The sequence below is a fragment of the Lissotriton vulgaris genome, chromosome 1_1, assembly GCF_964263255.1.
Source record: "Lissotriton vulgaris chromosome 1_1, aLisVul1.2, whole genome shotgun sequence".
Taxonomy (NCBI): Eukaryota; Metazoa; Chordata; class Amphibia; order Caudata; family Salamandridae; genus Lissotriton; species Lissotriton vulgaris.
The window spans coordinates 1,396,513,687-1,396,585,775 of record NC_141685.1 but is presented as its reverse complement, the minus strand read 5'-3'; the positions used below and the strand labels follow the sequence as shown (position 1 = coordinate 1,396,585,775).

The 72,089-nt window shown below is 46.9% G+C and overlaps 1 protein-coding gene across 1 annotated transcript; it reads left to right on the top strand.

Annotated features, from left to right (window-relative positions):
- Nucleotides 1–25,397: 25,397 nt before the first annotated feature.
- On the top strand, nucleotides 25,398–63,597 carry LOC147750573 (galectin-1-like). The gene is made up of 4 exons (XM_086966969.1): nucleotides 25,398–25,604; nucleotides 38,736–38,815; nucleotides 39,074–39,245; nucleotides 63,078–63,597. The coding sequence occupies exons 1-4, from the start codon at nucleotides 25,596–25,598 to the stop codon at nucleotides 63,279–63,281; spliced, it is 465 nt and encodes a 154-aa protein (XP_086823095.1). The 5' UTR covers nucleotides 25,398–25,595; the 3' UTR covers nucleotides 63,282–63,597.
- Nucleotides 63,598–72,089: the final 8,492 nt, after the last annotated feature.

Below are 72,089 nucleotides of genomic sequence, written 5' to 3'. Positions count from 1 at the left end.
CTCCACCGCCGTGGATTCATTAAGCTTAGCTTCTAGGTCATTTATCTCCTGCAAGAGTGTAGATGCTATGTCCTTGGCAGTTTCTATAATCAGCATCATCCAGTCCCTGGAGCAGCAGTTGGAAATAAGTGACCACCGCTCCAGGAACTTTCTGATGTCGACAAATAGTGCAGGGGCGTTACGAACCCTCAGACCTGAGGGGATCACCCCTGCTTTCAGATACTCAAACATATAAAATGCATGGGATTCTATTCGTTTCAATTTCTTCCGCATGTTGAGAAGATTTTGCCAATCACTATTACCCAATTGGTGTGAGGGGCCAGAACTACTGTCTCCTGTAACTTTCCCCATCAAAGTGTTGAACTCATCATCAGAAAATCCAAATGTCTGAAAGTTATCCATTATCAAAAGAAATCTGGACTCTCTATGCTTGTCTTAGTACGGAATACTCCAAAAGTTAAGATGAGACAAAATTCTGAGTGGAAGAAAAATATTTCCTGATGACCTAAGTAGACACAAAAAAGAAGTCATAAAGGGTGTGGCACCGTAAAAAAAGCAACAAAATGGTCATGTGAGAGCAGCCTATGGTAAACCAACAAAACAGCAAACAACAAGAAAAAATTATTTTTTTAAGACAGAATAGGACAACAGAATCCCACGGTTGAAAAACCGCGTATGCTAGCAGCATGTACAATGGGACCCCCTCAACAGTTCAATCGTGGCCAAGGAACAGAGGGGAGAAGAAAAACATCACTGTGAAAGGGAGTATTTGCAACCTCTGTGCTGATTGGTTGCTGTGAATTGAAAGATGTGCTAGCATTGGAAGCACCTTAGTAAACAAAATTAATCAATCCGAGCTTGAAGACAGTTTGGAGAGGTGTATGTGGTATCCCGAATTCTTACCTGATCCGAAAAATCTAGGTTTTCATAAGGAGCAGATGCTAAGAGGTAGACCTTACAATATGTACGGAAGCAAGAGAAAAATGTCATTTGCCGAAAAGATTAAGAACTATTTCAAGAAAGACAAGCCCATCAGAACTAGAAAGGGTGTAATCATTCCACCACCTAATACTCCCGCATCATTTATGATGTTTGACAAAGGGTATCATACCTGCGTATGGTTGGAGAATTGGGTAAAGTATACTGAAGATGACGGAATCTTAGCATTTCCCCTCGATGGTACCTTTAATGGTAGAATCCTGTTTAACTTGAGGACCCGAATGAATGAACTACACCCCAGACCCAGATTAACACAATATGAAGCTTTAGAGGAATGGGAGATTGAGGCTCTAGAGCGAGACAGACCCCGAATGGATAAGGGAGTGAGCAAATGGTATCCAAAATTGCAGCGGGAAACAAAGGAGAAAAAGATGAAACAGTGGAGACAGGATATGATGGTCGAGGGACTATTTCCAGTGTTTGGGGTAACTGAACAAGAGGGAGGAAAAAGGACAGAGAAAACCCGACATTTAATGGCTATGGGGGATTCAGAAGATGAATACCTGGTTTATTAATGAAAAATCCACCTCCCTATGCTGAAGAGTCTGGGCCCCTAAGCTCGAAAAATCCATTTTTCCGACATCCTAGACGTAGAAGGGCCAGTGAGACAGATGTAGCTGGTACTGGTAGCAAACTCAGTGGTAGTGATGGATTTTGTAGGCCTGGCACAGCGATCCCAAATTACCGACCCTTTGATGATGAACGACCAGGTTTGGCAATCCCAACTGCCCTGAGTATATACCCTCCATTAGTACCCCAAGTATTGCAAGACAACTCTATGGAAAGGGTTTAACATGAACGAGAAAAGGAAGCATTGATTAAACAGAGAAATGAACTGATTCTTGACTATAGCTCAGATAAATCCCAGTCCTGAAGCATTGACAATTTCAGTCACTATTGGTCCAGTTGTTCCTCTTTATGGGGATAGACAGGTTGGTCCAAGAACTCCCGTTATTACACCAATTGTAGCACCGCCTAGAAAAGAGCCGCTCATAGTAGATGATCAGGCAAGCGAATGTGAGTCTATGGTCTCCCTGATGGATCTACCCATAAGGGAACCTCAAACCAGTGTACCACGGTCGGGAAACCAGACAAAGGCAAAGGAGGTCCTGATAGAAACAGCTTCAGGTACCCGAAGTGACACTGTAGTGACTCCGGAAGAAATAGAACGATGGTCCCGAGAAATGGAAAAAGAAACTCCTCAGCCGAAACCATTAGATATATACAAGCTAAGAATAGAGCTGGAGGAACTGACGGCTGGGAATGTAGGATTAGACAGGTTAAATACCTTTGATGAGGAAGAATTGTTGTTCCTATGCAAAAGCCTTACCCGGAACACTAGAGTGTTTCATGAAAAATGAATGGACACAGCCGCAAGTATGGGGATAGATGTTAGTCGATCCAAGGTACTACAGAAACCCTACAGAGCTGAATTTTCCGACAAAGATTTAGAAAATATGAATGTGTCAGGAAAGAAGATACAGATAAAGGAATTGCTGAACATAATTCAGAAATGGGGAGATCTAGACAAGTGGAAAGCCAGGTGGGCAAAGAAAAAGGAAGACAGTAAGGCCAAACCAAAGACTTCTGAATATGTTCTAAATGAAGTAGACAAGGCAGAAAACCTGTATCCCATGAGAGAAGTACCAGGTGGGAAATATGTACATGTCCCATGGTCCCGACAGGATATTGTGTCCTTCACAAATGACTTCCCAAAATTAAGAGAGAAACCTGTAGAATGGTATCGGCAGGTTGAGCGATTCGTGAAGGTTCAAAAATGTCTCCTGAAAGACCTGGATGGGTTCTTTGACATTGTAGTTCCTGTAGACTTGTGGACAGAATGCAAAATTGCAGTTGATTGGCCCAGTGAAGAATATGAGAGAGACTCCAGAACCGGAGCTCCCTCAACAGAAGTAATGAGAAAATATGATAAAGTCATACAATACTTAAAAGAGAAAGTGCCAGCAAAGGAAACTGATTGGACCCGAATAGATAGAACTACCCAAAATCGTGATGAAACAGTGCACTCCTACTATGAACGACTACTACAGGTATTCAAAACCTACAGTGGAATCGATAATATTGAAATGAAGGATATGACCCATTTCATTTACCGATTCGTGTTGGGGTTGAGGCCTGATATCCCAGTGGATCAGGGATAATAAAATCTGTTGGCAGGGCAAACCCATAGATGAGGTCCTCAAGTACGCTAAGTACTGTGAGGATGAGTTGGAGAACAAATGAAAAGCCCTGAAGGAGAAAGTGATGTGGGCACAAGTAAAATTGGCTGAACAACAAGAGAAACAGTTAAGTAAAATGAATAATAATGCTCAAAACACTACCTCTGGGGGAGGGGGGAAGCCTCGGGTAAAAATGAGTAAAGAAGAGGCCAAAAATAAGTTTCCCTGCCACGGGTGCGGTCAGATAGGGCACTGGAGAGACGAGTGTCCACATTTGCAGGCTGGTAATGCCCCCATAAATGGTTTAAATCCACAGGTGCAGAAAGAGGGGCCACGAAAGAACCAGCAACAGGTAAAACAGCATCCATTGCCTCGAGCTCCTAGACCTAACTATAAGAATCAGGCTCAGCAAAATGAGGGGGTCGAGGTATGGGAAGGAGGGGATGAGAGAAATGCAGCAACTTCGCAATTCCTGTTAAATGATACATTCCTCTGTGATGAACCATACTGACGGGGCCTGAGGGGGGAGGACGAGGAGTGCGTGCTTGGCGCCTCCTTACCGGTAGACCAGACAGGGGCATACATTGAAGGAAAGGTTGAGGGAAATGACGTCACCTTTCTGTTGGACACTGGTGCTACCCGTCCTACTATGAGAACAGCAGACGTTCCAAACCTACCCCTCTCGGGAGAAGCCATCCAAGTAGTGGGCGTGTCAAATCAGATACTCAGTACTCCTGTAACTGAACCAATGGAGATTTCTATAGGGAACTTTAAAGAAATGCACAGATTTGTTGTCTGTGACTCTAGTCCGGTGAATCTACTGGGACGTGATTTGTTGTGCAAAATGAACTGTACCATCTTTTGCACACCAAAGGGCGTCGAAATTCAGACCCCAGATGAAGATGGACTGTACAAATTGATGTTACTAAGGCCTGACACTGAAATTAAGACACTGACAATACAGGACTTACCTGAGGAGCTCCAACAAAAAGTGATACCAGATGTGTGGGATTTCACTGGGAGAGATGTAGGATTAATGGCAAATGTGGACCCAGTTAAAATAGCCATTAAAACAAATGCTGTTTACCCGAAAACCAGACAGTATAAAATGAGTGCAGAAGTGAAAGCTGGAGTTGCTATTGAAGTAAAAAGGTTGCATAATACAGGAAGTAATGAGCAGTCCTTGTAATTCGCCCATAATTGGAATTAAAAAGCCTAGTGGAAAGTACCGGGTAGTACAGGACCTGCCAAAGGTAAACCAGATTGTCGTACCTTGCTGTCCTATTGTGCCGAACCCTGCAGTGATCTTGTACCAGATTCCATGGAATGCAGAATGGTTTACCGTTATTGACTTGTGTCATGCATTCTTTTCCATCCCATTGCATCCAGACAGCAAATTTCTTTTCTCATTTGAATTCAACAGTCATGTCTATGTCTGGAATCGTGTCCCCCAGGGGTACACAGAAAGTCCTTCGATTTTCAATCAGATTTTAAAAAGATGCCTTGAATCACTAATCCTGCCTAAAGAATCAGTTTTGGTCCAGTACATAGACGACCTTCTGGTGGCGTCTAAAAGTCAGAACGACTGCGTTACTGATACCATTGCCTTGTTGAATCATCTAGGCAAGGGAGGACATAAAGTATCACCTGACAAATTGCAGTTCTGTAAAAACTCAGTGAAATATCTGGGGCACCAGATAGAAAAAGGTATACGAAAAGTCACTTCAGAAAGAATTAGAATATTTCGAGATATGGAGTTACCTAGAACTCAGAAAGAAGTCAGAATGTTCCTAGGAGTTGTAGGGTACTGCAGACAGTGGATTGTGGGATTTGCTGTTCTAGCCAAACCTTTGATAAAAATGACCAAGAAAGGAGTACAAGATCCAGTTGAGTGGGATGATGAAAGTATGACAGCCTGGATAAAATTACGAAATTGTCTGTGTTCAGCTCCTGCATTGGGAATGCCGGACTATTCCAAAAACTTTGAATTGTTTTGTGATACACGAGACAATTGTGCACTCTCAGTCCTAACACAAGAACATGGTCTGACCAGACGTCCGGTGGCCTATTTTTCGGCTACTCTAGATCCAGTGGCTCCTGAATTTCCTGGATGCCTGAAAGCAGTAGCTGCAACTTGCACTAGTCTAGAACAAAGTGAAAAGATTGTTATGGGACATCCTGTAACTGTATATGTTCCACATTCAGTTGTAATTCTGCTGACCAGAACCAAGACTCAGTATCTCACACCCAGTCGGCTGACTAAGTATGAGAGAATTCTTATAGGTGCAGAAAATGTGATAATTTCCCGATGTAACATACTAAATCCAGCAACCTTGTTACCAAACACCCAAAGTACGGAGGTTGAGGGTAAAATGGAGCATAACTGCATTGACTTAACTGAATTTAGCACTAAACCACGTGCTGGTATAAAAGAAACAGCCTTACCTGTAGAAGACCTTGTGATGTTTGTGGATGGCTCCTGTTTAAGACATGAGGATGGAGGTCTGAGTGCTGCCTATGCGGTAGTCACCCTAGAAACGACCTTAGAAGCATCTTACTTAAGTGAAATAAAATCTGGCCAAGTAGCTGAATTAATTGCATTGGCAAGAGCTTGTAAACAAGGGAAAAATAAGAGAGTAACCATATACACTGATAGCCAATATGGTTACGGGGTTGTGCATGACTTCGGCCAGTTGTGGCTGCAAAGAGAATTCATGACTTCCTCAGGTACCCCTATCAGAAATGGAAAAGTGGTACAGAACCTACTGGAAGCAATCCAGTTACCCAAAGAATTGGCGGTGGTCAAGTGTGCTGCTCACAAATCTGGCAACGACGATGTGACAGCCGGAAATCGATATGCTGACCAAATTGCCCAATATTGTGCCCGATACAAAATGTCACAAAAAATCAAATTATGGGGAGGTGGAAGCAGCTGCCAACTTATGGTGTTTGAGAATGTATCTACTTGGAGGGAACTGAAAGAGTTGCAGCAAGCAACAGAACAAGATGGAAAGGAGAGATGGGAGAAAGGTGGATGTCAACCTAGGAATAGGAATGGTGTTATTGTTTGTGGGAAGGGTATGCCTGTATTGCCAGACAGTATGGTTGCTCTAATGGCCCGACTAATACACGGAGACTCACACATAGGAAGGGATGCGATGTGCCGTGTTTTTCAAGAAGTGTGGTACAATTCGAAGTTCAGGAACATTGCAGAGTCACTTTGCTAGAGGTGTTTGACTTGTCAGCAATTTAACCCGGGAAAAAGAACAGTAGTGGAGCAAAGTACGATTGGAAAGGCAGAAGGTCCCTTTGTCAGACTGCAGGCTGACTTTATTCAATTGCCCATGTGCAAAGGATATAGATACGTTCTAGTTATAGTCTGCCTGTTTTCAAGATGGGTGGAGGCCTATCCAGCAAAGAAAAATAATGCCATTACTGTAGCCAAATTGTTACTAAGCGAACTGATACCTAGGTATGGTTTTCCAGAGACAATTGAATCAGACAGAGGTGGGCATTTTGCCAACGAAATTTTAGCAGATCTTTATAAAGCCTTCAAAATTACCCCAAAACTGCACTGTGCATATCATCCAGAGGCTTCTGGAGTAGTCGAACAGGTGAATGGCACTATAAAGTCAAGATTGGCCAAAATGTGTAACTCTACAGGATTGAACTGGATAGACGCTTTACCCCTTGTCCTGATGGGATTGAGAAGCATTCCAGACCGAAAGACAGGCCTGAGTCCCCATGAGATACTAATGGGAAGAGTGATGCGACAGGCATGGGTACCTGGACACAAACTGCTAAATATTTCTGATGATTTGGTACTAGAATACTGCAAGCAGCTGGGTGACCAAGTGCGTTCTGTATCTCACCAGATTGGGGAGGACGCCGTCGCCTGGCCAACAACTCCAGTTCATAAACTGAAACCTGGTGATTGGGTTGTGTTAAAGAAACACACCCGGAAGAGTTGCCTTGGACCGAAGTGGGGAAAACCGAGACAGGTGATCCATGTCACTACAACTGCAGTGAAGTGTGCAGGCGTGCCAACATGGATCCATGCCAGTCATACTAAGCGGGTGACCGGAGAAGAAGCGACTGAGGCTGAAAGTGGTGCTGCTGAGGAGTCTCCAGATGAGGGTCCGGAACTAGCTGATATCGAACTACCGAGCACCAGTCAAGACGAATGGTTCCCAGCAGACGATCTGATTCTTGATCCAATAAGAACCAGAAAGTATTCCTACCTAGATAGAGAGTGGGATAGTGAGGACGAGACAGGAATAGACCGAGAAAATCAGGTTATCGAGAATCACATCAGACCTGATCGGGAAATAGGTCAAGTAGGGACAGACCAAGTTATCGACACTCTTCCAAAGACTCCAGAAACTGAAAAGGGACAGATAGTAATTAGGGCTGAAGTTCATGCAGAAGAAAATCAAGGGTTCGAAGTGCATGAACAGGAACAGATAGAAATAGACGAACGCGTTCATGAGACAGAGTCTGAAACAGTTGAAAGTCAGAAACAAATCCAAAATATACCTGAACAAGGCCAGCTTAGAAACCAGGCGGAAGAAACTGAAGAAAGACCTGGGACTAGTCAGACAGGAAGGGAAAAAGATACCGTCGAAATAACAGTGCCACAACTGAACAAAAATAAAAGGGCTCGTGAGGAGAGCCAAACTACAGTGATAGCCAAAAGACTCAAGAAAAAAAGTGAACCAAGATATATAAAGAGCTGAAACTAAGATTAAAGACAGTAGAGGAGAAATTAGAAGATCGAAAAGGGCTGCTAGTGAAAGACAGAGAACAGGAGACCAGCAAAACAGACGAAGTACCAGGATAAAAAGACAAAACAAGAATTATCGGAGTCCTGAATGGACTTACTTGGTATTGGAAGAAATTGAAGATCTCGAAATAAGCGACAAAAGTGGCAAAGAATCAATTACTGATCAGGGTTCCGAAGAAGAAGACCCAACCTGAAAGTGAAACTGCGTAAGCCTCTTGTGTAAAGTTACAAAGAGGGGTTGGAAAGCTTCTTTTGAGCCAAAATGTCTGATTCAAATGTGAATGGAAGACCTAGAGGAAACTGTTGTAAAACATGCTGTAAAATATGCATATGTAGTGTAGCAATAGTACTGATAGTATGGATAGGACTAACAGTCTTAATACCTTTTATGATAAGTAAAGATACTAACCTGTACCCTACTAAACAAGTGACGTCAGACACAGAAGCTGTACAAACCGAAGAAACACCACGAAGTGTAGAAAGACGTGAGAATACAGTTAGCCTGAAACAAACTAGACCTGACTTAGATGCATCAGATGAGGAAGGACTACATTATCACAGAATCAAAAACAGAACACATTTAAATGTATTTGCAAATCTTTTAGTACACTATGTAGAAGCCATGGAAATAGAAGACTGTTATGTGTGCATGAAGCTACCTACTTCTGTAGCTGAAGGTGTGACCTATCACAATCTACCCCTGACCTATGGAATTTCCTGTAGTATATTAGCAAGTTTATTTTACAGAAGCACCTTACAGTATTACTATTCAAACTCTGACGTAATTTTTTCTGAACTTCCTATTCGGGGAAACCTGAACATTGTACATATTAGAAGTGATGTGACTCGTTATATGGGAGAATATTTCCTGACTATAGGTGACATAGATTTAAATGAAGCACGCAGAAGTAATTTGACTTGTTTATTACATGAGCAAGAGAAAATGTTCCTAAAAATGGCAGAAAAGAGAATCGAGAGTTTCCAGAGAAAGGCAAATGATAAGAGACAGAAAACCCCTAAACGGGCTGAAAACATGGAAAGCACCTCAAATGGTGAAGCTAATCCTGCACTGTTGCTGGACTTCGAACGGAAAGGGAAACTCTGTCTTCATAGAGAAAAGACTAGCTATTATAACAATGTATTCATCGGTTCCAGTGAATGCGAACACAATTACAAGGTAATTGGAGGTTGGGGTTTCAAAAATGGGTCAGAACCTGTGTTTCGGTGGAATTTATTATATATGTGGAAACAAGGCTTATTTCAAATTGCCGGATCACTGGTATGGAAGCTGCTATTTTGGAATTGTCTTCCCGAAAATATACCATGTGAACAACGCCGCTGGAAGCAATGAAAATACTAATGGTTTAGTACGTAGTAGACGAGAAAGTGTAGGAGAAATTATAGGTGATATATTTAGTGCACTGATACCTGGAGTGGGAGTGGTTCTGAATACTCATCGAATTTGCAAATTGTCTACAGTAGTGGATCAGTTATCAACTGACACTGCTGCCGGATTCCTGCTGGTCAATACTGAAATGGTTGTGATCAGATCAATGGTTTTACAAAATCGACTTGCTCTTGATACCTTATTGGCAAAAGAGGGCGGAGTCTGCAGGATGTTGAAAGCGCAACATTGTTGCACTTACATTCCTGATAAGAATGTTGAAATTAAGAAATATGTAAGAAACATTACTAATCTGGAAAAGGAACTCAAACCACTGGAGGTTGACAGTGCCTGGAAGAGACTAACAGATGGTCTCACTTCTGTAGGTAGTTGGTTTTTTAACATAGGTAGGAGTCTCATGGGAAAAATACTGATGCCAATGGCTGGAATAAGCTTGATTGTACTGATTGTAATAATTTGCTGCAAATGTCAAAAATGCAGAAAGTAGTATACTGTGAATAAGAGAGGAGTGAAACGGAATATAGATGAACTGGAATTAGAAGAGTTGAGAAACCAGATTTACAAAAAGGCCAAGAATTCCCATCCTAATAAGGATGCAGAGAAGAGGCTCAACAACAAATTTGTAGAGATTGAGATGAATGAGATTTGAGAAAGAAAGTTGGCATCTGTTTCCATTAATGGTGATGATAGTAAATATCATCAAAGAGGAGATTAATGGAGCAAGGATTCGCACGTAAAGCGACTTGCTCACATTCAAAGAACCTCGCATAATCAATAATGTCATTAATCAACCTGTTTTTGTCATTAATAATGCACTTTCACACAACACGCGGGCGTCCCAGAGATGCTTGCCTATGTGTCTATTAATCTTAACAAAGCTTGCATACTACAGGATCGATGCTTTGCAGAAATCTAGTCTGCGCATGCGTCTGTCATACCCATGTGATGTGACGCACTCGCAGTTCTGGAGGGATTTTTTGGCACATGCGCATTACTGCTAAAAATGGCCGCTTTGTTTTTAACATGCTCTCCGCTTGCTACTGCCGCTTTTGCTCAGCTGTCTATTTCTGCCTAAAACCCTAATGCTATAGATAATATAAAGTAAGGGGTGCAGTGAAGCTAATCCCGGTATACAGTGTATTCATTTTGTCTGTGTTTCTAATTTGTTTTCGCTTACTTTTCATGTACCGCGTATCTGTGGGCCTGGGAGTGGGGAGCCTCTCCATCTTAGAAGTCTGACAGGGACTCACCACGTGACATGAGAAACGAAGTCTTGCAACAGTGGAACTCAGCCAGCTGGCTGCAGAAGTTGAGATGCTCCTGGGAACCTGCTCTTTGGCCTGGGAGAAGACTTCGACTTGTACCTGAAATGTATCAATTTATGTGATAATGTTTGTGTGCTCCATTGTTCTCTTTACACGTATGCCATGGGAGCTGGAATGTAAGGGGTGGGTACGGAAAATTAAATATTCATTGTGGGAACACTAAATCCTAGGTGGTAACAGTGAACTAACCACCTCTCTTGTCCAATCCAAAGTTGGGGATCCTGTCTTTGCAACATTTATGGGTGGTCCATGGACCCGAAAACAGTATAACTAGCCTAGTTTTAGATAGAGAAATTGTCCGACTTGTCCGAGTAGCTGACCTGTCACCGACCCTACGAACTCTATAGGTGATTGATACAGAGAGCTGCGGAGCACTCTGTCCGTAATTTCCAAAAACTCCTAGGGGTGGAATAATCTTATGTGCTGGTGAAGCACTTTGCTAGGAGATTCGAGAACCCAATCGGGGTTACTGGCGGATTCCGTGCAGTGAGGGAGTAACGCAGGCATTGCATCCGAAGCTGCAGGTGTTGGTCGTGCCCTTTGATGAGCCCAGTCCTGATCCAAATCCTGAGGGGTATCCTGTCTTGACTGTCCATGAGCTGTACCTGCTCGCCTACTGGCATCCTAAGTCCTTGAGGGTCCTTGTCCTCGCCTTTCCCAAACTGACCCGTGGCCTGGGCTAGTCCTCATTCCCGTTCTAGGTAAATATAATTGTGGGTGCCCGTCTATCTATTCTCTCTTCTTCTTCTCTCCTTTTAATAAAGCATCCTTGCCTATGTTATTTTCCCTGTCTTTTCCAAAAACTTGCATGCAAACTGTTTTTATTAGCTATGTTCTGTTTTTCCCTCTACCTGTAGGAGATTGTTGAACTGTTTATTTACTTAGTGTGATCAATTCTACTCTCGTTTAGAACTTATGCTTAACCCATTCCAGGCTCATGACGAGCTGGGCTCGTCATGGAGTAGCCTCCTCCCAGGCTGATGACGAGCCCAGCTCGTCATATATAATGGGAATAACGATTTCTCAGCACAGCAGGGGAATATGCTGAGCAGCCATGGGGTTAAATACATAGTCAGAATAAGGTCTGTTTAAATCGCATGTATGCAACTAGCACTCTACTAAATAGTATGTTCTAGCCCACTTTTACTTGCCGTAGTGTAGGCCTGAAAACTGAGGAGCATGTTCCCTGTTACCCTTACCCTGTAGTTTTCACTCGCACTCAAAGGTGCTTGTTCTCATTCATAGTTATATTATAGTTATAACTCTAGTTATTGATATTCTAATCTGTATCAATTTTATTCTCATGGCGTATGGATTTTAAAATCTGCTATATAAAGTCTTGAAAACCCTTCAGGTGTCTGTGGTTATTACAAAGGTATAAAGAGTTATTCAAATGTATAAGGTATTTTTGTTAGTCTTATCTCCTACTCACTGCTAGCTCCTGATTCGTCGGGAACATAGGTACCTGTGACCAGGTGTTAAGTCAGGTACTCTGGTAATTGTGGTAAGAAAAACACATAGAATTACTGATGGTGTCGTGTAAACTCGTCCGATTCATAAAAATACAGTCATTAAACACGTCATGGGCCCAAGGCGTGTAATTTGGTGAAATAAAGAGTCGGGCGACCTGCGCGCTCTATCACTAAGACCTACCAAATACTCTGCAGGTGTGTCTTGAAAAAGAGAAAGTTATTAATTACATGAGTAGATCAAACTCCACTTGCAACAGCGGGCTGCTTTAATGAGCAATAATTAATCAGTGCAATGGCAGGGGCTGGATGTTATGCTTCTAGTGGATAGCAGTAATCTGAAGTGGACAAAAAGTGCTAATTTCAAAAGGGCACAGTATCTACAGTCCTGCTGGCTGCACTAACTCACGAACCTGGTGCATCCCATTGCTAACATGGAATATTCCCATGTGGATGTATGTGCTCAAGATGTTCCTTCCCCTTTTCGGGGGGCCCTGCCCACTGTGATGGATACAGATGGGAAAGCAATACCTCCTTCCATTCCGATCCTGCATGTGACCTCTCCTCTAACAATGTGAGGGGGTTAGCTTGGTGTATGCCGGGAGCACTCTGTGTGCCGAACAGCGACAGATACCCCTAGTTTCTGCCCCGTAGCTCCACAGGCCGGCGTGGGAGGCACCGGGTGATCACAGTGTCGCCGACAGCACTGTGGTGAATCATGGTTGCAGGAGGGAGTCTGAGCAATGAACGGAGGGAGAGGGGGCTGCGGCTCGGTGTGCAGCCAGCAGTAGGATTGCACAATGATAACGGGAGCTGCGGAGCCTGGGGCAGAGGGCCGCCGGAGAGGCAGCGGGTGGTGGCGAACAGACAAGAGAAGGGCAGGAGGGGGAGGTAATTACCTTGTTGCTGCCGCCACTGCTGCTTGCGACCCCCGAGTACATATAGTAGGCGATGCCCAGCACCCAGAGCAGGGCTAAGCAGGGAAGGGCACGGGACTTCCTTCGTATGGTGCGGGCTGCGGACTCCTATACCCCGGCGCAGCCTCGTCCAGGCCGCGAGGAGGAGCAGGAAGCGAGCGGGGCACGGGGCAAGGAAGCGAGCGTGGGTGATTCTGTCTGCCTCAAAACCAAGTGAGCAGGAACAGCTGACCCCCCTATTGACGAGTTTTGGTACTGTCAGTTTGCAATCTAACCGGACGATGAACCAATAACGCATGATTCGTTTGGCCCAGTCCTATATTTTAAAACAGCCATCATCATCTTCCCAGATGTGTCACCTGGCAAGGGCATGAGCGGCACAGAAAATATTGATGCATCATAAATGAAGAAGGTGTGCTGAGAGCCCCCCCCCCCCCCTTGCACAAACGTCTTTCTTTCTAAAGTTTTATATAGCGCAAACGCGACACTAAGGTATAAGTGTGGTGTACTTGAGCACCAGCAGTGTTATAGACGAACCCAATCCCGCACCCGAAACACCAAAGCTAATTATACCAATGCTCTCTCTGAAGATGCCGAACCGTGAACCCTATCTGTAGGACCGACAAGAACAGAGTTCGCCCATACCAAATGCCTTGTTCAACTGGAGAGCACCCGCACCAACTATGCCACAAGGGGGTGCCAGCCCGTCCCCAGCCACACAATTCTCTGCCGCTGGCTCTAACCTCTGAAGCCGCTTGAAAGGGACGCACTGTTCAGTTCTCTCCGGCGCAACCAAAAAACACCAAGACAGAGCCCACCATTGCTCCCCCTGCAGACGGAGTCAACTGCTATGCCTCAGAACCGCGAGCCCTACTTATAGGACGTCCGTGAACAAAGGTCGCATCTCCTCTAAGTGTCTGCTTCCCCGGAGAAAGCCTCTCAGCCCAACATTAGAGCCCCCCTATCCAAGAACACATTCCTGTCTTGGGTCACCTGATGCTGAGCAGACACGAATCTCGCCAAGGGCTGGCGCCACGCACACATAGCCGTAGCTATTACCTATGTCACGCAGTGCAGCAGCCTGAAGAAACTCACATGTGTACATCTCAGCAGAGGATCAAGGTTCCTGGTCACGCGTATTGCAAAGAGTGATGAATGCCGTTCCTAAGCACTCCCATAACAAACGGCTCCTGATTACTTTCACAAAACAAGTGGTCTACAGGGCAACTTCTGCACCGTTCCGGGCAACAGCAAAAACAACCACAAAAAATGGCGGCCGAAAATTTTCGGATTCGGGGGCGTGTATTTGTTATTTTGAGTGACGGATGACGTCACTGGCTAAAGAACAGCAAAATGTACCCCCCGAATCCGAAAGAGACGGGGCTAAATTCGAGTGATGGCCTTCTCCTCCAATGGCTGGCCTCCGTTTAGGAAGCCAGCCAATGGAGGAGAGACAAAAAGAGAGGCGGGATAAAGCAGCCACTCTAAGAAACAATAATTCTCCGGACTTCCGGCTTGGCCTACGGCCAAGCCTACGGTCCCTCGACCTAAAAACTACAGTTGATTTACAGAATGCAGAACAATGTCATACATTCACCCCAGTACAGAGATCTGGGCATAAATCCATCGTTTTTTGTTCACCATGCCATTCCAGTTTGAATCTAGCCATATGCAAATCAGTTTTGACCCTGTGCCCCATGGGAACAGTCCAGCTCGAACTGCCAAGCCAGGTCCTCCCTGGACTCGAAACAAGCATTCTAGGACCGGTTTCAGGCTTTCAGCTCTTATCAGCCAGGATAGCTTGATTACAGTGGCATGGAGAGCACGGGACTCACGTCTGAGCATACTCGTCCCACCAGTCTGGTTGCTGTGCGTCCCCTTGTAGTAGTTATTTTCCCATCTGGGGACTACATATTTTGATTCTATTCGTAGTTGTGTTTGCTATGCCTTGTTTAGGTGAACACTGCTTTAGGTTAGTGGAACACATGGGAAGAGGGGCATATTGCCATGGGAGTTACTAATGTGTGCCTTGTGTTGTGAGCACATTTTGGTGCGTGTGCACCTCTCACGTGATGTATAACGTGTCGTGGCCCTCCCTCGTGTCATCCAGATATCGAGATTTGGCTGATCTAGAGCCCACCGTTGTATCAGGAACCTTATTTTGGGCTAGAAATTGATGTTTTTTCTGTAGTTTTAGGCATTTCTCTGAATATTGCATAATCTATTGCTTTACTTGTCCTGCAGTGGAGAGGGTCACCGGCTGCTCCCAGGACCCATTTTCTCCCATCTATGCTGCCTCATGATGTCTGAGGTCGGGCCACCTCGTCTGGAGCCGGAGTGGATATTTGGGATCCCCCTCCCGGGCACTCCCCTCTCCCTGGGGCCACACCTCTAACTCTAAGCATACTTGTGGACCCGCTGTTCCTAGCTTGTGGCTGGGGTCTCCTCAGAGATATGTTTCCTAATGAACTGGTGAATCTCTTGTCTAATTTTGGGAGGGTGTGGCATGGTGACAAGACTACGGAAATCCAAAATGGGACCGTTAAAGAAACATAGAAGAAGGCAGGCTACGCTAGTATTTGCCTTGTAACACCAAAAATGTAAACCCCCTGACGTTTGACAAAAAAATTGTAAAGGTCTGCCAGGTGACAATGAAACAATCGGGACTGCCTCCCCAAATGTGGGACATCTGTTCACCCTGGTGTAGCCCTTCCCACCCAAACTGAAAGCTTGGGCTCGACATTATGCTTAGGTCTTGCCATTTATTGGCTCCTTATTGTGACTTTAGAGTCTTTTAGGGTTTTACCATTCCAGGGGTACAGGAATCCTTGTTCCCACCACCGATGATATCTTCATTTTAGAAATGAAAAGGGAGTCCCCATTGATGCGAAGGATTCTGGCTTTTAGGGGCACTGTTGGGATCACATGCCATGATGGAAACATTGGCTCCGGACATGGTGTCTGAGGTTGGGGACCCTTTGGCTTGCTCATTGGAACATACCCCATTTGACTTTAGATGCAGGAACTTGGTGGCTCTTTTTAAACAGTTCTTGTTCATGCCCCCTCAACAGACTGCCCTGCCTCTGGGGAGTAGCCAGCAAATACCGGCAGCAGAGTGGGGTCCCTTGAGACCACCCTTCAATAACAAACATGGTGCAGGCTCCCAATCAATACAACTCTCAGCCGCTCTGGATTTTCTGGACATAAGTAAAAGGAGAAAATGGAACTCCCACTGTTGTCTTTTAGTCCCTTTTGATCTGACAGTAGATTGGGGGAAAATGGTGAGTGGGTGTCAGAGTAATCACTGGGTTTTAAGTTGTATGGGTCTGGGGGGTTTAATTTTTACTGCTTTGATTGCTTGAAATCGCTACCTCCCCACACCATCACCCCTACCTTTGGGTGTTATGGCCCAGCCCCTATTGTGTTGGATTCCCTGTCTGTGGCTGCTGCTGCCACGGGCACACCCTATGGCTAGATCCCCGTAGTGGTTGTGTGGCGACTGGCGGGCCTCCCTACAACTGGACGTAGTGTGTATTCTGATTCCCCTGTGCTTGATGCTGAGGCGAAACGTTTGTGGGGTTTTGTGGGGGCTGGCCCTGGTTCATTGGGCTCTGCTGCTTTTGCTACTCATAGTATGCTTTTAACCAGCATCTCTCCACCAGACGCTCTGGCATAAGGCAATATTCGCACTCCCTCTGGTCTGGTTGCTGCGGACCAGTCTGGCCTCTTCTGCGATAGCTTGTTTGGAACCTTCTGGGGTTTTGTGGTGGAGCCCCCATTGAGACTGGTACCATCTGCACGGTTGTGCTCATCACTGCCCCCCTTGAGGGATGTATTTTTTATTAGTTTGTATTGAACCCGTTTTGCTGTGTCTCTTTGGGCCTGCTCCTGTTTTTCGCTATCCTTTTCTTGCTTCTGTTTGCGATAGTGAAGGATGTGAGCCTGTATCTCCCACCGGGGTTTGATATCTAAACCCACTACGCCATCCAGCCGTCTCTGTATCTCGGTGGGCAGCCTCATTTTAGGAATGTTGCAGAAGAACGTGACTTATGGGCCCCTATCGGTCCATGGCATAAGCTGAAAAGTTCCTAAGGGAAAATGAATAGGGAAAATGCGTTTTGGGATCCCCTTTTTTTCTTGGACCCTGCTTGACTGGTCACCCCGAACTTTTCCATGGGCAAACTAGTCAAAAAGTAGCACTTTTTGGGAATGTTTCACAGAAAATATATTTTTTCATTGAAAAAAAACAATGTTAAAGGGGCCTTATAGTTAGATAGAACATATCCTTTTAAAAAATATATAAATAATGTTTTTTGTACAGGAAATAACATCAGTGTAGGTCTGTACCTGTATAAAAATATAATTGGTGTGGTTTTATAACAATAACAGCGTTGCTTCTTTAGCACGCAGAAGACTATCCTTACATATATATTAGCACATATATTAATACATAATGCACATTTCAGCGATGTAAACATATCCCATCAAAGTCAGTCTTGTTAAAGTACAAGGTACTTTAAGAGTACTAGTGGTGGAAACTGACATCTGGATAGTGCAGGTACTTAGGTAAATGGTTAGGTCTTGCAATGGCAGGGTCGCTGATCTGTCAGGTACACTGTGTGTGTGGTCATATCTATTGTACTTTCAGCAAGTCACAGAGCCAGCAATTCATGCCAGGAGCAACACAGGTTTTGCAGGACATTTCTATTGGTCGTTTGAAAAGTATGAGGGAGAGGTTTATAAACCTGCCCAGATATTTATTACATTTGGGTCTTGTCATTAATTGCAACAGACATGACTTCGGTGTGGGTGGCAGAGTTTTTTTGAGGTGATTACCATCACCTCTCCCTTTGCATAGTAGATCACCCGGCAGTCCCACACCATATGGTAGAAACCTGCTTGTTTGTCAGCATCAGGGGCAATCCGATGATGCACCCGCTAATATGTGGTGTATGCGCCTGGGGGTGAGGTCGGTCTTGTGCAAATAGTTAAATTGTGTACATTGAACCCTTGGATTTCTGGAGACCCCTTTTACTTGTTGCAGAATGGTCTTCCACTGCTTATCAGTAAAATCTATCCCTAAGTCGGTGCTGATTGATCTCTATCCCTGAGATTGGTTTTGTACATCTGTGTAGTCAGAACAGTGTACAGTACCTTTATGGCCTTCTGAGTGCTCCCATGGGATAATAACGCCTGTCAAGGTATTGATGGGGTTTGTTCAGAGGCGCCCACCATGCGTTAATTGAGTGGTTTATGTTATAAATTTACCAAGCGCTATACCATATGTATCAGATAACTCCTGTAAGATGCTCTGGGTGCCGTCTGTGTAGCGGTCTCCCACTATCTACACCCTCTGGTTCCTTCCATGGTCGTACATCACACTTCTGCATGACACCAGTGGGAGAGCAGGGAGGAGGAGGGTGCAATACAACGCGGTATTGTGTATATATGTGTGCCAAAATGTATGTGCCACTTGCATTAGTTGGGTCTTAGTGGCCAGTGGATTTGTGGGGTATATTATCCAGATGAGTATGTGTACTCTGTCTAGCATTCTCATCCTGTCTGATCTGTCTGGGGGTGGTGATTAGCCACTGCATATGATACACATAAACAGTGGTCCTATTGGGACAAGCAAACAAAACATTGAGAGATGATTGTATCACTATCTCTTAACAATATATGAAAAATATAATCTTCTCTGGCCAAGGCTGGTACTTCACTTTTTTGTCATCCTCCTTCGACCCAATTTTCCTGTCGTCCAGGCTCTACTGGGCCAACATGAGCAGTTTAAAAATGCCAATAAAAAAGGCCGGGTGCACATGCTCGACTCCATTTCCAATCTCTATCTGGTTGTATCAGTGTGGTGTTCATGTAGGCATGAGGGCCTAGGGCCCTGCAACATCACATTCCCCTGGCCCGGAGGTGACATGCTGTCATCTGCACCACAATACTTAATCATACAGGGTCCATGACTTGCGGGGCACAGACTTGGTGGCACTGGATACATAGTGGCTGGCACAGGCACACCGCCACGGGACGGTGACTTTCGGTGCATTGAGTTAGGGGCACCTTAAGTGCTGAGCAAGTGTGCAGCCTGCGATGATGCCCCGTCCTGGTGGTCCAGACTGCTCAGGATTTGTGTGCCCTGCTGGACCACAGTGTAGACTAGAGCCAGCGGGCAGCGCAGGCCTACCGCCACGTGGCATCTCCTCCCGGATCACAAAGTTAGTGGCAACTCAAGGACTGAGTGGGTGTGCAGCCTGCGATGATGCCGGGTGCACTGGTATGTACTCTGATATGGCGAAATCAAGACCCAGAATCAAATGTGAGACCTGGTGGCCCGCGGAACGGGGCTGCATGAGGTGGAGGGTGCCATATTCACGGGCCCGGACTTGGGGCTTGCACCGGCACGTGGTGGGCCCTCACTGCGATACGCCGGTGGCGGAAGGTGAGCAGTGAGGCCTGGGTGCGCAGGGGCAGGCATGCAGCGCTGGGCGGCAGGAGAGGATGGGGGGGTGCAGGTATCTGGGTGCGCAGCGGCAGTCATGCACTTCTGGAAGGCGGGAGGGGCTGGGGTGCAGCTGCCTGGGTGAGCAGGGGCGGACAGGTGAAGACGTTGTGTGCAATTGTATGTACTTTGCCATTCTTGTATCTGGACTCTGTTTCAGATGTAGGATCTGTTTCAGATGAGGGATCTGTTGCAGAAGAGGGACCTCGTGAACTGCACTACATACCGAGACATGGTTGGAGACACACAGGTGGCAGCAGGTGAGCAGTGAGGCCTGGGTGGGTAGGGTTGGCACTCTCTCTCCTTGTCCCTCTCATCTTTTCTCTGTGGCTCTCCCTCCCTTTCCATCTCCCTCTCTCTCGCCCTCTCTTTCTGTCTTCCTCTCTCTCTGCCTCTATTTCCGTCTACCTCTCTCTCTTGACCAACTGATCCACGCCACCAAGAAAACTGCATTCAAGGAACGACTGGACAACAACACACACAACAGCAAGGAACTCTTCAACATCGTTAAAGAGCTCTCCAACCCCAACGCCGGTAACAACGACATCACCCCTTCGCAAGACCTCTGCAACTCCCTCCCCTCCTACTTCCACAACAAGATCGCGGACATACACAACAGCTTCTGCACTCAACCGACGCACGCCACGACCGAACCACCGCCCCCCAACACCACCCTCCACTAAGTGTGAGTGGGAAATCCGTTACGCTCGCGGATTTTGCGGATTTTTGGGAAATCCGCAATCCGCGAATTTTGCGGATTTCCCGCAAAATCCGCCAAAAAAATCCGCGAGCGTAACGGGTTCAAAAGTTGAACCCCCACTCATGCAACTATTTTACAATGGCGCCAGCAAGCTGCCAGCGCCGTTGTAAAATAGTTACAAAGTTAGCTTGCACAGGAACCACTAGATAAAACGAAGCAGGTGCTGCTTTATTTTATCTAAGTGCTTCCTGTGCAAGCTAACTTTGTAACTATTTTACAACGGCGCTGGCAGCTTGCTGGCGCCATTGTAAAATAGTTACAGCTCACAGCTCACTCAAGGGACCCCTGCGCCCTTCGGGACGATTGCATAGTAACACACACATGGACGCTCGAACTAGTTGATGCTCAAATTCAGTGACTCATTCATTAGCCCAAAAACAATCGTGAGCGTCGTCGAGGCTGGACAGGTGTGCCTTCTTCCCAAATCTACCGTGGAAAATCAGCTGTGATGCTGGATAGGCTTTGCATCCTTGACTTTCACGAGCGCAATACCCGTGCTGTTCCTGTGACCAGGAGCTTCTTTCTCTTCATCTGCTGAACTGATCTTTCTCTGACCTTTTATTCACACAAGACGAGGCACATACCCTACTGGGCACATTGTGTTCGCACGGGTTTCTGCAAGTTCGCACGCGTTTTGTACAATTTCGCAATTTGGGAAATTGTACATACAAAACCCTCGCGAACTTGCAGAAACCCGTGCGAACATATAAAAACAAATCCGCAAATTCGCGGGAATTTGCGGATTTTGCGGATTGCGAGAGCGCAAATCCGCAAAATTCGCGAACGCGAGATTCGCAAAATTCGCCCATGCTTACCCTCCACGCCTGGACCCCGGTCAGCACCGAAGACACGGTCCGCACGATGAACTCCATCCACTCCGGATCTCCAACCAACCCCTGCCCTCACCACGTCTTCAACAAGGCCGACGCGGTCATCGCACCCCACCTGCGGGACATCATCAACACCTCCTTCGACACCGCCGCCTTCCCGGAGAGCTGGAAGCACGCCGAACTCAGCGCTCTACTAAAGAAGCCATCAACTGACCCCACCGACCTCAAGAACTACCGCCCCATCTCGCTGCTCCCGTTTCCTGCTAAAGTCATCGAGAAGACCGTCAACAAGCAGCTGGCCGCCTTCCTCGAGACGAACGGATCCCTCGACCTCTCGCAGTCTGGATTCCGGGCCAACCACAGCACCGAGACCGCCCTGATCGCAGCAACCGATGACATCCGAGCCCTGCTCGACAACGGAGAAACAGCGGCCCTCATCCTCCTAGACCTCTCAGCGGCCTTCGACACTGTCTGCCACCGTACCCTAGTGCAGCGCCTCAGCAACGTCGGAATCCAGGAGAAGGCATTGGAGTGGATCATCTCCTTCCTCGCTGGAAGGACACAGAGAGTCCGCCTCCCCCCGTTCAGATCAGAAGCCACCGAAGTCATCTGCGGCGTTTCTCAAGGCTCCTCGCTCAGCCCAACCCTCTTCAACGTTTACATGAGCCCCCTCGCAGCCATCGTACGCCAGCACAACCTCAACATCATCTCCTACGCCGACGACACCCAGCTGATCCTCTCCCTCACCAACGACCCCGCCACCGCCAGAGCCAACCTTCACGAAGGGATGAAAGAGGTAGCCGAATGGATGAAGAACAGCCGCCTGAAACTGAACTCGGACAAGACGGAAGTCCTCATCCTTGGATCTTCACCCTCTGCCTGGGACGAATCCTGGTGGCCCCCCGCCCTAGGCAGCGCACCCAAACCAACAGGCCACGCACGCAGCCTGGGCTTCATCCTGGACTCCTCCCTCTCCATGACCAGACAAGTCAACGCGGTCTCCCCGTCGTGCTTCAACATCCTGCGCATGCTACGTAAGATCTTCCGGTGGATCCCCACCGAGACAAGGAAGACGGTCACCCAGGCCCTTGTCACCAGCCGTCTGGACTATGGCAACTCCCTCTACGCGGGACCACCGCCAAACTCCAGAAGAGACTCCAGCGGATCCAGAACGCCTCAGCATGACTCATCCTGGACATCCCCCGTCGCAACCACATCTCCAGACACCTGAAAGACCTGCACTGGCTCCCGGTCAACAAGAGAATCACCTTCCGTCTCCTCACCCACGCATACAAAGCCCTACACAACCAAGGCCCAGGATACCTCAACAACCGCCTCAACTTCTACGCTCCCAAACGCCAGCTTCAATCGACCGGCTACGCCCTTGCCACCGTCCCCCACATCCGAAGAGCCACCACAGGAGGAAGGTCCTTCTCCTACCTCGCCGCCAAGACCTGGAACTCCCTCCCGACCCACCTCCGCCTGACCCAGGACCACCTTGCCTTCAGGAAGCAGTTCAAGACCTGGCTGTTCGAGCAGTAGCGGACCCCCCCAGCGCCTTGAGACCCTCCGGGTGAGTAGTGCACTATATAAATGCTTTGATTGATTGATTGATTGACTCCTCTCTTTCTGTCTTCCTCTCGCTCTCCCTCTCTTTCTGTCTTCCTCTCTCTATCCATCTCTTTCTCTCTCTCTGTATATCTCTCTCTCCCTCACTCTCTGTCTGTCCTTTGATGGAAGCATGACACACCTTCTCACCTGGATTTTTGTCTTGCAGGCTGTGATCTACAGATTGTCCCGAGGAGAGCAGCCATGAGTCTTCATTGAGGTTCTTTTGAATACATTTTTTCTGGTACTTAGAAGGTGAATGTGTGATGCTCCTTTTTGTGACGACACATGCATGTTACATGTGATTGTGCGACATCAGTCGGATTTTTTGTACATGATTTCGTGGAGTTGATGTGACATGTGTTTGCCCCGGGGGTGGGGTCCTGGGGGTGGTGGCGATGGGTGTTGTGGCCCTCTTGGGGCTCCTAGCTGCATGATCAATGGCTCCATGGTGTCTGTTACGCTTCAGGTGCGGCTCTGGGCTGGGCTCCCATTTGTGGTGCAGGCTGTCGTCTGACTATACACCAGGTCAGAGCTGGTGTTGATTTCCTGCTGCTAACATGCCTTATCGCCTGTTTTGTGTTCTTATCGCGGATCTGGCTGGTCGTTGAGAATGTTGCGGAGTGGTGTTGTTGCGGCTTTTGGCACGGGAACGCCTACTCTGCATCTCTTCTGTCATCTGTGGCGATATTTTTTGCGGCTGCTATCGCAGGTAAACTGGTGATATGGGCTGTTAGCACCAACTTGTAAATGGGGCCATAAATGTATTGCCACTTTGGCTGTAATAAAGTGCTGTTAACTCGGCGATAAGTCCTTGCGAATATGCCCCAATGTGTTTTACAACACATTTTTCTTTATAGAACCTTGTCCAACCATTGACTGATGTCTAGAGATAGGAAACAGGGCTGCATATCTGAATGAACAAATAGTTGGATGGTGAGGAGCGGGCGGGTGAGTAAATTCAACAATGGGTGAAAAATGAATACAGACTTTTAGCTACGGTGAGCAAATGGTCTCAAGGCAATGACCAAGGGTGGGTGCTCTGGTTTTCATTTTAGCTCCCGCACTCGAACCTCATCCTCTCCAAACACTGCCACCACCACTCTCTATGAAACATGCCTGGATGTATTTAACATAGTGCACTGGCTCGGTGCCTCAAAGAATTCAACACAAAACATTAAGCTTTGATCTAAAATGGGGAAAGAAAGAGATAACCAAGTAGTGGCTGAATTGCACAGCGTGAAGCCGGGAAACCTGGCACCAATCCTGGCTTCCACTTGACCACATCGCCAGGGCAGTGCCAGTGTGTGCAAGAATGTTTCCATGCTCATGATCATAGTATATCACGTTTAACAATTGCCGCTCAACGCAATGGTATAATTTAGTATACTAAATTGACTTGCGTTGCACTGTTCACATTATAAAGAAATTCACAGTTTTAAAAGTTGAAGAGTCTTCATCATATATGTACTGGAGGACTCTGAGTCAAGCAACAGCAAACTGTTATGTTATGTTATACTGAATTTGTAAAGCGCGCAGTTACTCAAAGTATCCCGGCGCTAATTCCAAAGAGAGCCCACACACATAACCATCTAAAGAGGAGACGAAGAAAGAAAAGGCCTCAAAAAGCAAAGTTTTTAATTTCTTCTTGAACGCAACAGGGTCAGACACCCTCCGGAGGGCCAGAGGGAGCTCATTCCAGGCACGACCTGCTTTGCGGGTGAAAGAGCAACCACCCAGCCTGTGGCGATTGAACCGAGGGTTCTGTATTAGAAGTTGGTCAGAGGACCGCAGTTGCCTGGAAGGTTTATAAAAGGCAAAACTCCTCGCCCAACCTCGCCCTGAAAGTGAGCCCTGCTCGTGGTGACCCTGCAGGAGACCGGAACCACCTGAATGCAAAAACAACTGGTTTTGAAGCGATCATGGTCTAACTGGGCACGCTGCACGCTTTAGAAAATGTGTTTTGTGTTCTTATTACAGCAAAGATGCATTGCAGGCAGGGAACGGGATCACCCCATCAACAAAATCGGCCCCACCCACAGTGAAACCTGTCCCCACCCTGCCATCCCACTGGGAAAATGCCCGGTGCCCCGTAGGCCCGTCCGGGCCAGGATCTTTCATAAAATTACTGAGGGAAAAGAGATGGAGCAGTGCCCAGGATGCTGAGTTCAGCTCCACTCTGACCAAGCTGTCCCAGGGGATCAGGACCAAATAGGAAACAAGCCCCTGGCCCGAGCTTGCAGCCCCCCCCTCCCCCTTGCCCACCAATACAAATTATGCACCCTATTTCTCATACAGAGCATTGCTACAGCTGTTTTTTCAAATAAAGAGAACGCTGGTAATCAACCCTGTATGACTCTGCACGTTCCCCTTTCACACCCACGCTGCCTCTTTGATGTATTTATCTTTCCATTTATTTCTCTCACAGTCATAAATGCTAATAGGTTGATAAGTTTCTTAGGAAGAAACCTCGACCCTTGCTGCCCCTCCTCCCCGCCTACACACTGGGTTCTCGGCAGGTCACTCTTTTGTAATTTCCCTCAGAATCTGAGGTCACGTAACCTATATGAGTCACTTACTAGCTATATAAGGCGGAACGTTCCTGAGCAACACCAGCCTGAGCAGCTGGGATCGAAGTTCCAGCCTGAGCAGCAGAGATCGCAGATCGAAGATTCAGCCTGAGCAGCAGAGAACGAAGATCTATCTTGAGCAGTAGAGACAGAAGATCCAGCCTGAGCAGCAGAGATCGAAGATCCAGCCTGAGCAGCAGAGGCAGTAGATCCAGTCTGAGCAGCAGAGCAAGGAGGAGCAATGGCACCGGTGAGTGGGAGCGGGACAGTGGATGAGATGTGTGAGAGTCAGACAATGGAAGAGGTGAGTGTGAGTGGGACAGTGGAGGAGGTGAGAGGTACAGTGGGAGAGGTAAGTGGGATTGGGTCAATGAAATAAATGAGTACGGGTGGGCACTGGAAGAGATGTGTGAGTCTCACAATAGAAGAAGTGAGTTTAAGTGGGACAGTTGAAATGGTGAGTGAGAGTGACAGAGGCGAGTATGAATGGGTCAATGAAAGAAGTGAGTGTAAGTGGGACAGTGGAAGAAGTGAGTGGGACAATGACAGGTGCGAGTATGAGTGGATCAATGAAAGAAGTGAGTGTAAGTGGGACAGTGGAAGAGGTGAGTGGGACAATGACAGGTGCGAGTATGAATGGGTCAATGAAAGGAGTGAGTGTAAGTGGGACAGTGGAAGAGGTGAGTGGGACAATGACAGAGGGGAGTATGAATGGGTCAATGAAGAAGTGAGTGTAAGTGGGACAGTGGAAGAGGTGAGTGGGACAATGACAGAGGCGAGTATGAATGGGTCAATGAAAGAAGTGAGTGTAAGTGGGACAGTGGAAGAGGAGAGTGGGACAATGACAGAGGCGAGTATGAATGGGTCAATGAAAGAAGTGAGTGTAAGTGGGACAGTGGAAGAAGTGAGTGGGACAATGACAGGTGCGAGTATGAGTGGATCAATGAAAGAAGTGAGTGTAAGTGGGACAGTGGAAGAGGTGAGTGGGACAATGACAGGTGCGAGTATGAATGGGTCAATGAAAGGAGTGAGTGTAAGTGGGACAGTGGAAGAGGTGAGTGGGACAATGACAGGTGCGAGTATGAATGGGTCAATGAAAGGAGTGAGTGTAAGTGGGACAGTGGAATAAGTGAGTGGGACAATGACAGGTGCGAGTATGAGTGGATCAATGAAAGAAGTGAGTGTAAGTGGGACAGTGGAAGAGGTGAGTGGGACAATGACAGGTGCGAGTATGAATGGGTCAATGAAAGAAGTGAGTGTAAGTGGGACAGTGGAAGAGGTGAGTGGGACAATGACAGAGGCGAGTATGAATGGGTCAATGAAAGAAGTGAGTGTAAGTGGGACAGTGGAAGAGGAGAGTGGGACAATGACAGAGGGGAGTATGAATGGGTCAATGAAGAAGTGAGTGTAAGTGGGACAGTGGAAGAGGTGAGTGGGACAATGACAGAGGCGAGTATAAATGGGTCAATGAAAGAAGTGAGTGTGAGTGGGACAGTTGAAGAGGTAAGTGAGACAATGACAGAGGCGAGTAGGAATGAGTCAATGAAAGGAGTGAGTGTAAGTGGGAAAGTTGAAGAGGTGAGTGGGACAATGACAGAGGCGAGTATGAATGGGTCAATGAAAGAAGTGAGTGTAAGTGGGACAGTGGAAGAGGTGAGTGGGACAATGACAGAGGCGAGTAGGAATGGGTCAATGAAAGAAGTGAGTGAACGTGGGACAGTGGAAGAGGTGAGTGGGACAATGACAAAGGTGAGAATGAATGGGTCAATGAAAGGAGTGAGTGTAAGTGGGACAGTGGAAGAGGTGAGTGGGACAATGACAGAGGCGAGTATGAATGGGTCAATGAAAGAAGTGAGTGTAAGTGGGACAGTGGAAGAGGTGAGTGGGACAATGACAGAGGCGAGTATGAATGGGTCAATGAAAGAAGTGAGTGTAAGTGGAACAGGTGAGTGGGACAATGACAGATACGAGTATGAATGGGTCAATGAAAGGAGTGAGTGTAAGTGGGACAGTGGAAGAGATGAGTGGGACACTGACAGAGGCGAGTATGAATGGGTCAATGAAAGAAGTGAATGTGAGTGGGACAGTTGAAGAGGTGAGTGAGACAATGACAGAGGTGAGTAGGAATGGGTCAATGAAAGAAGTGAGTGTGAGTGGGACACTGGAAGAGATGTGTGAGTCTCACAATGGAAGAGGTGAGGTGTGAGTGCTATAGTGGAAGAGGTGAGTGGGAGTGGGTCAATGAAAGAAATGAGTAAGGGTGAGTCAGTGGAAGATGAGACTGTAAGTAGGACACTGAAAGAGATGTGTGATTCTCAAAAATGTAAGAAGTGAGTGTGAGTGGGATAGTGGAAGAGGTGAGTGGGACAATGACACAGGGGAGTACAAATGGGTCAATTAAAGAAGTGAGTATGAGTGGGACAGTGGAAGAGGGGAGTGTGAGTGGGTCAATGAAAGAAATGAGTTTTAGTGGGGCAGTGGAAGAGATGAATGGGACAGTGGAAGAGGTGAGCGGGTCATTGAAATAAATGAGTGAGAGTGGGGCAGTGGGAGAGGGGAGCGGCACAGCGAGCGTTAGGCTTTTCTCAGAGTTTTGAAGTTGTAGAAACAGGTAGACGTCAGCCTGGCAATTTGAGAAATAAATAAAAGGTTGTCAAATATGATTACTACTTGCGAGGCCTGATAAACTAGAAGTGGAGAATTCCCCCCCCCCCTCCCTCCCTCCCACCGTCGCCATAACAGGAGTTAGCCTATAGAGCGAGATGCATATAAAATTACGTACAAAGACGGGAGTACAACATGGGTGGGTGAGAAGGAACGAGGGAGAAGGGGAGTGGAAGAAGAGGGTGTGAGGAAGGACAACTGAAGAGCTGGGAACGGATATAGAAATGAGTGCGAGGTGGGGTGGAAAGGGCCAATGACAGAAGCGAGTGGGGGCATGACGATGGAGGTGAGGGCCGAAGGTGAACATGACGAGATGAGTTGGGGTGTTAGAAGGGACCATGGAAGAGAGAAAAAACTAAGGCAGGGCACAAGTCGGGGTACACGGGGGTGGGCAGCATCCACCCACTGTTTTCACAGGGTGGACCCCTTCCTCCCTGCCAAACTGGACCTTAGTGAAACAGGCTGAACTTGTCCCTGTGTAATTTTCCGGGGCGCACTCAGCAGCTCCTATATGTTGTCTGCTTTCCTTTCAGAGCAGCAACGTGCAGGCGGCGAGGCTTTTGCCTTTTATATTCTAGCTGGGTGACTGGCTGCAAGCAAAGGGCGACGTTAATGGGCCATCAGCCCTCCTTAAGTTCCAGTAGGACCCTGGCTAGGAGCTATCTGAGCCCCACACATAGATGCCAATGCAATGTCCCGAAATAAAGGGGCACAGCTTGTTATCACTTCACAGGTACTTAAGAGAAACTGATCTGTAGGCAAGCTTTGGACTTTGCTCAAGCCCTGCATATAAGAGATATATGCATGCGCTGTAAGAATGTCAGATGTATTGGTCGGTACTAGTACTTTCTTTATTTCCTCTGTTGTGCTACTCATCGCACTGTAGGGTGTCAAAGCCCTTTACAACATTCACACACATTATACATAGCGCAGATATCGGCGACCCTCCCCAACGCACCTGGTTAAGAGCGAGTTAGTACAGAAGAAATGAAATAAATCAGACAACACGTGATTTGATGGAAAAACAGTTTGCTGCAGGTTTATTTTATTTATTTCATAAGCAAAATATGCCAACGTGGTGGGTTAATTTACGGGCGATCCAAGGGCAGGCAGGGGTGAGTAACCTAAGTTGCCTGCTCGCCTGATGAGCCAAACATCTCCGTGGGCCAACTAATTCAGCGCTACCATCTTAAACCCATGAGTGCCAGTCTCCGATTGTTACTCACACCTTTTTAGGGGTGGACCCGTTCCTCAGGTTTTTTCAACCGCCCGAAGGACTAATGGGGCACCATTGCTTACATCCCAGGGTCCTGCCGTAAAGACTCGTGGGGTTTGGCATCGAGCACCCCTACTGTGCTCCCTCAGATGATACCCCTATGGGCCAAAATGTCACCGGATCGCTCTCTAAGTCCGCCAATGCCCTGGATGTGGCCACCTTGTTATCACGTCATCACTTCACAGGTACTTAAGAGAAACTGTGATTTGGAGGCAAGCTTTTGACTTTGCTCAAGCCCTGCTTATAAGAGATATGTGTGCGCTGTAAGAATGTCAGATGTATCGGTCTGTATGAGTATTTTTTTTATTTCCTTTGTAGTGCTACTCATCCCAGTGTAGGATGTCAAAGCACTTTACACGTATGGTTCGAGGTAACCGTGGGGACAGAGAGAGCATTTTGTGTTTGACTGGGGAACTGAGTGTTGGAGGCATCAGTGTTTTCCTAGCTTCATGGAAGGTTTTGTATTTCGTACTCTTTGAGTGGGGAGTATGCCCAATTGGGTTTGGGGAATGATTATCCCACGGAAATGTGATTGGGGAGGGGCTCTTGACCTGTGCTGGGTGGGGTGGATCGCACTTGTTAGAGGTAACTGAGTTGCTGAAACGAGTGAAGGCATGTGTAAGGATGTCTATTTTCTTTGTGAGATAAGAAGTAGAGTACAGGAGGGCAGAGAGAGGGCTCCAGTGGTGTACAGGGGAGGACTGAGGCTTATCATGTTCTTTCGTAGTAGGTGTTGGGGAAGGCTTGCTGATCCAGGGAGTCATGTACTTGTGGGATGAAGGGGGCAGAAATGGAGATTTAAGGCGGGAAGGTTTCGGAAGTTGATTGTTCCTATTGGATAAGATGGTGAGCCAGGAAGGGTTAATGGCCCGGGGAGTTGTCGGTGACCAAATTATGGAAGGTGTGGTGAGGAAGTTGAAGGAGGGAGGGTGGATTTTGTGCGATGGGTGCGAGGGTGTGTGAACTCTGGTTAAAGGTACTGTGTGTGGGGGTAGGTGTCTGGAACCTGCTGGAAAGTTTTGTGTGTGGATGATTGAAGCTGGAGAGAAGGAGGATACATTAGGGGGTGTTGCAAGGTGTGAGGAGTGGAGGAGAAGACAGAGGTGTGAAGTGTAGATTGTTGGGGCAGATGAGAAAGGAGGAGTAGGGTGAGCGACCAGAAGGGTTGGCGATGGATGAATGTGCATTGAGTGGAGGAGAAATCAGAGGTGTTAAGTGTTGAATGTTGGGAGAACAAGGGGCAATATGGTTAGAGGGTGAGCAATCCAAAGGGTTGAAATGTGAATTTGCTGTTAGTGGTTTGAGAGCAGGAAAGATATTGCCAACAAGGCTAGGATCTCATTGTTCATTTAGATCATTATTTTCCTATTGAATATGGAAATTGGAAGGTTACCAGGTACTGATTTGGGGAAAGTCGTGGATTGAACCTGTAAAATACAAAACCAAGTTAGCTTCTGACGGTGCCTGAGTTGCAGGCAAGATCCTGAAAGCTGCGTTGTTTTGTGATGCATGTCTTGGATCTGCTGGTGGACTTAGTGACTTTAAAAAAAAACTTTATTCAATAAATCAATCAATCAAGCAAATTTGTAAAGCGCGCTACTCACCCGCTAGGGTCTCAAGGCGCTGGGAAGGGAGGGATCCGCTACTGCTCGAATAGCCAGGTCTTGAGTTAGTAAAGTAAAGTATTTTATTGTGATGATTATTTAAAATCTTACAACATAACGAATATAAAAGAAACTATTAAAATATATGTTACAGCATAAAATCAAATAGAGTTATCATTGCCGGACCTTTACGAAGAGTTAAGTTTTGCAGTGGTTACGTCTCTGAGTTTCCTTTTGACCAGCATCAGGAACTTTACGAAGGATACATTTAGAGCAATGTCATTTGAGTCCATACGTTTAATTACTGCCTGCCTGCATGTTCGTATGCCACGTGATTTTTAAGCGAACTTAAGCATTGATTTTCTCTCTTGCGTGAGTGCAGGGCAGATACACAGGAGGTGTTGAATATCTTCTTCGCCCATGTTACATAGTCTAGTGGAGAGGTGTGGCTCACTGGTTAGAGGTGGCAGACCCGAGTGCAGAGAACGGCCCGGGACCAGGGTTCGATTCCCGACGCGGCAGGGTCTTGGATCAGGATCAGCGGACTGATAATTCTCGCATCGGTGCCTACTCCGACCAGGGAGCACACTCGGCAACTCTGGGCATTAGCTTGCTTCATCTCCACAACGGCCCCACACAAACGCCGGGGATGCCTGGTTTCACCTTGGAGACCCCCAGGAGGGACTATCTCACAGGGAAAGCCAGGACGGGTTCCCCAGCGGTCTATAGCGCTACGAGGCCTCCGGGTAGCAGTGCGCTTTATAAGACACAACAATTTACAATTTACAATTTACAATTCATATGGGTTTCTTGAAACTCCCATGGCGGAAGATGACATAGGCCTGGCATGGATCCAAATCTTGCTTTAATGAGCACCTGCTTATTTTTTTCCGTCCACAGAGTTTTCAGATATTGTTGTATCTCCTTCTTTTTATAACCGTTTAGCACCGTCCAGGCATGTTTTCTATTGGTAAGGGTAGCCTTGTCCTTTAGAATGGATAAGTGGTCTGCAGCTTTATTAATGATTTTCTTAAATGAAGACTTGGTTATGTTCATTTCCCATATCGAGATAACCCCAAGTTCATTAATCGCATCTCTAAGATAGAGAGCTGCACTAGAGTTAGTGTCCTTCTTTATTTCTCTTCATAGGAGCAGTGAGATCTCATTTTGATAGTCACTTTTTATTTGGTTCCAAACTTTAATAAAGTGGACTGGCCTTGCAACGTGTTGATTTGTTAGGCCAAACTCCATCCTTATTTGCGCTGGGGAGGCGTTCACTAGGAGTTGGAAAAGCGCTCAATATACTCGGGTTATAATTTTATTCAAAGAATCACTATCTTTACCCATTAGTGCTTCACTCCCATATGTAATTGTAGTAAGAGTTTTGCACCAACAATGCTCAGCAGAGGACCGTATGTCAGGCTAGGGAGAGACTTTTGCACAGTTCTAAATGCCGCAATTAGTGTGTTTGCTTTCCTGCTAGCGTCTGCTTTGTGAAGATGGTAATTGCCCTTTGCATCGAATAATACCCCTAGGTATTTGTAGACCTCAACTTGTTCGATCTCAATTTTATCCATGAACCATTTACATTTTTGTTTTATCTTTGTTTTTTTAGTAACTACCATAATCTTGGTTTTTGTCTCATTTATAACCATTCCATTCTCTTGAGTAGGTATTGGTCCTTTTCATCAATCGCTGAAGGCCCACTTTTGTGTGGCTCATAAGTATGACATCGTCGGCATACATCAGACTTGTGAGCCATCTATCTGCTATTTTTGGCGGATGCGCATTCTCTATGTCCAAAAGTCCTGGTAGGTCAGCAAGAAACAAGTTAAAAAGAAGGGGGCTAAAACACACCCCTGCTTCAGGTCTTGATTTGTTTCCTGAAGGAGAGATGGTCCTGGGTCAGTCGTAGGAGGATGAGGAGGGATTTCCATGTCTTGGCCGCTAGGTAGGAGAAGGATCTTCCTCCGGCGGTGGCTCTGCGCATGCGTGGGACGGTGGCGAGGACGAGGCAGGTCGAGCGGAGCTGGCGGGTGGATGTGTAGAATGTGAGGCGGTTGTTGAGGTACTTGGGGCCCAAGTCATGGAGAGCTTTGTGTGTGTGGGTGAGGAGTCTGAACGTGATTCTCTTGCTTACGGGGAGCCAGTGCAGGTCTCTCAGGTGGGCAGAGATGTGGCTGTGGCGGGGGATTCCAGGATGAGTCATGCGGAGGCATTCTGTATGCGCTGTAGTCTTCTCTGGAGTTTTGCTGTAGTTCCCGCATAGAGGGTGTTCCCGTAGTCCAGTCGGCTGGTGACGAGTGCCTGGGTGACCATCTTCCTGGTTTCGGTGGGGATCCATCGGAAGATCTTTCGGAGCATGCAAAGGGTGTTGAAGCAGGCTGACGAGACGGCGTTGACTTGTTTGGTCATCGTGAGGGAGGAGTCCAGGATGAAGCCCAGGTTGCGAGCGTGATCTGTTGGCTTGGGGGCGGTGCCCAGGGCAGGGGGCCACCAGGAGTCATCCCAGGCGGAGGGGGATGATCCTAGGATGAGGACTTCCGTCTTGTCTGAGTTCAGTTTCAGGCGGCTGGTCTTCATCCACTCTGCAACATCTTTCATTCCTTCCTGGAGGCTGGCTCTGGCGGTGGCGGGGTTGTTGGTGAGGGAGAGAATCAGCTGGGTGTCGTCTGCATAGGAAATGATGTTAAGGTTGTGGTGGCGTGCGATGGCTGTGAGGGGGCTCATGTAGACGTTGAAGAGGGTGGGGCTGAGCGAGGATCCTTTGGGTACACCGCAGATGACTTTGGTGGCCGCGGATCAGAACGGGGGGAGGCGGACTCTCTGGGTTATTCTGGCGAGGATGAGATGATCCACTCCAGGGCCTTCCCTTGGATTCCGGTGTTGTTGAGGCATTGTATTAGTGTGCGGTGGCATACTGTGTCGAATGCTGCTGAGAGATCCAGGAGGATGAGGGCAGCTGTTTCCCCATTGTCAAGCAGGGATCTGATGTCGTTGGTAGCTGCAATGAGGGCGGTCTCGGTGCTGTGGTTAGCTCAGAAACCGGACTGTGATGGGGTTGAGGGATCCGTTTGTCTCGAGGAAGGCGGCGAGTTGCTTGTTGACGGTCTTCTCAATGACTTTGGCAGGAAAGGGGAGGAGCGAGATGGGGCGGAAGTTCTTGAGGTCAGTGGGGTCTGTGGTGGGTTTATTCACCAGTTTACAAGCATATTACCGGCTCCAATAAGGGCCATATAGTAATACAATACAGTATCAATCATACGGAGATAGAAAAAATTAAATCACCACCATCTGGAGAATGTTAACAACGAAATGCAGTTGTGATCAATAAAAAGTTTAAACAATAGTTCTTATCCGACCATCTTTCCCACCTGAACAGACCAAACACATATATTACATTGGTATATCCATAACTGCGACAATCTCAGATTTGTTATTACATTTATTCGATGTAACTACTCCTTGTAAACTGGATTGCCCGATTAACCCACTCCTGTGGGGACAATCCCATGTTCGTGTTCTGATGCATATTGTGTGTGTGATGCAACGACATAGCTTTTTAGGGGGCCCCAGGTATCTTTTGAACGTGACGACCATGGCAAGATGCTAATGTATAGATCACAGTTTGTGTTGCAATATGCTAAACTGTTTAACCAGCTCTTTAGTGCCGGAGCAGTTTTTTGTCCCCATATAACTGCAATTCCTCTCTTAGCCAACAGTATCCCCATGGAAATAAACTTCCAAATTCCCTTTGGGAAATTGACCACATAACCCAATAGTGCGACCTCAGGAGTGGGTACAATGTCCATCTCGACCATTTCCCAGTGTTCGAAAGATTTCTGCCCAGTAAGTTTTAGTCTTTACACAGGTCCAAGTAAGGTAAGCAAAGTCTGTGTGTGGAGTTCCGCACTTTAAGCAGCTATGGGGTCCACTCAGGTCTATCTATGTGTTTGCTCTGGGGTTATATAGAGTCTCAGAAAACGAATCAGTTTATGATGTCTACTGAGGGTGTCCAAGCTCTGTCTCCCATGCCGCCCGGATATTGGTGTCGTCAATAGGGATAGTGTCCGCACATGCCCTGTACATTTTGGAGATGAGATGTTCCCCCCCAGTGCAATCGGTTACTATGGCGAGTGTAGCAAAAGGCTCGGGTTTCAGGGGGAATCCTGGTAGCAGCGGCCTGAATGCAGAGCGAACCCAATTAAGAATGAATCGGTCCATGAACGATGCCTCCGTGAATTTCTCCTCCTCTGAAATAGAGAAAGTCTGCCCCCCAGTAAACACGTCACCAAGGCTTTTTATGCCATATTTGAAGAGCGTTTTTTGTACTAGTTTTTTTTATCAGTGATTGAGATCCAAGGGTGGTTAACAATCAGTAGCCCAGGAGAGTACAACATAGGGGCGCCCAGGAGTCTGATCAGTTTTTTCCAAGCTTAGCTGGTATTTGAAACTGTTTGAATGTCGCAGGGGTCAGGCAGGGCAAGGTCTGCCTCTGGCTTTCGGTACGGGATTCTGGCATCTGGATGGAGCCAGGCGTGTGTGTAGCTGCATTGTGCGACTAGGTAATATAGCGGTAGGTTTGGAACCCAGAATTCACCTCAGCTGTAAAGTAATGTCAGGACCTCAAAACGGACTCTAAGCCTCTTGCCTCCCCAGGTAAGTCTAATGAGATGAGTGCGCAGTGTCAGAAAGAAACTGTTAGGGAGCGGAATGGGGATGTTAACAAGCAAGTACAACAATTTGGGAAGGACGATCATTTTAATCAAAGCAACTCAGCCAGCAAGTCGAGAGAGGGAGCTTAAGCCATTTTTCCACCTACGATTCAAGCTTGTGTGCAGCCTGGCCATAGTTTAGTCGGAGTATTTGGGCAGTGTCTAAGTGGATGTGTAGTCCCAGATATTTAGACGAATCCTCACACCACTCTATGGGGAACTCTGAGTTCCATTTTTTAGTGCCAGTGGTGAGGGGCAACAACACTGCTTTGTGCCAATTGATCCCCAAGCCCGAAAAGCGACCAAATCAGATTATTTCCCTAATCAGTGGTACAAGGTTTTCCTGAGGCTCCCTGTCATTCAGAATGGCATTGTCAGCTTATAAAGACACTAACAGGGGTCCAGTGCAGAACTGGAGCCCTCTCTGCAGATGCCGCTCCTGGAAATGTCTGACGAGAGTGTCCATAGTTAGTATAAATAATATTGGCAATAAGGGGCAGCTCAGTCTAGTGCCTTGGGAAAGAGCGAAGGAGCGAGACAGAGTGCCGTTTAGGCGTATCCTATCGGTCGGGCCACGGTGCAGGAGTGCGGTGACATCGATAAATCCCTTGTGAATTCCCATGTTGCGCATAACAGATAGCAAGAAAGGCCACTCAAGGGAATCAAAGGCCTTCTCTGTGTCCAAGAGAATTGCTGCAGCTGGGGTTTCCGGATTAATTCTGTGTAACATCAAAAAAAGGGTTATTAAATTTAGAGAGGTTGATCTGTGGTGGACGAAACCTGATTGGACGGGGGAAATTAGTTTGTCAGGTAATAAAGAGAACCGCAGCTCGATCATTTTTGTGAGGATTTTGTAATCTAAGTTTATTAAGTAAAGCGGCCTGTAGGAACCGCAGAGCAATGGGTCCTTCCCTGGTTTGGGTAATAATACTATCACTGCTTCTCTAAGGGATGGAGGTAACTCCCTCTGTTCTAGTGCCTTGTTATACACCTTGAGCAGTCGGGGAGCCAGAAGGTCCTTTTATGATTTGTAAAAGTCTCCAGTGAAGCCATCAAGGCCTGGTGCAGTGGAGCCGTTCAGCGCCTCAATCACACTGTTAATCTCGCCTGAAGAGATAGGTTCTGCTAGAAAGTCTTGCCTACATTTTTCTAGATATACTAAGACTATTTCGTCCAGATAAACCTCTTGTTCAGTGGGATTATGTGTGCTTTTAGATGCGTGAAGCGCAGCTTAGTATGCTAAAAATTCATCACGGATTTGTGGAGACGTCCCAAAGTGGCTCTCAGATCAGTATTGTAAGATTTTCCGTAAGGGGGTCTCAGAAGACAAGCCAAAGTGCGTTCCGGCCACTCACCCTCTCCGTAGCAGCAGGCAGTGATGTATTTGTTCAGGAAATGTGTCTCTCTTTCTAAGGATCGATAAGCGATGCCTAATACCCTCTGGTGTTGGGCTTTGCAGGATCTCTTGATCTATGGTTTCCAATGGCTGCTCGAGGCGGGCCCAACTGGTCCTAAGATCTTTCAACACTCCAGCATGTTTAACAATGCTAACCCCACTGATGTAAGCCTTAAAGGCATCCCAGAGCACAGCCCAGGTGTCTACTGAGCCTGTGTTTAGTTTGAAGTATTCCTCTATTGCTTCCCTGATCTCGGTGTGAAACATATCATCGTTCAGGGCTCGACCCGGGAAACACCATTGTTGTTCGTGTCCTTCTGGTCTGGGAAGACTAACCTCCAATATCACTGGGGAGTGATCTGAGTAAGTTCTGGGGAACGTTGTGGTGGTCTTATATCATGTATTTAAACAAGGGGAATTTAGCCAATAATCTAGCATGGGCCACTTGTTATGTTGGGCCGAGTAGTGTGTGTAGATGGTAGATGTTGGTTTGCACCGTCTCCAGATGTAAGACAGGTTCAAGGAGTCACACATTTCTACAAGAGCGCATCGTGAGCATGCCTTAGTGTCCGGGGAGGTCGAAGAGCAGTCTAATGTGGGGTTGAGTAGTAGATTAAAGTCCCCGCCCATGAAAATGTGATTGGTTCCCGAACGAAGGACGAGGGAGTGGGGATCCTGGAAGTATTCAGGGCAATCTAGGTTAGTGGCATATAAGCATACCAGTGTGATGTGGGAAGTCTCTTATGAATCAGTATCGCTGTACCCCATGCGTATGAGCTGTAGTTAGAAAAATAGTGATGTGGGCCCCAGCTAGCTGCAAAATGGATATGATTGGACTTAGGTAGGTGGGTTTCCTGTAAAAACACAATATCTATTTTATGTCTTTGCAGGTAAACAAAACCCAATAAATCAATCTGCAAATATTCCCCACCCCCCCACCCGCTGCAAGCCAGTAGACGTTTGGAACAAACCCCGTCGAACAGTAACCAAATGCATCCAGTAAACATCCAAGTCAAGAATACAAATATACAGTATGATGCATTACTATCAAACATATCAACAACGTGATATACACTCAGGGGGAGGCAACGCCCCGGCAGAGCCCAGCACTGTACCATATTGAAATGTAGATATTCGTCTGTCTAAACATATATGAAAAATCCTCTAGACTGACATTCTGCAGAGCTGTACATGGTAATGTAGTTATTTATTGGAGAAAAGTTCAAACCTGTCCACCGAACCGCCAAGTGGTGGAGAGGCGCCGGGTCTGGCCTCTTTTTGCTGGCTGCTAGTGTTCTTGTAGAATCTACAGAAGTCCTGCACTGCTGCGGGAGTATAAAAAATGCGAGATCTGCCATCGACGTCGACACGTAAGCGGGCGACTTAGTGACATTTCTCATGATGCATCTGGGTCAGAAGCCACATCTGTCCTTTTCTTTGACATGCATCCCATCACACGTAATGGGATTTTCTGTCATAATACTATTGGCCAATTTTGATTCATGTCATAATGTGGTTTTAAAAAAGAAAAATCATTCCTGTTTTGGTCACAGATGTTTCACAACCATGTTATGGAGTCAATGACTTCAAATATATGGGAATTTTAATTTCAGACACAGATGTGTTGACTTCCACTGATCGCGGTGTAAATGAAGGAGTTCAGAATCAAACAGCAAGCCTTCCCTCTTCCTTCCAATGTCTCACTTTGTTTTCTCTTTTCTAATAGGTTGTGGTGACTCGGGAACTTGGTCTAACGCCTGGCCAGAGTGTATTTATAACAGGCATGATAAAGAATGACATCAATGAGTAAGTAATGGGGTATCTGGGACTTTATGGTGTGTACTGGGGACAGCATACAGAGGACAGGCACTGGAAGTGGAGGGTTTGTGTCTTTTGGTGGTAGGGGGTTGAAGCAGTAAGCAGAGAGGAAATGTGGTAAAGAGAGCAGATAAGGGGCTGAGGGAAAAGGCTGGAGTATTTAGAAGTGGGAGGTTTGAGCTGTGGGTAAAGAGGTCTTTGAAACTTAAGACATGACTCAAGGAAAGTCTTTTTTGTGCCCTATAGTTTTAACATCAACCTTGGACAGGACTTTGACAACTTAGTTTTGCACTTCGACCCTCGCTTCAACTTAAGCTCTGACGTCAATATCATCGTATGCAACTCTCGTTACCAGGGAGCTTGGAATCAAGAGGTCAGAGACAATGACTTTCCCTTCCAAAAGGGGCAGAAAGTACAGGTAAGGAAGTCAGCAGGGTTGGGGTGGAGCCAAGGAAATGCTAGAAACCGAATCAAGCACTCAAATTCAACCTTGCTCCCTGCTTTCCCCACTTTCCAAGTCATAAAATCTTCTGTCTCTTTAAGGGCTCTCCTACAGAAGCCAATTCAAGTTAACCATATTTTGGTAATAAAATGTGTGAACCTTTGGCATCTGCAATCAAAGATTGCCCTCATCTCCCACCATTCGTAACTCAATAGTTAAGATTGAGGTGACACTTCCATAGCAGAGGAGTTTTTTTTAGAGGTTTAGAGCTTTGTCCCAACAATAGATAATTTGCACTAAAATCTGTTTTGCCAAATACATTGGGGCCCATTAGGATGTCGGGCATATCGCCACCGCCATGCGGGCGGTGGCGATCCGCCCAACATCCTTGTCCGCCCGCCACCCATTTCCCCCGCCATATTACTGTGGCAGGAGGGTCCGCGGCGGACGGAAAGCCCGTTGGCGGGGGGGGGGACCGTGGCTGACGGAAAGACGGAAAAGGTTTAATATGGTGGCAGTGTCTATCAGACACCGCCAGCCATATTAGTATGGGCTTTGGGGAATGCCTTTCCGTGGTGGCAATGCCGCCACGGAAAGGCAGGCGGTCTTCACTTTGGGGGCCCCCTGCGGGCCCCCATGATGAAGGCGTAGTGGGGGGTGCACATGGGGGGTACCTGTGGTACCCCACTGCATTTGCATATACAATGCGTCCGGCACCGTGCGGTGCCTGCCGCTTTGTGCATGCAAATGCATCACATGCATTTTTAGCATTGTGGTGGGCGGTGCTGAGAGCACCGCCCGCCACAATGTTAAAAATGCAGTATGCGCTCGCCACTGTGGCGGGCGCATCCTAATACCCCTCACGGGACCCCCGCCCTTATGACGGGCGGTCCCATAATCCGATAGGATGGCGGGCAGACTTAGTCATCCTAATGACTCCCATTGTTTTTAAAACCTTTGATGAAAGTTATGCTTGCGTGATTTAACACTTTATTGAAGTATTCAACCAACAATCAACAGGCCCATAGTGCCATTGACAGACACTACATGAGCAGGTGTGTTCATAGACAAGTAGCAGAGCTAAAAATACTTAAAAGCAAAACCTGCATTATCAGTTTGCAGTATGTTAGGCTACATTTAGGGACACTGGACAAGAAAGGGTTGCTAGGTCTCAACCATGGGGGTAGAAGTTGTTTGACTCTGATGACCCAAGGTCTGTCCTGACCCCTTCAGCACTTGACTCCAGTGACAGCAATGGCAAGCAGCAACAGGCTTCTCAGGGAGACAGTATATATAATAAAGTGGCAAACAGGTTTTCAGTAGCAAACAAGTACTACTGAGCACCAAATGTAGAGGTTGAAATAATTTCCCTTCTTTTCCCCAGAGACCATCCTATTACGACTCAGCAAACTTGTGGACAAGTGCAACCCCTTCAGCACTTGACGCTCAGTGGTAATAATTGAGGGGCCCTCACAGGCTTTTCAGGGTGGTATTGTGGGAGTGGAATGTCTGACAGAATATCAACGGACAGTAAATTGACCTACAAAAATTTCGACACAAAAATATCGAAGTCAAAAATATCGAAGTCCGGGGGCGTGGCTTAGCCAGCGAACATGGCGGTCATGTAGAGTGTGAGCTCCGACCAGCCTATAGAAATCCTTCTGCTTTATCCTAGCCCTGGTCATCGTACACGGTTCCCAGCAATCCTGCTTGGTGCCCGGTCCCGGGGGCGTCCATCGACGGCGTTTGGAGCGACAGAATCGGCTCAGGTGGTCGGGGGATGTCTCGGCGGAGAGCCGCGAGCGGGGCAGTCAGGTGCGGCCTACAAAGCCAGGGCCTCTATTTTGGCGCGACCCGACCAGCTGAGGCGGCCACATCGGGAGCAGAGGAGGTGCGTGCCCCCTGGATCGCCAAGGGGCCGGGGAGCCCTGAGCGCTGCGTCTCCCGCCTGGTGGCAATAACGAGGACACGGGGACGAGGCGAGCCTGGAGGGCGCCCGATCCGGTGACGGCCGGGGAGAGTGGGCGCCATCTTGAGTGACAGTGATGGCCGCGCCGATCGGAGGTGAGCCGCGACTGGGCGTGCGAGCGGCGCTGCCGCATCCCCAGGTTAGTGCTACTCCCTGGGGACAGGAGCGCGGGGCAGCTGCGGGGGTTGCCAGAATTTGGGGGTCAAATTGGGCCCCGGCGCATGAACAATTGGGCGCTGACCGCGCCGCGACGTCCCTCCTGCATCTGGGCCGGGTAGCGGCCGGGCCGGTGCCCAGCATCCTCTATCGCCGGCCAGGGGGCAATACTGCGATTGGCGGAGTACAAAGCTGAGTCTGCCACTTCATCACCCCCTTGGGCGCACAACCAGCAGTTGGCGGCCATTGTTGTGCATCGGCAGGTGGCGCGATTGGGCTGTGCATGGGGCCGGGGGGCAGCCCTACCCATCGAGATCACCATGATGCGAGGTGGAGGTGGAAGTCAGGGCAAACAGGGACCAATAGACAAATTCACTGAGGCTGCTGGTGCGAAGGGAACTCAGGCACAGGTGCTGGACAACGCGGCGCTCCTGGCGGCGATCCTGCAGTCCAGAGACGCTCTGGATGCCAAGATTGGGGCAGTGGGCTCGGATGTGATGCTCCTTCGGCAGGATCTAAAAAACACTGTGGAACGCATAACAGGCGCGGAAACGCGATTATCTGAGGTGGAGGACGATGTCACTACCTTGAAAAAGAGGGTCGTGGCCCTGGAGAGAATTCAGAAGGGCCTGGCATTGAGGGCTGAGGATGCGGAGGGGCGCGCCAGGTGCAGTAATCTTCGCTTTCTAGGATTTCCAGAGGATTGCGAGAAGGGTAATGCAGAGCGATTCCTGACACAATGGCTGGAGAGCTGGATGCCAACCGACTCTCTCTTCCGCTGCTTCGTGGTAGAGAGGGCCCACAGCGCACTGACACAGAAACCCCGGTTGGTGAGCGCCCGCGTCCCATATTTGCCAAACTCTTAAACTACGCCGATAGAGACGCTATCCTGAAGCAGGGGAGACTGAAGGGCCAGCTCATGTATGAGAATGCGAACATTCTTATTTTCCCGGACTATACGAAATTGGTTCAGCAACAACGCCAATCCTTCACCGCGGCCAAGGTTCGCCTCAGGGGCCTGAAACTGCAATATGCATTGCTCTACCCAGCGAGGTTGCGGGTCGTCTTCCAGTCCCGCACATTCTTCTTTGACACCCCGGAAGAGGTCTTTCAATGGACAGACGAGACTGTAAAGGTTCGCATCAACACTGCGAAGGGTGGGGAGTCTGACTCCTCCACGGGGGGCCCAGCTGGAGGAGGTCCCGGGAGCCAGCCCCGATGCCGTGGCAGATCGCGTTCCAGCTGGAGCTCGCAGTCGAGATCAACGTCTCGTCGAGACAAGGGAACGCAGGAGGTCCAGGAGGATGTGCCCTGACTTCAAAGGGAACTGACACATACTTTCGCTATATGTTGAACATAGATGACCAGGTGTGACGCTGCCATGGCTGGTGGCCACACTCGGTTTGGTTTGAGGAGGGAGCAACAGCCTAGTTCCACATGGGATGCTGTATGGGGATCCATTGGATGGGGTGGCACTTGGCTCCCAGTTGGGGCCGAGACCACACTCCGACCACAACAGGTGCTTCCATGTTTGGGAGGTGCGGGGTGGGGGGTCGGGGGGGGGCATTGGGGGCTGGTTTTGTTCAAAGGGGGGTGAGGGCTTGCGCGGACAATGCTGCTAGTGGTCTGTTGTAGGAACTGCCAATGCTGCTCTTGTAGGGCTGGGTCGCAATATGTGCTACTGTATAAATGTCTCTTGATGGTGAGGGTGTGCGGCTAGGCCCTGGCGGGACACTTATAATGAGCTGGAATGTAAGGGCGATGCTGGATAAGGTAAAGAGGGGAGCCGTGTTCACATGGTCCAGGAGAAGGGGAACTGACATACTTTTGTTGCAAGAAACGCACTTGATGGGCACCAAAGCGCTATGCCTTCAGCGAAATGGCTTCATCCATGTCTACCACTCTGGGTTTACAAGGGGGTCACGAGGGGTATCGGTCCTCATACATCGTAGGGTTCCCTTTGCTCATAAACGCACATGGACTGATGCGCAGGGTAGGTTTATATTTGTGCAGGGAGAGATTGGGGGTGAAGCAGTGATTCTTGGCAGCGTGTACGCACCACCCCCTTTGCAGTGGGCCCTGGTAGAGAGGCTGCTGTCCCTATGGGTGGATATGTCCACTGCCCTGTCCATTGTGGGAGGGGACTGGATCGAAGTCATGGAAGTCTCGTGCGACCGATGGCGAAACACTGCTGGCGCTCAGGATGCGGTGGGGAGGGAAGGGCCAGCCACCAGATTGAGGGCCATGGTCACAGGTCTAGATTGGGTTGACACCTGGAGGTACAAGCATGGGTCGCGTAGGGACTTCACGTATTTCTCCTCAGCGCAGGACTCCTCAAGATTAGACTACGTGTTTGTTCCGAGAGTGATGGCTAACAGGGTCTTGTCCGCAGAGAACCTACCATGGGCGTTGTCCGATCACTCGCCGGTGTATGTTGTTGTCGACACTGGTCGCGCTCTGCAGCCATTTCGGTGGCATATGTCGCCTTGGCAACTGATGCAAGACTCCTACCGTACTCACATGACCTGTGAACTTGCGCATTTCCTATCCACTAACGTGGGTACAGTAGACTCCCCGGCGACGCTGTGGGAAGCAATGAAGCCCACGCTGCGGGGGATAGATATCTCGTGGTGCGCGGCGGCGCGTAGGGAGAAGCGTAGGGAACTAGTGTGGCGCGAAGCAGAGATAGAGGATCTGGAGCGTAGGGGGCGAGAGGATGATGATGGTGGACCGGCGAGGCAGCAGCTGATATTGGCGCAACAGCAATATGCTGCGGCGCTGCTGGATGAAGCCCGACAGGCTTAGCTGGCTACACGCAGTTGCATATACCAGTGGGGCGACAAGTCCTGCAAGATGCTACATCGCCTGTGTCAGGCCATTATGCATGCCCAGCCACTGCCCCACATAGTGAGCCCGGATGGGGAGCCACTTTTGGAACCCGCTGTGATAGCCGGTAGCTTTGCTTTGTACTACGAGACATTGTACGCGCCCCGGGAGTGCTTAGAGGCAGAGGTAGTGCAACGGTTTATAGATGACCTCCCTCCGAGGGCCGTTACGGATGAGGTTCGCAAAGATCTTGACCGCCCTTTGACGGACGATGAGTTGGCCGCGGCACTGGGCGAATTGAACCCGGGTAAGGCGCTGGGACCCAACGGGTTCCCTAGCGAGTTTTTTCGGCAATTTGCAATGCAGCTGAGTCCTCATTTCCGCCCAGTCATTGAAGAAGCGTGCGAGAGTGGCACGCTGCCCCCGGACTGGAGGCATGCGGAAGTGGTGGTGTTCCTGAAGCCGGGGCGACAGCCGGAGAGACATGAGTCATACCGTCCAATCTCTTTGCTTAACACTGAGGCCAAGATACTGGCTAAAGCCCTTGCCAATAGACTTAAACCCCATATCACGGACCTGGTTCATCAGGACCAGGCCGGTTTTATGCCACAACGTGCTACTCGCCATAATATTAGACGGGCCCAGGTCGCGATTTCGGCGTGGCGAGGATTGGGGGAACGGGCGGCGCTGTTATTGGCGGACATGGACAGGGCATTTGACTCCCTGAGCAGGACTTACCTGTTTGCCCTACTGGGACGCCTGAACCTGGGCCCTCGCTTTTTGGCATACGTGCGGCTACTATACTCGGAGCTCACGGCCGCGGGTGGGGGGGTATCCCGCTCCTTCCACATTCGACGTGGGACGAGGCAGGGCTGCCCCCTCTACCCATATCTCTTTGCACTTGCAATGGAACCCCTCGCAGCGTGGGTGAGAATCGACGCTCAGCTGGAGGGATTTCAGTGGTCGGCGGACCTGACTGATAGAATAGCCCTTTACACAGACGATGTGTTGTTTTCCCTCACAGACTTGGAGTGATCGGGGCCTCGTCTTATGCGAATCCTACAAATCTTTGGTGAAACCTCAGGTCTATACATGAAACCTGGGAAATCTACCCTCTGGATTCTGGGAGGTCCGCAGCCGGTGGGGAACTGGACGGGGGGGGGCTCCAGATGGCCATGGATGGCATGAAGTATCTGGGAGTGCTTCTCTCTGAAGACGGGACCGTAGCCCGAGAGCGCAACATTACCCCGGTCTGGGAGCGCACCCGGGAAGATTTGAAAGTGTGGTCTAGAATGGAGCTCTCCATTCTTGGTAGATTGGCCATCTTTAAGATGGTGGCGCTCCCGCGCCTGATATACCAATTGCAAAATCATCCAGTGTTGGTTCCACTAAGCTGGTTCCGGCGCCTCAACGCGGCACTGAGCGGATTCTTGTGGGACGGGGGCGCCGTGCGTGTTGCCTTGCGAACTTGCTTTCGGTCAACGTACACTGGGGGCTTGGCCACGTCAGATGTCCTGTCGTATTACCAGGCGTCCCACCTTTTGGTTCTAAATGAATGGTTGTATGCAGACAGGAGGGACCCCGCTTATGCTGTAGAGAGGGCCTTGATGGGCACTGCGTCTGTTCACACACTGCTATATTCTGCATCCCTCAGGAGGTCCCTGCCGTCCACTACGCAGGTGGTCTTTCAGATATGGTGACAGGCTTTACGAAGGATGGGCTGGTGGAATGTCCTTACTCAAGAAACTCCATTGTGGCGAAATGGTAGGTTGCCCCAACTGGCCACCCTGATGGGCTTCCGGGGTTGGGATGCGATTGGCATCTCTACCCTAGGGGACGTTATGTCAGGGTGTGTACTCAAATCCTTTGATACTCTGCGGGAAGAATTTGAAATGCCACGTACCCAATTCTATAAATATCTCCAATTTCGGCATGCTCTCACACCATACATTACGGGGTTGGAGGATTTGCCTGAGTTCAGCCCACTAGAGGCTAAAGTTTTCATGAGGGAGTTGCCCGATAAGAAATTGTCCCGCATTTACCAAACCCTGGTGCGACACTGTTCCACGGACCTGCAACGACTTAAGACCACATGGGAGCAGGACATTGGGGAGTTAGATGAGGAGGGCTGGGTGGAGGCATTGGAGGGACCCAGGGGAGCTGCTATTTCCACGCGCCTGCGACTCATCCAATTTAGATACCTTCAGCGTACGTACTACACCAGACAGTGCTTGTGGAGGGCAGGCTTGGTTGCATCCCCAGATTGCCTTAGGTGTGGGTCGGAGGTGGGCACGTTGATGCATATGGTGTGGGACTGCAGGGTGTTATGGAAGTTCTGGAATGGGGTGTTCCGGTGCCTAGATGAGGTCCTGGCTTGGGTGCTTCAGAGGGATCCTAAGCTGGCTCTACTACACGTTATGGCTGGGGTGGGGGGCAATAGGTATAAGCGCCACTTATTGTTACTGGGGCTAACGCTGGCCAAGAGAGACATTGCACGATCATGGAAGGCGCCCCAGGCCCCGTCGCTTATAACCTGGAAAAATGGAATGGACTTTTGTATGGGGCTGGAGCAGCCAATCTACGTAGCCAGGGGTTGCCCTCGAAAGCACTTCAGGATATGGAAGAGGTGGGCAGACTATCGTGGTCTGGAGTTGGATTCGCCACCTGAGGACAATGCTAACCAACCCGCCTGACAGCTCAACAGCCAAGACTATATTACAGACACTTTGATACACATGGCAGGTGCTATACTAGACATGCATGATACAGGCGGAGTAGGCAGCGGCGTGCTCGGGGGGGTCATGGGTGGACGGGGGAAGGGGGTGGTTCCTCAGTTTCACTTCGTTGCCTGTATGTTTGCTTCTTGACAGGAACTAAAACACATTTGTAATTGATAAATTGATACTGGTGATTGTCTCTGGATATCAGAGCGTTACGTAACATGTGTTCACTATGCAATCAAAAAAATCTGTTTTAAAAAAAAAAATATCGAAGTCCAATCCACATAATTGTAAGTACAAAAATATTGAGAAAAAAATATTGTCGTCAAAAATAGAGTTTTCTAAAAATGTTTTAATAATAATATGAAATTAAGTAAATAATACATATAACTAAAAGAAATATAGTTACAAATATTAAAACATATTTAAAAATAATAATTAATAGATATAATGTTAAAATACATTAAACATATACATATAAATTAATATATATACTTACTCCATATAGTGCATAAGTAGGGAAAGCGTTAAATAGCGTAGGGGTAAAAATGATTATTCCCACTCCAGAGAGTGCAACAGTAGGGAAAGCGCCGGATAGCGTAGGGGTAAAAATTACTGTTCCCACTCCAGAGAGTGCAACAGTAGGGCAAGCGTTGGATAGCGTAGGGGTAAAAATTACTATGCCCACTCCAGAGAGTGCAATAGTAGGGAAAGCGATGGACAGCGTAGGTGTTAAAAATAACATACTTATAAATCAAATAAATATTGTAATTAAATAATGATTTATGAATACATTTACAAAAAATAAAATAATAACTACAAATATATCAAAATTGATAATTACTTTAATAATATTAAATACGTCCCACCCTAGTCCCCAATAAACACCCAACACACTCCACATACAATTTCACACAATTAATGTTATTTTCTATTAATCAATTAATAAAAACGAATTTGCAATTAATAATTAATTAAACATTAAATAATTATCAATAACGATAAATATTATGTAATACAAATTAATACCCAATTAATAATTAATTAACAAAAACATAATTATCAATACCAATACATAATATTTAATAAAATTGAATAACCAATTTATAATTCATTAACAAAATAATTATCAATACCCTATTTATTTTTTATTAATTTCTTCATTGCAAATAAATGACTGCCCACCCTATTCCCCTATAAACCCACAACCCACTCCAATAATACATTAATACAAATATGATAATTATCAATTAATAATAATTAATTACCAGCTAATAATTAATTAACAATACAATAATTATGAATACAGATAATTAAAAAGTAATAATCACTTAATTAAAATGAAATTACTTCCCATCCTATTCCCCTAAAAACCCACAACCCGCTACAGAACTAAAACAAAAAATGTAATTAAAAATAATAAATAATTCCTAAAAATGATTATTTAATTTACTATAATTAAATTACTTCCCACCCTATTCCCCTATAAGCACACAACCCGCTATAGTGCTAAAACGCAAAATTAATTATAAAAAACGTACTAATTTCTAAAAGATTTAAACATATATTTAAAAAAACTGTACAATATTTAACAAAAATTATAGAATACATACATATAAAACACATACTAAAATACTTAACACTAATATAAATATCGGTAATTTAACTATTGATATTACTAACATCGATATTTGTAACATCGATATTTCTTACCTTAATTTCGATATTCTGGTTGTCGATATTCTTGATGTTGATATTCTGTCCCTACAATATTTAAAACTCAATATAAAAGCACTCCGATATTTAAAAATCGATATTTTGACTGTTCACCGTGGGAGTGCACAAGCTCTTCACTGAACAAATGCACATCCATATAAGAAAGAATTGTCCAACCCAGTGCCCGACTTTCAAAAATAATGCACCATAGAATTAAATACTACACTTACATGTATACATAATGCAACTTAGTGGCCTTAGACCTCGGGTGCCAACCCTTTGCTCAGGTGGATTTTTCCCATTTGGGCAAATTGTAGCAAGAATCAACTCAGATGCAGTTTTAACCCCAACACTTTTAAGATAGGACATAGACTGTATTTCTCACTGCATTCACCAAACATGTATGCAAGTCTGTAGATTGGGTTGTTTTGGCTCAGGTGCTTCCACACTTCTGGGGCAGAGCGCTAGCCGATTGTCCTTTCTGGGTGGGCTCAACGTTTGCATATGCAGCTCTCTGAGCTGTCAAAGTTGGCTGTGGAAATCTCTAGGCTGTGCATGTCCAGATCAATGTGGCCACTTGCCACGTCACACATCTGTCAATTACTTCAGGTGCATCTGCTCAGGACACGCTGCAGTTGATTACTTCAGGTGCAGTGATTCAGGTCAAACTGCCCTTGATTACTTCAGGCACAGTGGCTTAGGTCACATCATATCTTCATGATGCATGCTGGAAATTGAATAGTAAAAGAAACAATCGATTGACAGAATGCTGAACAATGCAAACATTCACCCGAGTCACAAGGATCTGGGTTTAATCCATCATTCTTTTGCTCACCACACCACCCCAGTTTGGACCCAGCCATATGCAAATCAGTCTTGACCCTGTTCCTTGTGGGACCAGACCAGCCCAAACTCCCAAGCCAGGTCTTCCCTGGACCAGAAACAAGCATCTTGGGACCGGTTTCAGGACACCACCCTTCATCAGTCAGGATAGCTTGAATCCAGTGGTGTAGTGAGCATGGGACCCACGTCTGGGCATACCCTTTCCACTTAAGGTGACATATGTGAAGGAAAAAAATGATCGACGGAATGCTGACCAATGCAAACATTCAACCCCAGTCACAAGGGTCTTGGTTTAATCCATCATTCTTTTGCTCACCACACCACCCCAGTTTGGACCGAGCCATATGCAAATCAGCCTTGACCCATGTTCCTTGTGGGAACAATCCAGCCCGAATTGCCAAGCCAGGTGTTCGCTGGACTGGAAACAAGCATCCTGGGATCGGTTTCAGGGCATCACCCTTCATCAGTCAGGATAGCTTGAATCCAGTGGTGTAGTGAGCATGGGACCCACGTCTGGGCATACCCTTCCCACTTAGGGCGACATTTGTAAAAGAACAACTGATGGACGGAATGCTGAACAATGCAAACATTCACCCCCAGTCACAATAACAGGGTTTAATTCATTATTCTTTTGCTCACCACTCCACCCCAGTTTGGACCCAGCCATTGCAAATCAGTCTTGACATTGTTCCTTGTGGGAACAGCCCAGCCCAAAGTGCCAAGCCAGGGCTTACTTGGACCGGAAACAAGATCCTGAGACCAGTTTCAGGGCACCCCCCTTCATCAGCCAGGCTAGTTTGAATACAGTGGTGTAGCGAGCATGGGACCCACGTCTTGGTACCCACATCTGGGCATACCCTCCCACTTAGGCCGACATATGTAAAAGAAAGAATGAATGGACGGAATGCTGAACAATGCAAACATTCACCCCAGTCACAAGGATCGGGGTTTAATCCATCATTATTTTGCTCATCACACCACCCCAGTTTGGACCCAGCCATATGCAAATTAGTCTTGACCCTGTTTCTTGTGAAAATAGTCCAGCCCGAACTTCCAAGCCAGATTTTCCCAGGGACGAAAACAAGCATCCTTTGACCGGTTTCATGGCATCACCCTTCATCAGCCAGGCTAGTTTGAATCCAGTGTTGTAGTGAGCATGGGGCCCACGTCTGGGCATACCCTTCCAACGTATGGTGACATATGTAAAAGAAACAATTGATGGATGGAATGGTGACCAAGGCAAACATTCACCCCCAGTCACAACGATCTGGATTTAATCCATCATTCGTTTGCTCACCACACCACCCCTGTTTGGACCCAGCCACATGCAAATCAGTCTTGACCCTGTTCCTTGTGGGAACACTCCAGCCCGAACTGCCAAGCCAGGTCTTCCCTGCACCATAAACAAGCATACTCGGACCAGTTTCAGGGCATCATCCTTCATCATCCAAGCTAGTTTGAATTCAGTGGTGCAGTGAGCTTGGGACCCACGACTGGGCATACCCTTCCCACTTAGGGCAACATATTTAAAAGAAACAATTGATGGACGGAATGATGAACAATGCAAACATTCACCCCCAGTCCAAGGATCTGGGTTTAGTCCATCATTCTTTGGCTCACCACACCACCCCAGTTTGGAGCCAGCCATAGGCAAATCAGTCTTGACCCTATTCTTTGTGGGGACAGAAAAGCCCAACCTGCCAAGCCAGGTCTTCCCTGGAACGAAAGCAAGCATCCTGGGACCAGTTTCAGGGCATCATCCTTCATCAGCCAAGCTTGTTTGAATCCGGTGGTGTAGTGAGCATGAGACCCACATCTGGGCAAACCCTTCCCACTTAGGGGGACATATGTAAAAGAAAGAGTTGATGGACGGAATGCTGAACAATGCAAACATTCACCCCCAGTCACAAGGATCTGGGTTGAATAAATCATTCTTTTGCTCACCACACCACCCCAGTTTGGAGCCAGCCATAGGCAAATCAGTCTCGACCATGTTCCTTGTGGGAACAGTCCAGCTTGAACTGCCAAGCCAGGTCTTACCTGGACCGGAAACAAGCATCCTGGGACCGGTTTCAGGGCATCACCTTTCATCATTGTAGTAGAGCATCTGGAGCCCGCTGACACCAGGGAGTACAGATTGCTCTCTGTAGTTGTCCATTCTAGCAAACCCATCACACCAGGGTCACACTGCACCTCGCTCTGCCCGCACTGTCATGCCTCTTGTCAGATTTAGCAGGCTCCTTTCATCTCTCACCAGGCTGGCTGCATGACATATATGTGCTTCAAGATAAGTTATCAGCTCTTGTAGCAAATTACATACTCAGATGATGGGAAGCTGTATGTCAAGTTGACACAAGCTCTGGTTGCACAATAGTCCTCTGAGTACTCTGAAGAGCACTTCCTTCCTTGGTCAAAGAGAACTTTGAACCAGAACAGCAAACAGGTCAATTAACAACACATGTATGCCGTAAAAGCAGGCAGGAGATGTTTATAGGCCAACTTGGGGTGGTTCTCTGTTCAAGTGTTCTTTCCATGACACCCTCCAAAAACAGACTAGGTGTAGAGTGACACTTCTGACACAACTGTGGACCAAAGAGGTATGAGCTTTCTGCTCCTAGCTGTCATCCGCCACACTGAAGAATAACCAGAGAAAAGAAAACAGTCTGATCTCACATAAGGGGCCCTTCTTACCTTGACCAATAGAGAAGGCAATTCCACATTTCCCCCCTACCATGGACTTCAGGAAGACTAATCTGCAACTCCTCTCAGTGAAAGGCCTAATTGAATTTCTAAGGGAGACTTGCCCCTGTTTTTCAACGTCAGTGTCTAGGTCTCCTCTATCCAGATTCAGCAGCGTAATTAATACACTTCCACTGTCTGGCAAAACAACCTCACTCCTCACGTCCATCTTGTGTAAAGGGTCAGCACGCAGACATCTGAAATGGATCGAGCAGGCCTCCATTTCTCTGGTTCACTCAGACGCACAAAGCATATACCCCTGTGCCAAATAAACACCCATGCACCCCATACAATTTGGTAGCTGGTGCTAGGTTCTGGGTAAGTGCATTGGTGTTGGACGTCATGCCAGTAGCTCAGATAAAAATATCTGATCACAACTATAGATTCTCCAAACATTGTATGCTGTCTACACAGCTCTATGTACTAAACCCATGACGAGGTCAGTGGTCCACTGTCTGTACAATAATGATATGTTTGTTTAGACGCTCCAAGTCATGTGACAAGTACAGGGTCTCACTCGTTTCTAGGGAAAAGCCTAGGTTTCTGCGCACACTCTAGATTACTGTGAGGCTAGTGTCAAAATAAAAGTCCAGGATAACATGTACATTCAGTTAGGCACTCTAGTCAGAGGAACACAGCTGCCCATCATGCAGAGGACTTCAACGTCCCAACTCAGTACATGGAATAAAGCAGTTAAGGTGGTCTTGTGTGGCTTGATAAATCTCACTTAGGTTTTGCATCGTCCTTGCGCTCCCTCGCAAGGCACAAGAGCAATGCAAAACCCTGATAAATATGGGCCTGAGTATTTCAGTCAATCCTTTATGGCTGCCCTTGAGCCCCCTACTCAACAAATAGCCACTCTTGGCCAGGGTTAATGCCATAGCTGAGGAACGCCTCTTTGAGGCTGGCACATACCTAACCAAGTCACCAGGGTAGACTGAGCAAAAGGTGTATTAATCATGTCTGAGTGCACAATAAAATGCTAACACCAGTGGTCCAGCAACAAGGGTAAAGTCCTTGCTCGGTTTATGAATCTGTCCTTCGATTGGCTACAGAGAAAAGAAATCATGTCCTCCTCAAAGTAAAAGGATTATATTCTCCATAGGGTTAAGTACAACCCATGTAGACCTCTTCCCACTGTGAATGGGCTATCACCAATTTTTAATTGGTGGTGAAGTATTACTGTTTTGAGACTGGAATTTAGTTAGAAATCATTAACCCCTTCCATGCTCATGACGGAACCGTTCCGTCATGAGCGTCGGTTGAGCTGTGCTCATGACGGAACCGTTCCGTCATGAGCCGATAGGCTCATTAGAACCTTCAGCACAGCGCGAAAATTCGCGCCGCGCTGAAGGGGTTAATACATACCACTGCGAATACGTATTGGAGGTGGTGTACTAAACACGCACCTTCCAAATTACATATTGAAATTGGGTCATAAACGACAATTACGATTTGTTAACATGTTACTTAATCACAATATCATGTTTGTACCTTCAAAAAAGCATTTTTAGGGGCTGATTCCACCACCTGGGTCATTTGTGGCCTTAAAAATACTTTGTACATCTGGCCCTAAGTTCCTTCTCTCCTGCTAATTAGTCTCTAAAGATGACACTATATTTAGATAGCACTCCCAAACCACTCTGCGACCTTAATCTGTTCTCTTTATTTAGTAAGCATCCTCCTCCTGAAACCTATACAAAACCTGAACACTATCATTGCAAATCAGGGATAATAGTTAGCCAAATCTTGCTGGCAGCATCCTCATAAACCTCACTATTACAGATGATATGTATTTATCAAACACAAAAAATAAAGTCATGTTTATTATAGGTGACAGTAGCCAGGTGATAACTCATAAAGAGTTTCAGTCATAAGGGTTTATTATACACATGTTTTTCAAGCTCATAAAATAACATTTGAGATGAAAATAAAGTGGAAGAAAATGGGTAAATTTCTGCTTCAAATAGGAATAATTTCGAATCTGTCGTCCTTGGATGTATTGTTCTTCACATCCATGTATATGTTTTATTGATATTTACTCTTGCTATTTTTGGGACACCCTTATCTTTGTCTATCACAGGGAGGAGTTTTTATGGTACATATGAAAATGTTAATAAATATTAGAACACTGGAATGTTGGGAGCTCCATTGAAGACAATGAAGTGCTCCCTGCTTCTACTGTCCGGTAAAGGCCCACAGAGCAACATTCAAATGTTTTGTAAGCACAGTCCCGGGCACACGTGGTGGGGATACAATAGCACAGGACACCCACTATGTTACACATTATCACGTATACCCACTTGCCATTGTTTTTACTATGTCACATCACTCATGAACAATGTTTTTCTCACAACTTTGTCATTTTGATCATACCATGAAAGTGGCATGCGCACTCAAGTCACATTTCGCTCAGGTTTTTTCTTAAAACACTAGCTCCGCTAACACTTAGGGTGAACCCTTTTCTATGTCCCATCAGGGGTTATTATACCGTCCATACTTGATTTTCCATTTTGTTTTCAAACTCCCCTCACCCCATGTTTTGAATCCTCCCCAGCCCTGAAGAGTCACAGGACGATTGCCTTGTGAAAAAACATGTGTCGTCTGGTTGTTTGATTTCATTCTATCATATCTTGATTAAATAACTTTAAAGATTACACGGGTGTCGACCACAGTAATTTTGATCTGAGACTGCCATACCACTATTGTATCCCCACCACGTGTGCCCGGGACTGTGCTTACAAGACTGTTGTGGGTTCCTGACTCACAAACCAAAGGGCGTTATTGGGTAGTTCCCCCGACCTGGTAGAACGTACATACTCAAAGCATTATTCACACAAAAACGCGCACTAGTCTGAGAGCCAATCTCCCTGGTTACACAAAAAAAACCTAATCCTAGATACAACATTCCAATATTTTACAAAGGCCTCTCGGAGCTCGAGGGGATTTAAATCCCCTTGTGCTCCAAGAGGCCTTTCTTTTAATTCTGCCCTCCAGTGGCAGAATGTTCTAATAGCCTTACAGCCCTTCGTAGCAGGTCTATACCGGCTTTTGAAGTCCTGTTCCCTTTGGCTCGGGCCTTTAACTCAGAAGCAGGCCTTTAATAGCCGGTATAGCCTACTACGGCGGGCTATAAGGCTATATTATACATATTACTCCTGTGTGGATATTATTGGTTTATCATACTCACAAAATGTGATGAGAAGAATGCTTGCAGTTTTTGTAACCACTGGCAGTCTTCTTCTGCCCACCTTAGTTTTCCCAGATCTGGGTTCTGTGCTCACCGTGCCACTGGAACAAATGTATACCTGGCTGTATACCTTGCTGAATAGCCCTACTCACAGCAAAACCGGCCTTGGGTAGCTTGTTCTCTGGTTCTGAGTGATTGTCAGAGGTTAGACAAATTCCAAGCCTTCTTATCACCACCTTTTGTGTGTTGGTTAATATTGGTTGCTTTGAACCATAAGGGTTAGAACACGTGGACCTTTGGCCATTTCTCACATGATGCACATTTTTACCTGTTACGTGCTTGTTATTAGCGACTGTATACTTATGGTAAAGACTCACTTTTTATATTGAAAACACGTTTTGGGGTTTGTTTATAACTTTGGCTCTATTTGATCAATTTTTCGACAATTCCGATAGAAATATGTGCACTCAAATAAAGCAAAAACCTCTAAATGTAATTACACCAAACGTGGCATGACATTAGAACTTTAATTAGAGTAGTGTCTTTTTTCCTTTTTTGGCGTTATCTTCTTAGTGGTTTTTCAGATATTCCTGTTACAAAAGTCCCCTTTCTGATGGAGATGGCGAGGACAACTCTACGCTACATCCTACTCAGCGTATGCCAGAGGGATGCACTCTGTCATAGACACAAGATGGCAGATATGTTTTAATAGAAGGCAGATTATATGGTAACGTGATTACTCTAGGGAGCATTTATGCCTCTAACCAGGACCAGCTAACTTTCCTCCATTCACTCTCTCCACACATGGAGAGTACACCCCCAGATACTTGCCTGTTGGGAAGCAATTTTGATTGCGTGCTGGACATGAATCAGGATCGGTTAATTCCTCCTTTAAAAGGGACTGTGGTAAAGAAACTGGATGAGGGGCTACAAGACTGGACAGAACACTGGGGACTGATAGATGTCTGGCGGACGCAACACAGTACGGACCGCACTTCTCCTATTTTTCACATGTACACAACCCTCATTCTAGAATAGATCGCTTTGTATGCTCCCATAAATTGACCCAGAATATAACACAGTCCGAATACTTTGGGAGAACTATTTCGGACCACAGTTTAATACTGTTACAATTTACCCCCATAGGGGAGCGACATCCTGCCCCAAGGTGGCGGCTTAACCAACCCTCGCTAGAAGATCATGCTACCGAAACTCAATAGCAAGGGTGGTATCCGATTACTGTCTTAATAATCAAGGATCAGCGTTTATGAGACTGCTTGAGTGGCAAGCCTTTAAGGTAGTGACGAGAGGGCAATGCATTGGCCAGACAGTAGGCATCCAAGCAGAGCTTCGTAAAGAGTTACCGACTCTGGAAAAAATGTATGCATATTAGATAACATGACTGGTATGCAACAAGAGTCCCTAACAGAATGGAAACAGCGTTTACAACGCTGTCATCACATTGCAGTGCTATTACAATGCGGTTGTTACAATGATCGCATTGTTAGTAAGCAAAACCTTTACATCGCAAGGCATTAAAACTACTTGCTGTTGGGGGCGCTAAGGTATTGGAAATGAATTCCAACACCTTCCCTACTGTTGCGCAAACTGGAGTAGGAATAGTAAATAATACTATTCCTAAGTCCAGTGCGCCCCCTACATCTAGTCATTCCTAATGACTTGAGCTGCAAAGGTATAGCGTACTAACAACACAGTTGTTGTAAAAACACGCAATGTAATAGCATGCGTTGTGACATGCTATATTCCTAACAGAAGCACACGACACGAGGAAGCAAAACGAAATCTTAGAAAAATGACGATCCCTTGACTACAAACAATATGTCTATGTCTATGTGGGGATATTTATAGGGCACACTGTTACTCCAAGGAGGGTTCTGACGCTAAGAGCTAAAAGGGTAGCAGCGGGGGAAGGAAAGGTCACGGGCATGAGTAGAGCCAACTTTTCAGTTTTTTCCGGAACAGAGGTGTGGACTCATAGATTTCACTGCGTCACTTCTACAAGGCTTTTTGCGGGGGAACGCCCCCCTGCATACATTATACCTGACGCAGTTATAATGTAGCACGGGGGTTTACAAAGGGACGCATCTGCTTAGATGCGTCACTATGTAAATAGTGCGCAACCGGAGGCATGTTTTATACCGCCGATGCGTCACAAAAAGTGATGCATCGGAAGCGCAAAACTGATGCAAAGCCTCATAAATGAGGCTCTACATTTCTAGACCTGGCGCTGGGTTTGTCCAAATGGTGAATAGCGATAGACTGGAAATCAGCAGAGTGCTCTAGGGTAAAAATGTGGACGACAGATGTAACACAATGGGTGAGAGCCGAGGAAAGGGCTTTGACAAGTGAAGAAACTAAAGGAGTAAGACTTTGGCCGATAGCAGATCTGTGGTCAGAAATACTGACAATGTGGAAACACCCAGGCCAGGGCAACGAGCTGAACCAGATACAGATACAGACTCAACAGATGAAGAAGGTCTTGAGTTGCCAGCAGACCCCATAGGTGAAACACAAACAGCTAAAGGGAAGAAGGACCCCACAGGACTGAGACCGTTAAGAAGGTAACACAGACAGACTGACTCCCTGACCATCTGACCTCCCCCTGCTCGCCACACCACCCTAGACATACCACATCTTGCAGAATAAATTAACAAGGTTACTCAATACCCCTGATACCCTGCTAAAAGGGAATTCTGCTTCATCTTACCTGCTGCTCCCCCTTCTCTTTTTTTCTTTCACAGTATAAAAAAAAATGTTCTGAGATATATGTTAACTGAAGCAACATGATTAAAGGAATCTGCATAAAACTAAGGCATACCTTAAACAACGAATGTATCTCTGACTCTTCTGAAGAATGGTATACTGTATTTGATTATGGCATAAAGACGTACCTTCTGATTGCAATAATTTTAATGCATAAGAAGAAGAAATCCCCAAGAGAACGATTGCGAACTAGCAAAAGTGAAAACTGATAACATAAGAGGACAGAAGGACAACAAAAATGTACCATAAGTTATACTGTGAAGATTCACAATATATTGTTACCATACAAGATATTACTGCTTGTAAATGAAAAATAAATACCAATAAAAAGACGTTTAAAAAACGTGATCTGGACTGTTTATTAGCGGTCTGTCCATGAGCTCCAGTTCGTGGAGCATACGAAGTCCATTGGGCAAGAGAGCATTTTCTCATGTTATCCAATACAGCTTCAGAGATCCTAAACCTCGACCCCAGCACCAAAGGCTGTCATTGGTGGGCCACTTCATGTCTTGTGGGCATGAAGATCAGGGACAGCATCCACTGACCATTGGGCCAGTGTGCAAGTGGGGAAGGAGAGACCTGACACCTATAAAGTTAAACAATTATTCTTGGGCGCCGAGTTCACAGACCAGGTCGAGATTACAGACCCTGGGGTCTGCCTGAGGACAGCTGACCCTACTAGAAACACACAGCCATAAGGCCAGGCCTTCAGTGTCTTAGGTCAGCCAGACCCAACAGCAACTGCAGAGTTGAAAGCTGTGTCTTTAGACAGAGTGTGTTTCTGGAGATGGAGCCCAGGACAAATGAATATGAAGGATGTCACAATCACAATGGACGAGACAAGTCTGCTTTTAACCATGATGTGGACGCATCACACACAGTTGTACACCAGAATATTATGAAATACTGACATGCCCCAAATATTACTGTACAAAGATATATACGTTTCCATTGGGTATGGGTGTACTATTATCAACTGCAGTTGGACAATATTTTTGTAGACAATATTAAGGACAAGATATTTAGTTCAGACATTATTTTGACAATAGTATTCTAGTACCACACAATTATGCTGTGATCCCTGAGTACGCATGGGTGAAACACACACCACATACACCACCTTCTCTCTACAAAAATTAGTCAAGGACTCCAGCTATGGGTGATTGATCACACCTTTCCTGGGAAGTGCTAGCAGGTACATTTGCCACCAGGAGTGCAGGTAAGAAGGTCTATAATCCAGAACTACAAAATGCTACCACTAGTGCAAGCACTGCACAGCGTGGTAACCACTCTCGTTAGGGTTCATGGAACATTCTGGGTGTACTCGTTTTTAGTAAGCCTGCGCGTAGTTAGCGAAGTGACCAAAAACATCTACTGTGCTACGTGGAATTCTGCAAGCAGTGGAGTGAGCTTGATAATGACTGTTTGCATTGATTTTCAGCTCTGGGTGTTTGTCCTGCGCCGGAAAATCAACACAAACAACATCACACGCAGCATAAGAGGGCGCTGCTTCTTTTCTGATGCTTGAGTAGATTTTGTACTTGAGCTGAAACTTTCTCAACGCGAAAAGAAAGTTTCTCAACGTGAATGGTCATGATCGCCAGCATTGAGAAATATGACTGCACGGGTTGAGAAATCTTGCCGGGAGGTGGATTTTTCTCACTTGCGATTGGCAACTTAGTGCTGGGGAGCGTGAACAAGCAAAAATCCCACTGGGAGGTGGATTTTCCATGCTTGCGCTCACCAACTCGATGTTGGGGAGCGCGAGTGAGGGAAAAAACTCTGCTTAGAGTTTTTCAGAACTCCGCATGCTCCGTGGTGTGCAGAGTGTGGAAAACTTTGCAAACTCCATGAGCGGAGCAGAGTTCACCTCCCGGGCTTATTTTTTAGCTGAGCTAGGTCATGATTGTATTAACTATCCTCAACCTTTGGTCAATCCTGCTAGTTTCATTGCATTCTCTCCCCCTGCTGTTGTCTATACAACAAAGGGAAGGAAAATATTAAATGTTATATTTCCTGGCCATACCACTTACTCCATTAATGAACTTCTTGGGGGCCACAGATATGTCTTCTCACATAGTCATGCTTGTATAAGTGTCTTGAGGAACTGAACTCTCTGCCGATCCACATACGCAGTGTGGAGCTTCTGGTGTATGCACAGAGGCACCTTTGAGCAAACTTCATGATCCATTTCCGATGCATCCACATTCACGATAGCGACTTCCTCAGGAACACTGGTGTGCTCCACTTTATTGTCAAAAACGCCCCTGCCTATATGGGGATGGGAGCCAGAGACTTGTCATGACTAACACTTAATGGTTGGAATTCAGGGGGTCCTTGTCCCAGTTACCCATTTGACCCTGATGGAACCACTTTTGCTAGTTCAGCTTCTGTTTTTAGGCTGAGGTCCAGGAATTGCCACTGAGCATTGTTGTCAGACTTCTGGCTTTGCTGCACTGGATGTTTCTACCCCAAGTGGCTCCGTCGGTTGTGCACCTTGCCCCTTCTGATCTCTCCTATTGGCAGTCCACGAAACACCTACTGCCATCTGCTTGGGATCAACCAGTGAGAGTCACCAAGGGGCTATCTCAACGTTACTTGATGAGTTGAGTTCAGCTGATGGGTTTTGATTTAAATCCCTATCTACAAACATTTATAGTCAGGGATTTGCACCAAAATCCAATGCCTCTTCTAGGCAGACACAACGAGGACAAATATTTTACCTACCTACTTTTCATGCATGCTGCATTGTACTGCACATGTACAAAGCAGGAAAAGTGTTAAAGGATAGTTCTTGTGCTGGAAGAGTCACCATTCAGTACAAGAACTATTCCTTACAGAAAACACACACCCTGGCACTATGGCGCAAGAGAGTGTGCGTTGGCACAGTCATAAGTGTGCAGGCGCAGGGAGAGAGGAAACACTGCCACATCTTAGTAGATAGAGCATTGTTCTGCTCTCTCCCTTTCAAGCGCGTAGAAAGTTTAGTTGCTGCACCGTGTTACTTCTAAGTAAATCTTGGCCCCTAGTCTGTTCCTGTTCACCATTTCATGCAGTCTCAAAATTCAGCTTTGCATCATTTAACCAGGTTCCAAAGGAGACCTCAATACTTCTGCTGTAATCCTTAATATTTCTCAGCACACGAACAGATGGCTTGTCCATGCCATATTCAGGCAGCCAACATAAGTTCCACCAAAGTCTCAGTGTCCAGTTACCTGGATCTTCTAGGAATCCAGCACCAATTTTGACATCCCACTAGAGATACCAAACGTTTGAAGTCCATATCTCAAGATTTGATTTATGTCAGGTTGTATGTACCAGGGGCTCACCATGAAACAGGGGGTTCTCACTGGGCCCAAAGTCTCAACCAGACTCAATTCAGAACTTAGATGCAGGCCTTGGGTCCAATCACAAATGTAAAGGATATCATCTCCATACTCGTATTCCTGGAGAGATGCTTCAAATTACTCTAGAATCAAAACAGTGGCCATGTTTAATGGAACACAGCCCTCAAAGTCAGGGTTGAATAGCACAAAACCTCTGGGACTGGATGAATGTGGGAGTAACAGAAAGGTTGGTCATGGTTTAGGCTCATCACAGGTTTTGCTGGGAAGTGGAAGATGCAACTACTGTACTTCAAGCCGTACTTTGTCTTTGATCTTTATTCTACCTTGCTGGGCGGTGGTATCTTGTGACCTCTGGACGTCTCAGTCCTTTGAGGCAGCCTCAGGTAGATCTCAATAGCTTTGCCTTGAGCAGGCCTTTCTGACAGTGAGGTGTCACGTCATTAACTTGCAAGGCACTGCAGTTCCTTTCTTCTCCGTCTCATATCCCCCATGTCTATTCTTGTATGGAAGGTCAGTGAGTGGGTCCCTGAGGGCTGTGTGACATTGACTCCTTTTGCCTTCCTTCCTTAGCTGTGTATGTTGCATTTAGTCTCCATTTTGTTTCTCTTCTAAAATAGCTTTGCTTGCCCTATATATGTTATTATTCTCATAGTGGAAGTGCTTCTTCAGTGAGAGGACCGGTCTCCTTTACAATTTAAATCATCAATGCAGTGGAATGAAAATACAGAATGGAAAGGACACAGTCTGCAGCCTAGAAATAGGTTTCAGATCCCATTGGTTGAACCAATGTTCATGCAAATCTCCATATGTCTCTGACATGAATATACAAGCTTTCCAAGTCTCCCACTATCAATGGCATGTGTGTACATGATTCCACAGTCCCCCAACAGTGACATGCATTTACAAGCTTCCACAGTCATCCTCCACTGTTAACACATATTTAAATTCAACTACAATCTTCCTTCACCATGGATGCATGTTTATCTCCCTGTGTCCTGTTCCAACAGTGATATGAATTTACTAACTTCCTCGGTTATCCTCAAGTGGACAGATGTATTTACAAACTTCCCATGTCCTCCTTCACTATAGACAAATATGTGCAAACATCCATGGACCTTCTCCAAGAGAGACATGCATTTACAAGCTTCCCGTACCTTCCTCTACCAGGGCATGTACTCACAAACCTCCAGCCCTCTTCCTGCAGGGTCATGTGTTTACATCTTCCACAGCCCTTTACAAGGGAATCTGAATATAAGATGTGGGCAGATTTCAAGATAATTCTTGGGGAAACTGATAGCAGGTGGAATTGAGAAAGGCCATGTTGAGCAAAAGAGTCAAAGAAGGCTAGATGAGCACTGACTGAAGGTTTTTGGGTGGAGTGGCAAAGAGGAGTGGGGCTGGAAAAAGAGATTCATGGGAGTAGTGCTGATTGAGAGTCTGGCTTAGATCTGGTTGGCAGAGACTGAGGCATGGAATGTTACCTTAACACTGAACTCTACTTTTTCTCACCCCTTGCAGTTAACCGTAGAATATAGAATGGATGAACTGCTGATCACTTTGCAGGACAATCATGTCATTCCGTTCCCAAACCGGCTGGATTTGGAAGTGGTCAATTACCTGAGTGCGGCAGGAGTCGACATTCATTCATTTGTTGTAAAAAAAAAACAATGTGGAGAGGATGATACAGCTCACAGTGGACACCACAAAAAACCTTCTCCCTGATACTTGGGAAGTCAGATTTACCTGCTACTGAGGGTGGGGCGTTTGTACTTATCCCATGAAGTGTCATCTCCGTTCACTGAGGGCCTCTCTATAACACCATGTGCGTTGAGTAAAGATTTCTGTACTTCATTACATGGTTGCTTATAGTGCTTACTGATTTCCCTGTATGTATTTCTGTAACCCTTTCAAAAATGTATCTCTGCTGTTATGACTAGCCCTGCAAATCTGGTGAGTGGCCTCATTGTAAAAGCTATTTTCGTTATACTGTATTTACTAGAAAACTCTGTGAATCAGTGATTAAAAGGCTTCAATCCTGGCTAAAGGTCTCCATATCTAAATATTGACCAATGAAATTTAACACCTGTAATTGAAAGTAAGGCACACAACATTTTTTGTATATACACTTTCTTCTGAATTCTTCCAGCTTCTAGGTTTAATAACAGATAATATTATTATTGAAATGTGTGACACCACAATCATCCACACACTAAAGTCCTACAGTACTGTCCCTTTGCCCATTGTGATGCCCCATGATTTACTGTCACAGAAAACAATATCTCATAGTATTTCACTCATGGAGGATGCCTCCGTCATATAATAGAAGGTCGCAAGACCCCTGACCTACTGGTCAGGTACCTGCTCTGTCCCCCAGCAGCTCTGTAGTTGTGCCACTGCCGTAGACCCCGCTCACCTCTCTGGTAGGTGTTCTAGGCCCTCCTCCACCTGCAGGCTCCTGCCTGAGCCTCTTCCCTGGTGGTCCAGTGGGAGAGCATTGCTCTTCTGCTGGTTCCACTGCTGTCTTTAGAGTGTTGTGCCCGTCTTCTGTCTTGTTTGTATCCGTTTTTCTGTCTCTTAGCGATTGTTCCTGTTTTTCTGGCTTTTGTTATTGTGCCTCTGTTAGTTCCTTCCTGTTATTTGTCACTGTTATCTGTTTTTGTTCGTTTGTTTTTTTCGTGATTTCTGCCCTTCCCTTCCTGCCACTGCTGCCCTCACAGCCCCTACCCCCTGTTCTTCCTGCTCCTGCCTCCCAGTTGTGCTTTCCTCCCCCTTCCCTATTTATTGGCAGCCGCTGTGAGAGAGTACGAGCAAGACCTCCTGGTCAGGGACCTGATCTGTCCCCCAGCAGTTCCACTGTTGTGCCGCTTGAGGTGCCGGGTTTTTAGGAACCCGGTGGTGCCAGGGGATAACACCCGAAGACCTCTGAGTTCTCCCTGTTCCGGACCACAGAAACACAGAGTCTTCTAGGTGAAGTCAGAGATCGAGTTTTATTGGTTGCAACCAAGTAACATGTGTCCTAGAATTACAACAGCACAGGCTGTAAGTTCTCAGGAGACTGTTCGTGTTTACAGAACCAGCCTTCCCTCTTTATACAGAAATAACAGCTGCAGGCAAGAATTCTTGAGTTTATGATATGGTTATACACATATTTCTACAATAATACAAAGAGCGAAGTCATGCTGGTCAACACATATTTTAGATGTCCGGATCGTGATGGATGACCCAGCTCGGCCCAGAACTACCATCAGATATCGACAAAACCCCAATAAAAAAGGGCACCTCCTTGTCATAAAACTGGCCATAAATGTAGTGAAGGGTTTATGGCATGTTATGCATTGATGCTATCTCATTCGGCCACTGGGCGAGGAGCTGCCCAAACAGGTTTGGCTGGAGGCGGTGGAGTCAGTTTGGCCAGGTCATGGGGAAGTCAGCTAAGGTGGACGTGTCCTTTCAGATCAAGCTCGGCCTCAATCAATTGACTTATATGAGGGCAAGTCATAAGTTGGATGCCGTTCACAAAATGGAGTCCGAGGGTTCGGAACGGAAACCATGATTTAAGGGTGTTAGCATCGCTCAGGGATAATGTCCTAATCATTACCGTCTGCCGATACCAAATTCGTCATGGTACGACGATATTTTGTGACACGAGTGTTGGACCTTGGTACCGGTATTACAGCAGGGTCCAGAATTTCAGAACCACAGACCCTCCTTTTGCCCTCATATTAGGCAATAACTCATGCTAATCTGAATCCAAATCTGTATTAATGAATTCATGGAGATGCTGCTGTAGCATCATTCTGTTGCTCAATTCGTCCCTTGACACAGGCTTCCTTACACATGAAGTAGCGCAGAGGCCACATATTGCAGGAGCGCACTGTACAAACAGGCAGAACATAAACAGGACGGCTAAGATCATCCCAATGAAGATCAGGGTTTTCCATCCCCAGCCAGATAACAGTTCCCAGAACCACCCTAGCAAGGACCAATCCCCTTTCTCCACGTGAAGGGAATCAGAGATTTTGTGTAGTTTGGAGATGGCCTGGTATACTGTTGGAGCATTATCAGGGATGATAATGCAGCAACTGTTATGTTCCAACGACTGTATGGAGTGAGTTCATCTTTAGGAATCGTTTGATACGTGTCAATATCCCTACTCATATTTCTTATTCCTGCCACTAGTGCCTTGTTGCTGGAATCGCTCTCTGTGGAATGGGGCGGGTATGGTTCTAGGGCGAACAGGAACATGGTCTGGAAAGCCCACAGAGAACCATAATAACTGAATGGCAGGATGAAGTATGGGATGCCCTTATCTGTTGTGTGCGGCATGAGTCCACATATCCAACAATTCGATGTGTTCATTATAGCTTGGTGCTGGTGTAGGAGCTGGATGAATGAGTTATTTATAAATTCTAGTCGTCTGGCGGACTCGTGTTCGGGTAGAGGGTGAAAGGAATGCGAAGAAACAGTTGGAGGAGGTGTGTCTGAGTGTTGTCTACAAAGGTGACTTGAAATGTGGATAAGGTATAACCAATCAAGAACATCGTTATGCTACATATCATTAAAATACATATGACTAAGAATTGTCTCCTTGCCATTATAGTACATAGTCTCTTTCCAAAGTTCACAAATTTAGTAGGTCTCTCTACCCTCGGAAACTCCATCCTCTGGTTGCTGCCCGCGGTGGGAGGTTGCTTCTGCCAGGGAGTGCTTTCCGTTCGGTCTGGGGTAATTCCCTCAAACCGACCAGAACCGTTGACCTAAACGTCCCCAGCTGTACTCCCCAGACTTCAACCGCGGCCCTAGCAGCAGAACCGGATGGCGGTTCGAAAATCAAAAATGAGCTAGTTCCCTGGGCGAGAGAGCTGTAAAATCAAAAATAGTTCATAGAAAAGGGAAAAGTGCCTCAATATGTTTATTTAGTTCTTTCGTCTGGACCTCAGATTATATCGCTGTTTCCCAGGCACGGTGTGGTCTTCAAACAACGTTTCAGGTTCTGTAGTGTCAAACTGTATTGACGGGGGCACAAATCCTTGCAAAATACGATCACTCTCCTTTTCGGTATCAGTTCCTTTTAAATGTGCATCGCTGAAAGGGACGAAGTGTGGTGTGGACTCGGTCTCGGAGTCAGCAATTCCTTCCTGGACCCACCGGTCATATGGAAGGGGCAGAGGGACCCGTTTACAATGGGTCCCGTGGATCCAGTTCTTCTTTCCTTCCACCCGAACGGCTGATCTTGTGGAAAGAAGGACGAGGTATGGCCCGTTCCACCTGGGCTGTTCGTTGTTCGTGCGCTGAAAATTCCGCACCAACACCCAGGTGCCGGGTTCAAGGGAGTGACCTGGATCATCAGAGGCTGGCGGAGAAGAACTGTGAACCTGTTGGTGTAAAACACGCAATTTAGTTGTCAATTCGTGTAAATAGTCAAGCAGTACAGGGTGCTCTATTTCACTGAGTCTCCTGGGCCTTGGCACACCCCAGATGTTGGCTGGGCGGCCAAATACGATCTCATGGGGGCTAAGTCCTAATCTGGAATGGACAGTCATTCTGGTTGATAGGAGTGCTAAAGGCAAGGCGTCTGGCCACTTAAGACCTGTGCTGGCTTGGATCTTGGCCAATTTTAACTTTAACGTGCCGTTATAGCACTCTACTAATCCAGCTGATTGGGGGTGATTTGCAGCGTGAAATTTCTGGTGTATGCCTAGACACTCGCACACTCTCTTCATCACTCGTCCCACGAATTCACTTCCGTTATCACTCCAGACAATTCTAGGCATACCGAATCTAGGGAAGAATTCCTTGACAAGGGCTTTGGCAGTTGACAAGGCAGTGTTGTCCTTAAGGGGATACGCTTCCACCCACCTGGAGAAGGCGCAAACAACAACAAGCACATATTTCAGATTGTTGCACCTTTCCATGTGAATGAAATCGAGCTGCAAGACTTCGAACGGATACGTTGGAGGTGCAAAATGACCAGCTGGAGTTAGGGTCCCCCTACCGGGATTGTACTTCAAACACACCATACAATTCCTGACCAAATTCTCTACGCATTTTGGGATACCACTATTCTGCCATACTGGGGCCAACAGTTTACAGATTCCTTTCACACTGATGTGCGCCATTCCATGGGCCATTGTCACCACTGCAAGCACATAGGCGTCAGGTAACATCCATCGCTGGTGTTCTGATAGTTCGACCCAACAACCATTCGCATCTAATCTACCCTTGCTTTCTCTCCATTCATTCACCTCTTTCTCAGTGGCATCAGCTTGTATAGATTTCACACTTTCAATGGTGTCCTCACACATGCCCACATCGGCAATCCATCTCGCAGGACCTTCAACGTACATTCGACTCATTGTGTTCCTTGCAGTCTCTTTCGCAACTTCGTCCGCAAATGCATTCCCGCGACCAACATCATCTTGAATCTTTCTGTGTGCTCTGCATTTCACAATCGCAACCTGTAGTGGCAAGGTCAGTGACTCGAAGAGCTCGTTAACTAGCTGGCCATGTTGGATTTTTGCACCGTGTGATGTCAGGAACCCACGTTCACGCCATAATCTTCCAAAACTGTGGGCTACGCCAAAGGCGTATTGGCTATCAGTATACACATTCACTCGCTTTCCTTTTGCCAACACACATGCTCTTGTGAGTGCAACTGACTCTGCTGCTTGCGCGGAATTGTGGGGGATGCGAGCTGTCTCTACAATTGTGTGTAATGTCGTCACAGCATATGCTGCAGTCGGATCACCATTTGGCAACTTGAAGCATGAACCATCAACCCATAAAGTGTCATTACATTCAGGAAGGGGAGTGTCCTGCAAGTCTACTCTCCCTTTTGTCTATTCCTCTGTCCTAAAGCAGCAATCATGTTTTTCAACCTCATCTGTCTCTGCCGGGATGGGTAATAACGTAGCGGGGTTGAGTGTATCGCACCTCTTTATGTGAATGTGACTCGCTAATAGTGTCAGTTCATAGCTGGACAGTCGAGCACTAGTTAAATGTTGCGTTTTCGTTCTATATAGTAAGATGTCTACTGCATGTGGGCCCTCAACGATCAGTGTATTATTCATGACTAACCCAGCAGACTGTCGAATACAGACAGCTACTGCAGCAGTGGCCCTCAAGCAGCTTGGTAATGCCCTAGCACCAGGATCTAGAGTCGCTGAGAAATACGCACATGGGCGCTGTTTGTCCCCAAAGTGTTGTGTCAGGACTGACAATGCGCAACCTTCCTTCTCGTGGACATATAATGTAAAAGGCTTACCGTAGTCGGGGTTGCCCAACACAGGAGCCGAACATAATGCATCACGCAACTCATGGAAACTTGTCTGACAATCTTCAGACCAAGGCATAGGATTGGGTGTGTCTTTACGTATTAATGCCAGCAAAGGTTTAGCCAGTAGTGAGAAATTCGGTATCCATTGTCTACAGTACGATGTAATGCCCAAGAAGGCCCGAACTTCTTTCTGTGTCCTTGGGGCACTCAATCTTGCAATTGCCTGTATTCTTTCTGGGGTCAGTCTCCTTCCCTCCTTCGATAAGATGTGACCTAAGTAGGTCACTTCTTGTCGACAAAATTGCAGTTTTGAAAGAGAGACTTTGTGCTTCATGTCACATAAGTGACGCAATAACGACAATGTGGCTCTCTTGCAAATTTCTTCAGCGTCTGCAGCGATCAGCAGATCGTCCACATACTGTATCAGAGTTGCACCCTCAGGTAGGACAATCGTGTCTAGTTGTGTTTTCAGAGCCTGACTGAATATTGATGGACTTTCGCAATAGCCTTGAGGAGCGCGTTTGAAGCGGAAGCTTCGTCCTCCTAAATTGAAGCCAAAATATCTCTGCTCTTCTCAGCAATCGGGATGCTGAAGAAAGCGTTCTTCAGGTCAATCACCGAAAACCAAGTGGCTGAAGCTGGAACCATTGTCAATAAGGCAGTAATGTCAGGGACGACTGGAAACTGCGGTACAACAATCTTATTCACTTCTCTGAGATCAATCACAAATCTGTACACAGGGGGTTGTGAAGGATCGGTACGCTTTAAGACAGGCAAAATAGAACTGTTACAAATGTTGCCTGTTGTCTCTTCGATGACATCTTTCTCGATCAGGTCGTAGATGATTGCTAACAAAGCCTTTTCACAATCGCTCGATATTCTATATTGGGGAATACGTGGCAACCTAACATTGGCTTTCAATGTTATGACATATGGTGCTATTTCCAAACGACCTACATCATTAGAACCAGTAGCCCAGAGTATATCCGGAAGAGATGACAATTCAGTTGGAATATTTTCCTTTGACAAATACATTGGAAAAACCACCTTCTTACCAAGGGTAAGTTGTACTCCCGAAGGAGAACAGTACAAAGTCGCATATAATCTCTTTAACAAATCCAAACCTAACAAGTTTTCGCCACAACCTGTTGTAAGGATGAGGGGTGCTTCTAATTCGCATGGGCCAACGGAAAGGGGCATAGGACTGGAGATCGGGTTTCTAACAGGGGCGCCAGAGAAACCTACTGAAATATTCATTTCGCCAGACAAAGGTGCGCCAGGAAGTTTTGAGTGCATAATAGAACTTTTTGTAGCACCAGTATCCAGCAGAAATGGCTCTGACACTCCGGATGTAATCACCTCGACATAAGGTCCATTCTGATCTACTGGAACTGAAACAACTCCCTCTCTTTGTCCATGGCTGTCCTAGCAATTATTACTCTCATTCTCGTTTTCGGCGTAATAGTCATCAGTATAGTACTGAGCTGACCTGGAAGACGCATTATTGTGTTGGTCAAAGCTATTCATGGAATTCTGAGGCGGAAAAGACTACTTGACCAGGGCCACACCGTGACCCTCATCTTGCTAGACCTCCCTGCAGCCTTCAACACAATTTCCCACCACACTCTTGCAGCCAGACTCCACAACGCTGGCATGTGGGGAAGCGCCCTTGTCTAGATCCGCTCCTTTGTGGCTGGCAGAATCCAAAGGATCAGACTCCCACCCTTCCTCTCCGAACCCACAGAGATCAACTGCGAAGTACGCCAAGGATCATCGCTCAACCCCACGCTCTTCAACATCTACATGGCCCCCCTCGCCACCATCATCAGACAGCATGGGCTCAGCATTGTATCCTACGCCGATGACACCCAGCTCATCCTCTCCCTCACGAAGAACCCCGAAGACACCAGACTCAGCTTCCAGGAAGGGATGAAAAATGTGGCAGCTGGATGAGCAACAGCTGCCTAAAGCTCAACTCGGATAAGACAGAGGTCCTCATCCTCGGAGGTCCTCATCCTCAGACCCTCCCCCACCACTTGGGACAACACCTGGTGGCCCCCCGCCCTCGGAAACCCAGCCACCCTGACGGACCATGCCCCGAACCTCTGCATCAGTCTAGACTCCTCCTTCACAATGACTCGCCCGATCAATGCCATTGCCTCCACCTGTTTCAGCTCCCTTCGCATCCTCCGCAAGACCTTCAATTGGATCCCCTGAAGCCACAAAGACCATCACCCACGCTCTCATAACTAGCAGACTGGACCACTGCAATGCCCTCTATGCTGGAATCAACAAATCCCTGCTACACAAACTCCAGACCAGCCAGAACACCGCAGCCAGACTCGTCTTCAGCACCCTATGACATGAGCACATTACCCAACACATGCAAGACCTCCACAGGCTCCCTGTTAAGAAGAGAGTAACCTTCAAGCTACTCACCCAGGCCTACAAATCCCTCCACAACATCGGACCCAAATACCTCAAGAGTCTCTCACCAAAAGAAACCTCCGCTCCGCTGACCTCGCCCTAGCAGAGATTCCACACATCCGCAGAACTGGAGCAGGAGGAAGAGCCTTCTCATACATCCCTGCCAAGCCCTGGAACAAGCTCCCAGTCAACATCAGATGCTCCCCTAAGAGCACTGGGCCCCACGGGGAGAGGTAATAAGCGATTACCTAGCGGGTATCCCCCTTTCCACTATATCTAGAGACGATGCAGAACAGCTGGGAGCTGACATTTCGGAGCACTAGATTAGGGTAGCTATCAAGAGCCTGGCGAAGGGCAAAATCCCAGGAACAGATGGTTTCACATGGAATTCTACTCCACTTACATGGAGGAATCGGCCCCCAGGCTGATGGAGCTATACGCAACAGCAAGGGAGGAGGGAGTCCTTCCACAAACCACACAGGAGGCAGTTGTGATCCCACTCCTAAAACCTGACAAGTCCCCTCTTGACTGTACAGCTTACAGGGCCTTATCGATGCTCAATCTATGGGACTAGTGAACTGCCGCTCACTACCCGGCCACGCCAATGACATCTAAGTAAAATACTGGTGCCCAGATTGCTCCCGCACATGACCTCCCTGGTCCACCTCGACCGGCCGGGGTTCATACCGGGTAGAAATACAACCCTGAATATAAGACGACTCCTTTCAATCTTAGAGCTGGGTAGCAGAACAGAACGGGAAGGAGTGATATTAACCATAGATATAGAAAGGCCTTTGACAGCCTAGAGTGGGAGTTTCTCTATGCTG

Excerpts from the sequence above, each read along its gene's own strand:
- LOC147750573 (XM_086966969.1), top strand. Across the intron at positions 38,816-39,073 it reads ATAAAGAATGACATCAATGA|TTTTAACATCAACCTTGGAC; the intron begins GTAAGTAATGGG and ends TGTGCCCTATAG. Across the intron at positions 39,246-63,077 it reads AAAAGGGGCAGAAAGTACAG|TTAACCGTAGAATATAGAAT; the intron begins GTAAGGAAGTCA and ends CACCCCTTGCAG.